Genomic DNA, 60,346 nt, shown 5'->3' with positions numbered 1-60,346 from the left:
CTTGTATTTTTATAATTATGCTATTCTCCTGTAGAAAAAAAATGGAAAAAGGCTAAACGCATTTTCTGTTATAGGTTATAGGCGTGTAGTTATTGTCCCTACCGATACAAAATATATAATCTTTCTCTTCTTTCTCTTCTTGGAAGGAGAGACAGTCATTCATACAGCTTTCATCCATATTAATGCATGCTTTTGAAATCAAAAGTGTATTCCATTGTGGAAAGAAAATACAAATGAGCTTCTGATTGACGAAATGTGTGAGCAATATTAGTTTAAAAAAAAATTAATATATATTTCATATTGCTTTACCACATTTTAACATAAGACCTAAATAAAAAAAATAATCACGAGCTGAAGCCCACAAGGTTCATTCCTTAGGGACATATTGTTTTATTAATCGTTAAGGTTCACGCAACGCAGACTCCTGTCGCCTGCCACTCATAATCTTGATTTCAAGTCATCTTTTGCACATTAGGATGCTTTATTGGACATATTTAAATCAGTATTTTTCTTCTAAATACTGTAGCCTGTTTCAATGTTTCTGTTTTTCCTAGCCAGTTTCTGTTTTTCCTAGCCACCGTAGCCAGTCACTTTGAGATTTTACGTTTTTGCCCAGAAAGACAAACAGCAGTATGGTCTCTTGCTTTCTCTCCCTAAATCAATGAAGTGACTCGGTGTGTGTGTGTGTGTGTGTGTGTGTGTGTGCGTGCGTGCGTGTGCGTGTTCGAGTGTATACTAAATGATTGACTGCTTCATCTCGTTTGCTTCAAAGCCTTGAATGAACCCAACATCCAAAGATGTTGTTGCCAAAGACACCTGTCAACATCATTGAGTTAGGTCAAAATCAGCTATGATGATTTACACACTACCAATGCACACATTTTGGCAGCATACTGTAGGCTACACATTTTGGAACAAAACTACAAATAGTAACATGTTTAAATCTGAACCACACACTTATTTTCAAACATGAACTGTTTTATTTAATATTCGTCGTACTTTTAGCAATCAGATTTGTTATATAATAATCAGTCTATTTTTAAAAATGTTTGGGATAAAGTATTAGTATATATCTTTTCAAAATTCCTTTGATATACATAGTCTCTTATTTACTTACATGATTTGAAATAGTGAAGTGTTATATGCAACATCCCCAAAAACAAACAAACATAATACACATATTTTGAAGGCAGTAAAAAGTGGTCTATGCAACATCAAATAAAGCTAGCTTAATTTCTTTTCATCCAGTTATTGATTTCGCGTTCCGAGTATTCTCGTGCTACTGTAGCCTACTTTGGGGAAGTATGGTTTCATGTACACTATACCCCATGGGTAGCTTCTATTTGTTCGTAAATTGATGGGTAAAGTGCCAACATAATGGCAACCGTCATGTCACTCTCCGGCCACTGTTTTCGTTCTCTACATTGACCAACTTTGTCAACATGTTGCTATACGCTACTTTTCACGTAATAACCAAACTACCATTGAATGCTTGTACTCTTTTTTTCATTCTTATTACTATGCTATTTTACATGTATTTTTTCTAGGGTGATAGTTAGGCTATTAGCATCGTGTGAAAGTAGAAACATCATATCCTCAAACAACCCTTTCCATTTATACTTAGCTCGACATGATACATTTCGCAAAGTAAAGTAAATAACATATCTAAACGGTGAATATTGGAGACCGATCTGGAGATTTCGTTGGGCTAAGCGCGCCTCGCATTAGCCTACAGAGTATGAGCAGTTTGCAATCACCTGAAATAACAGATGTCAAGGCCTAGGCTACTAATATAAATAATTCATCGTCGACTTTAATAGTAACCGGGCGAGGATCCATCTAAATGTCATCATAATTTCAACTCAATACCTGCTAAATATTTAATGTAATTGACCCCAGGTCAGAGAAATATGGTGCACCAGTCCCGGAAGACGACCCGCCAATGTCTCTAGCAAAATCAGGTCGCCTTCCCCGGATGAAGTATAATCCATTTGGGTGTAAATGAATTCAAACGTCTCTTTTGTTTTGTATTTTTGTGTCAATAGCTAGCATTTTTCCCCTTTATCTTCTTCTTTGTTTGTTTTTGCTAAAATGCAAGCCAAGTCACTAAGGCGGAAAGTGCCGTTAGAAGTATGATGAGACCTAAAGCGACTGTGGATTTGGAGGCCCCGTTCCCCCCGCCACACAGTTCAAACAAGCTCCCTCGGAACTCTAAGTTTCTGGACTCCTTTTTGAGCTTCTCCCATAGGTCTGTGGCTCCCTCTTGGCAATCCACCAGCGCAGTGGTCGCACATGAGTGGAAGTCATCCCAATATCTGCAAATCAAATGCAAAATAAACAAGACAGGCGTTAGAGTATAATATATTACTGTTATAATCCTGGTCTCTCTCTTCATCAATTGTCCATGCTATATTCAAATAGAGTAAATAGTTTTCTTTTAACACTGTTTTAATAACAATAGAACGCCAAAAATAATTCCAGTAATAAATGCATAGGCCTAAAGTCTTGTTTTAACAGCTCCCTAGTAGGACAAACAAAATCTACATTGGTTGTAATTCACAAGCTCTGAAAAAGATTCCCTGAAGTCACGTGATTTTATCCAACCCCTCCAATTGCTCTACTCCTCTCTCTCTCTCTCTCTCATACACACACACACACACACACACACACACACACACACCCTATTCCCGTCTTCAGGGCCGTCCTTAGCCCTTGGGGGCTTTAACCTGACATTTACTTGTGACATTTGCTTGTGTCCCCCACCTCATGGGCAAAACATTTTAAAGGCCCACCTCTTGAAGGTAGAGCAAAACATTTAAGTTTTAAAGATAATTGTCGCCAATTTTTACCATTTTACCTTTGGGTGGAGAGACATTTTTGCAGTTTTAAAGCTAATTTCCTGCAGTTCTACACAATTTGCCAAAAGTATGCTATGTTAAAGGGATATTTCGAAATTTTGAAAAGGAAGCCCTTTGTGTACTTCCCCAGACTCAGATGATCTCGTGGATACCATGTTGGTCTCTGCATTCAATATGAAGTAAGTTAGAGATAGTAGTTAGCATTGACATGCAAAACTAACTGCTAACTACTAGCATGCTAGCAGTTACCATTGACTACCCATTGTGCTAATGCTAGTTAGCAATAGCAATTTCCTTCAAAGAGCATGTAGAGACATAAAAATGATATCCATGAGTTCATCTGACTCTGGGAAAGTAGACAAAGGGCTTCAGGTGCCTGGCCACATGGCCGGTAGATATTCGGCTATGATTATTCCAAGTTTAGATAGCTGGCTAGACTAACTTACAAAACAAAAAATTGTTAGCTGAAATGGCTAATTGAGTGACTGTCAGTGACTGACATAACAAGAGAAAAACCACTGATACACAATTTCTTTTTTGCGGAATAGCACTTTGTATATTCTACTATTCTGAGTGTATTCTACAATTTTTTTGGTGGGGGGGGGGTTGACGGCCCGGGGGCCCTAAACGACCACTTATGGCGAACTAGCTAGCCAAAGCCAGATCATCAGCACCCATGCTTATCGATCCTCCATTCTCACATGCCTAACGTCCAATCACATGTACAGTTTTTGGGCTATAATATTCCATTTCCACATAGGTTGTTCATTTCAAAGAAGCCACTACCCCATTTTTTTCCATATTGAGCTGGCACGTGGCTCCCCCCTGAACCCGACTCTGTATCTAATCCAATGGAGCTGTCGAGTTAAACTGGGCCCTCATGCCATTTTGCACCAATCGGTTTGGAATACAGGGTGGGGTTTGTGCCTGCTTGATCCTTTTTGGAGTTGATGAAATGTAGCATGTTTTTTTCTTCTTTCCTTTTTAAAATTCAACTTACGTGCAGATGGTCTGTAGGTTTTCCTTCTCATCCAGCTCATGTGGATAGTTAGCCATATTCTCCCCCAGGCTCAGCAAGCAATTGGAGAACCCTCTGAATACTGTATCACATTTCCCCGTTGCTCTCACCACATGTAGCAGATAAACTGGAATGGGGGGGGGGGGGATAATTTATTCACTTTTGTATAGGGCTGTCAGAGTTATTAATCAGTTAAAGCAAGTTCACTTTTTGTCATTTTAGTGCACTCTTTTTCTAATCATGATTAATTGCATTGTCTGAAAACATCAACATTTCATAATCTATAAGGCTAAAAACAATGCAAGGTCAAAACAAGTTTAACATTGAGGTTAAAGTAAGTATGCTTTATCAATTGACCAGATTTAGCTTACTGTTACATTGGACAAAATCAAAACCTCAATATTCTTGTCATGCTTTTTGACTAACAAAAATCTTAAATTAGGCCTACAGCTAAATTTGAGCAAAGGACATAGAGGAAAGCCAACCAATAAAAGCACAGCCCTCTTCATTATCGACGCATTGTGACACCAAATAGTCAGGAGGACTTAAAGAGTTAGGTGTTAGCCAGACTATGTTTCATATACTAATAGTTCAAAATGAGCAATATAACTTAAGATCAAGAAATATCGGAATGTTTTCCCATAGTATAATGTTCGTTTTAATTATGTCCAACAATTTCCTTGCACTTGATCATACACTAATATCTGGAGAATACATCCGGAGATCTCAGCATTGAACGCCACGAAAACAGCAACAAAGGAGGATGAGGTAACGCACCGCCGAGCTACAGTGAGAAGGGGGGGGGGGGGGTTCTCGCTGCATGGCTTTTGTATGTATGTCAAATCACATTTTTTATTGGTCACATACACATGGTTAGCAGATGTTATTGCGAGTGTAACGAAATGCTCATAGGTGTGCTTGCACGTGTGCGTGTGTTTGTGTGTGTGTGTGTGTGTGTGTGTGTGTGTGTGTGTGTGTGTGTGTGTGTGTGTGTGTGTGTGTGTGTGTGTGGGGGGGGGGGGTACCCTATGCTATAATACGTTTTAATAATATCTGTGTCCGTGTTTATTCAACCAGATTATGGGGCGTTCTACGTCTTTTATAATTCGTTAAATAGAGAAAATGACAATGTTGTTGCCAAACGTGTGCACGTCTTCAATCCAACCCTTTAACCCCCTCGAACTACATTTTTTGTTTGCCAATGGTGGACGCACGGAGCATCTCTGGTTCGTTACGCGGGAGAATCGCTCGATTGACCATTTGTTACAATGGTGTCCCAGGTCGATTGGTTGTAGAATAATGCACAACCTCTGTTATAGGCATTTAGGTTTAGGTCATATGTTGACAATATCGGCATCACGTTTTCGTTAAATAGTGTTGTAAAACATGTGAGGCTACTCTTATTGCCATCATGCCCTTTAGTAAATCGGGCTGTACAAGCAATCCAATGTCACCAAATACATTATGCGGATTTTGTAATAGACTCTGTCGAGGTCAGATTAATGCGTAAATTCGAAAGGCAATAATTCATGTCGCTGCATCACGAGGAGCAACCTGCTTGCATTACACATTTTGCAGGGATTATTTATAAAGTGGCAACGAGCGAGATTATATGATCATTTGCATTGTAAAATTACACATAACCCCCATATAGCCTAGCAGTTCACCGTGTGCCGTTTACACTTGGCACAAACTCTGTCTCTATATTCGACTTCGAAATGCAATCATCATTATGGTCAGAAATTATATGATGCAAGATGGCAAGTTTACAGCAATGTACTACATGCCACCTTCTAATTATAGAATGTTAACATTCGATCCGATACAGTCCATAATGCAGAACTGCATATATCAAGACAACCTAGTTTCAATCGTTTTAGTAGCCTGAGAATAATATTATCTTGTAAATGGGGTAATTATTTTGACAAGTGCAATAAAAGGTTTGAAATAGATATGCCCTCTGATTTAAATTTTAGGGACCCTTTATTTTAATGTGTGAAATGAGGACAGCGTTTTAGAGAATCCATCACACGTGTTTCTCGCACTCAGCATAGACTCAGCATAGACTCGGCTCTTAGCTCTGTAGCTAGCTACAGTAGTCTTCGTGCTACTATTAGTTAAACCTTCACACCCACACTATAAAGCAAAACACGGCACATCAACGTAGAATAACACTCTAAATGCGACCGATGCGGACGACCCTGCAGTCACAGACAAAACACCAGGTAATATCCACGTGATAAAAACGACCATCCATAGTTTACCAGTTGCCGTTTTCTAGGTTAATGCTAGGCTACACGATGAAACAAATGGATATGGCTAGCCTACATTCTTAGATATATTCGAAATTATAGCCTCAACATGAAATAGCCCAAATAGCCCATATATGCATATAATAAACACTTAATATCTATGCGGTTGGCTACATTTGTTTATTTTTTATATTTTTTATTATGTTATCTTCGTATACTAAATTGTGTTTAATAGTCATATTCGTTCATGAAAAATGATCTCACATTTTTCGAAATCCTACTATACATTAGACAGTTCGACATAGCGCACTCAATGCATTTCGTTTGAAAAAAGAGACGACGCACCTGCTAGACACTCATATCTTAAACGAGCGTCAATTGCCTTTTAGATGTATTTTTGTCAAATGTTTCATTCACAAAGCATGTCAAGTCAAATAATTTCTGGTTTTCCAACAATGGCTCGGCTGCTATGGCATGCATTATTTATAATGAATTCCCTTGCCACTACAGGACTCTAAGGAGCAGCGTCTTCCACTGACAGCGTTATGCAATGCAAACGAAACACTGGCCTACTTGTGCGAACCACAGGCGGCTGGTGGCACCTTAATTCAGGAGGCCGGGCACTTAGTAATGGCTGGAATGTTATCAATGGAATGGTATCAAGCACATCAAACGCATGTGTTTGATACCATTCCATTCACTCAATTCCAGCCATTATTATTTGCCATCCTCCCCTCACCAGGCTCCTGTGGTGCGAACGTCCCCATACACGTTTCCAATCGAATTTACATATGCATTCGCATAGATTAATACAAAATAAATAAAAATTGGTTTCACATTTTTTCATTATAACTATTAAAACGTGGAATGTGACAGCATTTGTTTTGTTGTGGCTATGTTTGCATGCATCCCATTGCAACCCGAAAATAAACTGATTTCATGCATTCCTTGCAATACAAAATCTAGATTTTTTTCCTGAAATTATCGAATAGTTTACATTCCAAATAGTTTGGCTATAATTCTTACAATTCGCTATTCATATCTCAAATATAAAAACAAGACAATAACGAATCGACCGTGACAGAGTCACTCACCTAACTGAACAGCAAGAAACAGTGAGATATATTTGCCGGACCAAGTTAATCCCATTCTACGTGTGGTAAAACCATTGGCATATGCAGATCTTAAAAACTCTGATTGAAAAACGATGTTGAGGTCTGAGCATCACACATAGCCATCAACTTCCTGCAGCACTCGGGGAGCTTTTTCTCCCGTTGCCTGTTACACAGCGTGGCGAATAGGAGTGAAATGGTTTACCCCTTGTAAAGCGAGGGCGTCTCTCTCTCTCTCTCTCTCTCTCTCTCTGCTTCACGCCCACATGGCATGCTTGATGTAAAAGTTACAGTTGGACTCCCGCTTTCTACGTTTTTTTCATTTGCTAGGCAAGGGTAGTCTTTCCCCCTTGCCCACACCGTACAGTCATTAAAAGAGCTGTGGTGATATCCGCATCTGTGTCACCGGCACACGTTATCGCCAAGGACCACATTGCTGGTGTCTAGAGAGCGTGGAGCGTCAAGAGAGAAAAACAAATAACAAATAAAGTTTGTGGTGTATTATGTATTACAATACTGTATGTTCATAATAATTTTACCAAAGACGAAAAGACTCTGCTTCTGACAAAAAACAGTGTTGTTTAGCTATTATAAAATTGTCCACAGGCCTATATACTATAAGGGCCAAATCGCGTTTAGCTTTTAGGTGTAATTCCTATAGGAATCTAGCCAAAGTGGGGAGAGCCAACATTTAGAATGACTGCCGGGTTAAGAAGGTTAAGGTATGAGACTACCTAATATCACTCGTTATTAACACCAACACCGAGGTTATTTTTCACCAATGAGTGTTAATTTAACACTTACAGTAAAATATCACACCTGAACCAACACTAGAAATGTTACTGAAAAATCAACGCTAGGTAACACTAGTGAGTGCTGTGTATACATACAAAGTTGCCAATGCAAAGAATTAAACGATACTCCAAATGAAACCCGAGATGACTGCAAGTGGTAAATACATTATAGGCTATGTAGAGCTATATATTTCAATCACTTTGAAATACATTTTTATATTCATTCAACTGAATTATATTTAGCTAATGCTAGGGTCTGTATTTTGTGCCTCAATATATTTCAACATGAATTATTTGTAACATGTTTGCGAAATCAATCTTTAAGTGCATTATTATAGGGTAGCCTAACTTTTAAAAAATGTAACCTTTACTGAAATAGGCAAGTCAGTTAAGAACAAATTCCTATTTAAAATGACTGGCAACCTGGGAACAGTGGGTTAACTGCCTTGTTCAGGGGCAGAACGACAGATTTTTACCTTGTCAGCTCGGGGATTCGATCCAACAGCCTTTCGGTTACCGGCCCAACGCTCTAACCTACGCATTTAGAATACGCCGCCTCAATATTTGCAGCCATGGGTGGTATTGTCAGTGTTGTGCAATCATTATAATGCTATGGTAAGATTTGAATGGAGAAAACTGATCCGAGAGCAACACTCTTTTTTTTCTCTCAATCTTATCATTATTGACACATGGTCTAAAGACGCACTTAGCGAACGTTATCTCTATGTGCTTGTTTGTCAAACACTTAAAACTGGGAAACGAGGACCAGACACATTCTCATATTTGACTAATTTGTTTAATCATACGCTATTCTGAAAATGTCTAATGGAGCTATTGCATGCCTTTGAAGGCACACAAACAATATAGCCTATTCGGTGCCAAGATTAATAAAAACAAATATTCACATTAGTGACAAGGCAAAGGGAACCTCCCCCCATTCCTCCACATTAAAACTGATGTGAATCACCCAGTAAATTCAGATTCAGTGCCCGTCGCAAGGTGTTTTATGTGAAGCTGTGTGTGAATGTGTGTATGCGTGGGCGCATTGTTTGTAGGTGCGTACGTCTGTAGATAGGTAGCTTGTCGTTTCAGATTCACTTGAATGTGTCATGGAAAGCTGTGTGTGTTTCTGTGTGTGTATGCATGCGTGTGTGTGTGTGAGGAAGTCATACAAATTGTTTGCATAATGAAAAAAAATAGGGAGGATAATATAATTCTCTCTCCCTCGCTGACGTCAGCAGAATTTATAGCGAGCCAATGAGTTTCACTTTTGTAGTGCCAGACCCGGGGGCACTCGCCAGAATACTAAAACGTTTCCGTCAGGCAAATTGCTAAAGGAGAATCCTCACACAGTGAGAACGGCGGACTGCAATCCCCCTCTGCCTCGGCGGGTTACTAGCCCCCCCAAAAGTTAATTTAGAACAGAGACCGCGCTGCAATAAACCTTTAGTGAAGGACTAGAAACGGTAATATTGGCTGGAGCCCAGAAGATTATCCTTCCTCTCTCCCTCACTCTTCCTCTTTCTGATAGGTTGACTATGTTAAGAACCTTGACTTTTTTTTAATGAGATATGGTTCTTGAACTTTTCCTAAAAAAGATTTTCCCTCCCCGTTGATAAATTAACCAGCATAGTTGTTAAACAAACAGCCTTGGATAAATGTATAGCCTAACTTCCAATGGATCCTTCATTATGCAAAATATCATAAGCAAATGGACGCATAGGAATATCGGAGTAGTCTGAGCTATAAGGCTCTTTAGAGTCTTTTGTCGCAATTGTCTGATAAGATCCATGTTCTAATATGATCATCTTAAGATCATCAACTACAGTAGTAGCCTAGTAGACGTCATCATCGGGTGTATACCTTTTTTCCATCGATAAACTGATATTTAGTCGCCCTCTGGTGGTGGAAGCTTGTTTCTACAGTTAGAATGGTCGTAATCTCACACACACAAATTAAACTAATAGTGGAAATTTCAGAACCATGGACACCTGAGCTGAGTTTCGAAGTTCCAACATTCAGCAGCATATGGCAGTGGATAGTGATAATAAGGCGCATCCCCTCCCCACTGCGCAGAACAGCTGGCAGGCATATTCACGGTAATTTTCAACCACTGCCTGTCCCAGTCTGTAATCCCCACATGTTTTAAAATGACCACAATCATCCCTTTTCTTAAGAACTTTAAGGCTTCATGCCACAATGATTACCACCCTGTAGCTCTCACTTCTGTAATCATGAAGTGCTTTGAGAGGCTGGTTATGGCACACATTAACTCCACCATCCCAGCCACCCTAGACACACTCCAGTTTGCATACCGCCCCAACAGATCCATAGATGACACAATCTCAATAGCGCTCCACACTGCCCTCACCCACCTAGATAAGTGGAATACCTATGTGAGAATCATGTTCATTGACTACAACTCAGCGTTCAACGCCATTATCCCTTCCAAGCTCATCACCAAGTTCAGGACTCTGGGTCTGAACACCTCCCTCTCCAACTGGATTCTTGACTTTCTGACAGGCTGACCCCAGGTGGTGAGGGTAGGCAACATCACCTCCACCACGCTTACCCTTAACACAGGGGCCCCACAGGGGTGTGTGCTTAGTCCCCTCCTGAATTCCCTGTTCACCCTTTGACTGTGTAGCCACGCACGACTCCATTATCATGTTTACCAACAATGACGAGACTACAGGAATGAGGTGAGGGCCCTGGTGGAGTGGTGCCAGGAAAATAACCTCTCCCTTAACTTCAACAAAATGAAGGAGCTGATCATGGATTTTAGGAAACAGCAGAGAGAGAGCCCTCCTATCCACATTGATGGAACCACAGTAGAGAAGGTGGAAAGCTTCAAGTTCCTCAGCGTACACATCACTGACGATCTCAAATGGTCCACCCATACAGACAGTGCGGTGAAGAAGGTGCAACAGCGCCTCTTGAACCTCAGGAGGCTGAAGAAATTTGCCTTGGCCCCTAAGACCCTCAGAAAATTTTACAGGTGCACAATTGAGAGCATTCTGTCGGGCTGTATCACCGCCTGGTATGGCAACTGCACCGTCCACAAGTGCAGGGCTCTCCAGAGGGTGGTACGGTCTGGTCTGCCCAACGCCCTCCAGGACACCTACAGCACCCGATGTCACAGGAAGGCCAAAAAGATCATCCAGGACATCAACCACCCAAGCCACAGCCTGTTCACCCTGCTGTCATGTAGAATGCAAGGTCAGTACAGGTGCATCACAGCTGGGGCCGAGAGACTGGAAAAACAGCTTCTATCTCAAAACATCAAACTGTTAAATAGCTATCACTGGCCGGCCACCACCAGGCTACTCATCCCTACACCTTAGAGGCTACTACCCTATATAATTAGACATGGAATCAGTGGCCACTTTAATAATGGAACACTAGTCACTTTAATATTGTTTACATACTGCTTAACTCGTCTCATACTGGATTCTATTCTACTGTATTTTAGTCAATGTCACTCTGACATTGTTCGTCCTAATATTTATATATTTCCTTATTCCATTCTTTTACTTTTAGATTTGTGTATTGTTGTGAATTGTTAGATATTACTGCATTGTTGGAGCTAGGAACACAAGCATTTCGCTACACCCGCAATAACATCTGCTAAATATGTGTTTGTGACCAATAACATCTGCTAAATATGTGTATGTGACCAATAACATCTGCTAAATATGTGTATGTGACCAATATATACAGTGCCTTGCGAAAGAATTCGGCCCCCTTGAACTTTGCGACCTTTTGCCACATTTCAGGCTTCAAACATAAAGATATAAAACTGTATTTTTTTGTGAAGAATCAACAACAAGTGGGACATAATCATGAAGTGGAACGACATTTATTGGATATTTCAAAAAAATGTAACAAACAAAAACTGAAAAATTGGGCGTGCAAAATTATTCAGCCCCCTTAAGTTAATACTTTGTAGTGCCACCTTCTCCCCCGATTGCTCAGTTTGGCCAGGCAGCCAGCTCTAGGAAGAGATTTGGTGGGTCCAAACTTCTTCAATTTAAGATGGAGGCCACTGTGTTCTTGGGGCTCTTCAGTGCTCCAGAAATGTTTTGTACCCTTTTCCAGATCTGTGCTTCCACACAATCCTGTCTCGGAGCTCTATGGACAATTTCTTCAATCTCATGGCTTGGTTTTTGCTCTGACATGCACTGTCAACTGTGGGACCATACAGCATATAGACAGGTGTGTGCCTTTCTGATAAAATAATAAAATAAATGTTGAAAGATAATGATGAAATAATTCACTCTGTAACCTTATAATTGTATGAAATTGATAGAATCGTAAAATTAGAATCTGATAATGTGTGTAGTTTTAGTCAGTAAAATTATAATTAATGATGTGTGTAGTTTTAGTCAGAATTAGGGTAAAACAATATATCTGTACAATATATCTTTATAGTATCTTAAACACAGACTGTCTGAGCAAAATTCGGTGCCGACCTGGCTAGGCCTCTGAGAGATTTGGGAGGGGCGGGGAGTACTTCTCACGGTCTCCCTAATCTTGGGGGAGGACAGGGAGTACTTCTCACGGTCTCCCTAATCTTGGGGGGAGGACAGGGAGTGCTTCTCACGGTCTCCCTAATCTTGGGGGAGGACAGGGAGTACTTCTCACGGTCTCCCTAATCTTGGGGGAGGACAGGGAGTGCTTCTCACGGTCTCCCTAATCTTGGGGGAGGACAGGGAGTACTTCTCACGATCTCCCTAATCTTTGTCGGCTGGGTAGTGATACAGTATGTGCGTAGGATACCTGCTGTTTGTGTGTGAAGGTATGTGCGTAAGAAGCCAGTATAAAATGGATGGTTTTGTACAACGGACTGGACGTCCTCGGGAATAAACATTCGACTATTGTTGGCTGGGCCTCGGTCTGTTTTCATTTCAACCAGTATCTGGGGAATGATTTAAGATATCTTTGATTTGATGTTCTAAATACTTAGAATATATCAATAATAGGAGCTTGGTTATTCTGAACAGATTCAATAGGAGGCTTTTACTTTGTGTATTAACCTCTCTGGGATATGTTGGAACTGGTGTTTTTCTGGATCAAACGCGCCAAATAAATTGACATTTTGGATAAAAGCCAGGGAAAATGCAGAGCGCCAAATTCAAATAAATTATTATAAAAATCAAACTTTCATTAAATCACACATGCAAGATAGCAAATTAAAGCTACACTTGTTGTGGATCCAGCTAACATGTCAGATTTCAAAAAGGCTTTTCGGCGAAAGCAAACAATGCTATTATCTGAGGATAGCTCCTCCATAAAGAAAAGGGAAAGCATATTTCAACCCTGCAGGCGCGACACAAAACGCAGAAATAAAATATAAATCATGCCTTAACTTTGACAAGCTTCTTTTGTTTGTACTCCAATATGTCCCATCAACATCACAAATGGTCCTTTTGTTCGATTAATTCTGTCGATATATATCCAAAATGTCCATTTATTTGGCGCGTTTGATCCAGAAAAACACCAGTTCCATCTTGAGCAACGTGACTACAAAATATCTCAAAAGTTACCTGTAAACTTTGCCAAAACATTTCAAACTACTTTTGTAATACAACTTTAGGTATTTTTTAATGTAAATAATCATAAAATTGAAGACGGGATGATCTGTGTTCAATACAGGAAGAAAACAAACTGAAGCATGCTTTCTGGTCATGCGCCTCTATCTAACAGTACACTTCAAGTGACCCTCGTTCAAGATGGCCGTACTTCTTCATTACACAAAGGAATAACCTCAACCAATTTCTAAAGACTGTTGACATCCAGTGGAAGCGATGTGCACTACCATAAATAAAAATAGCTTAATAATTGAGGTCTGTGAGGAATGGCCGAAAGGTTATTTGAGGGATGGCCGAGAGGTTATTAGCAAAGGATATAAATAGGTGCTGTGAGATAGGACGGTGATTTTGTGCAAATAGGATAACTTAAATAGTTAATTAACATGTGGTAAATTAACAATAGATCCAATTCAAAAAACATACCTAAATAAATTCCTAAATTGATGAGGCGAGGATATAAAATAGGTTTGGTGAGATAGGACAGTAATTCTATGCGAACAAGATAACTCAAAAGGTCAATTAACAAAAGTGAATTAACCATAGATCCGATTCAAAGGACAATACTGAAATAAAGTAAAAAAAATGGAGAAAGAAGGGAAACCTAATATAGCGGGGTGAGCTACGAGATATTAACGTTAAAAGAACAAGGAACAACAGAAAAATAGGCTGCTGACTAGGGATTTACGCCCCTTAGAAAATAGCTTATAGGTTGTATATGGGTGAGACCTAATGTCCGATCGAAAGACACCTCTATAGATTAAGTTTCAAGAAAGGAAAAGCACACATAGGTTAAGAGATAGCAAAATACACATAGTGTGATCCCACACATAGGGAGTAGTGACATACACATCAATAGTGAGACACATAGGAGTAATTGAATCAGAATTTTAAAAACACACCCATAGAATAAGTAGATAGATTAAGTAGATAGATAGACATATGTATCAGTCAAAAGACATAAGGAACAACTAAGAATAAGTCAAACTTATAGTCGTATAAAGTGTGAGATCTAAAGAATATATCAGGATTCATACAAATAATTATTGTAAAATTCTAGGAAAGATTAACGGGAGGTATTTATCAACATAGGTTAAGGATAATAACGGTAAAAAAGCACATAAACATAGATTGTGAAAATAAGTATGAAACGTGGGTAGTAAATCCTCTAAGGGAATCCCCGGAATTAACGGGAGATGAGAAATATATGCAGGGAAAAGATAAGAGGAACATCTATTCTGGCCCCAAATGGGGGAAAAAGTATGATTTTGACGGACGTTTAAATATAGAAAACATGGAATCAATGATTAAACAAATAAATAGGGTTTGTGATGACAAGGTAGAGAAGCAATGGACAGAAGGGCTCGAAACCGCTCGTATTTGGCTGGCTGAAGCTACTACGCGCCTGATTTTATGACTACAGACAATTATAAAAATAGTTATTTGCGTGGAGTCTCTGTAATTTCAAAAAGTGTTGGTGGTCCAGCGGTAGAATTCTTGCCTACCATGCGTGAGACTTAGGTTTGTATCCCAGCCTAAGCACCAATTGACTAAGATCTGGGTTTTGGATAGTAGTTGAACTATTGATATGTTTTGCCTGTAAATATATGGTTGCTAGTGTTTGTTTAAGATATAAACTCAACGTTTTAATAGCTTGTTTAGGTTAAATTGAAAGACTAATTCATTCTAAATAATAGCGAGGCGATTTCGATGTAATACGCTGTCTTGCCTTAAATGGTCTGCTGGAATAACCTATTGAGAATGGTGTCGTATTTAAATGACTGAATCATAGAAGAGACAGTTACCTAAATCTAATGAATTCTAAATAATAGCGGAGAGATCATTTTGATAGAGTTGTGCCCATCGACATTTGTTTTTATTCTTACGGATTGACTGATGTCGGATAAATGTTTTGTGATAGTTTCTGGTTATTGATTCTTGGTTTGATTGTTTAGGTAACACCAGTGAATTGGAACAGAAAGTTAATGTATTCTAACATTATAATCTGGTTCCATTACGTGGAACAATGTCAGGTCAGCAAAGTGGATTGCAGGTTGAATTAATCTTATTTTGCAGGGACAGTGCACATTCATCTCAGTCATCTGTGTCTAATGGCAGGGTATTCATATCAAGCATTTTGAGAGACTGTTTGCAGACAGACTGAATGGGTTTTAATGTTGCAAAGCAAGCTTGGGTCAAACTAGTCAAGTAGTATGTTAAGTAGGGGTATTTCATAGATTTCAAGTACAGTATTGTATCCAAGGGTAGCACATGCTCAATTAAGTACATATAACCATTGAGGAAATTTAAAACTAATGATTGGAGGTGTCGTGGAAGGATCAGAATTTGTTGGTAACATTTGTAAGCTGTTTAATATTCATCAAATGTGTGTAAGTTACTTCTCATCAGAATGGTATTTTTGTGTTATTCTGTGGTGAGGTTGCAGTTATCTGTTCTATGTCAAAACTAAGTTGCATGGGCCGCTGAGAGGGGAGAGGTCAAAGTGTCATCATGTGTAAACATATCTTTTACTCCCTACCTTTCCCATGGTGGGGAAAGGAAGGTTGCAGTGTCTGGAATCATTCTATGCTCCCTCTAATGTTGTTTCTATCTTAACCTATAGCCTCATTCTCCTCTCCGTGAGTTTGTCCAGGAGGTTGTATTTTGAGTGGGTTGTATCTAAATGACAATTTGATATATGCCTGTTGATATGGAGGATTGGTTTATGGTTCTGGGGTTTGGGAAAGGAGACAAAGCTGAACGATGAATTATGTCTATGCTGTCTGACTATGTGTGTCTTTGCTATTAAAAGGAACTGAGTTGCATTGTAAGGGGGCTCTCAGAGAATTCAGGGGGAGACACTGAATTTATCTGAGAGTCACAGGATTGTGATGGAGCTCATATAATTAAAGATAAACTTTTATAACTAACTCTGACGTGTGTGTGTGGTTTGCTCCCATGATTTGGTAAATAGAGGAAATTTCCACGACAGAGGGATACAATGGAATTATCATTATTATTGGGTTTTGTTTGTAGTCAACGTTTGGGTTTCTGAATCGGGGTAGTATAATGAATGCTGACCAAGTGTTTTTTTTTCTGGGAAAAGGAGTGCTTCATTTTCTATCTTCGGAAATGTTTTATGGGGGCTGTAATCTTGAAGGGAGCGAGTGAGATAGAGGCATATTTCTACTAAATTGAAAAGGTCTGGAAATGTTTTGTTTGTTTTTAACCTAGGGGTTTGAGGAGATTTCCATTTTTTCCTAGAGAAATTATATCTTAAAGGGGTACACACGCATATGTAATGTTAGAAGTTTTATTTTCTGAGTTTTAATTAAACACGGGAATTCTTTTGATAAAGGAATGTTCTGGGAACCTGGGATACAGCATGTAGAAAATGTTTGATGGTTTTTCTTTAATTTGTCGAATATAGTAAGAAACATTACTGTGAAACTGTGGTATGACTTTTGACCTCTATCATGGCTTTCCTTTGTGGTCTGATCAGCCTCATGGGAGGGCCATTTGGATGACGAATTTAAGGTAATTTGTAAAACTGATTTTAAGGTTTAGAAATCTAGTGAAGTTTTATTTTCCTTTAGGTAGTCAGCTGTTGTTGTATGCAGTGTAAGACATTTGACACTTAGAGATTACTACCATAGACCTGTTGATTTTTCTAAAATCCATGAGTTCAGACAGGGAGACAGTGAGACATATAGTTAATATTTGGAAACAACCCATATTTGATACTGACTGTTATAAGAAAGAGAGACAGACAGATAGAAGGAAAGGCAGACGGAGAAGCCCTCCCCGCACTACTGAGACCTTGATGGTTGGGGGGTAGCATGAGGATAGAAGATAGAAGTGACACAGAATGGGTAGATAACAGTTACTGAGTGGAGACAAAAGGGGAATGAAAGCTTAGTTGGTTTCAGGAACTAAGGTGTTAGACACTGAACCATTGCCCAGAAATTATTCTGCACAACAGGTCGAAATAGTAGCATTGACCAGTGCCTGGGAAATAAGAAAGGAGAGAAAGGTTACTATTTACACAGTCAAGCACATAGGCATTTTAATCCATACAAAGCAGCACACATAAATCTTAAAGAAGATAAGACATTTGACAGAGAATTGTTACAGGATTGCCAAGAACGAAGTTCATAGAAGTGAGGGCTGGCCTCTAGCTGATGATATGTTCTCCGGGAAAGGGTGGGGCTTTACAGGAGTGCTGATCGGTCTGAGCTGTCTGATTGTGGGAGCCATACTCCTAATACACCATGACCCAACCGAGAAGGCAGAAGGTGGTAACTTGACCCATAGTGTAGAAGATGAGGATTTTGTATTAACAAAGTACAAAAGGTCACTTAATCTGGATAAACAGGAAGTGAGAGTAGAGCTAGGGAAGGATGTATCAGTTGAGTTCTATGTAGACCAAATGGGGTCTCTAACCCCTTGGCAGTCTAGGACTATGTGCCATTATTGAAGATATCTGTGCAGGTCCCCATGTAGTTCATGGAAACAGGTCATAGCTCACACCGAGAGAGAGGGCTATATAAATCCACAAACCCAGTATGGAAGAAAATGGAGTATAGTGAAGGTGAGGGTTTTTGACTGTAATCCGGAGCAAGGGAAGTATTGCATAAAGGTACGAATGACCATTAAAAACGTAAAGAAAGAGGATCTCAGGTTAAGGTATGTTGGTTTTGACCAGGTTTCGGTCGAGACTACGGTACCATTCCGGGTAGCAGAGGTTAGATCTGGTGATAGGTCTACAGCCAGCCAGAATACCAGCAGTACCCCGGACAAAACGGACATTACCCATGGAGTCGTCCAGAGCCAAGGACCGGTGCGGATAGTTCAGACGAAAGATCTTAAGGAAGTGATTGAGGTGGAAACTGGTTATGGGGATTCCAACCAATGGTTGGAATGGATTCTGTATACAGCCAGATCAGTAGATAAAGAAGAATGTTATGCCTGTGCCACAGCCAAACCTCAGTTGACAACCATCCCCTTTCCACTTGATGGAATTGATTCACCCAGGGGAATGGTCTGTATGGTAAAGCTGTCCATGAAGGCAGGGAAGCCAGACAATGACAGTTGCATTGATCTGCATTATCTGTATCCCCATGTGCCCATTACATCCAGACTTCCCCCTTTCACAGTTACAGGAGGAAATTATTATTGTATGGCTCGATACACCACATACGGACGGAATGTAGGGGAAGTAAGGACATGCATACCGGACAGAGAATGTTACCACAGACAAGACAATGAGGGACCTGACTGGGTGGTTGAGTTCCGAGGACTTTAGCAAGATAACAAGGCCTAGAGCGGAGGTTCGGTGGTTGTGTGGAGGTATGAAGCTGTGGCCTAACCTGTCCTTTTACAATAGAGTTTACATCGATAGCATTGGGGTTCCAAGCCTGATGAGTTCAAAGCTAGGAATCAGATACGGGCTGGATTAGAATCAAGCATTTTCTGGTGGTTAACTCTCAAGAAACATGTAGATTGGATCAATTATATCTACTATAACCAACAGCGTTTCATCAACTATACTAGAGAGGCGATAAAAGGGTTAGCAGAACAAACAGCTGCTACTAGCTGGATGGTATGGCAGAAGAGAAAAGCATTGGATATGCTACTGGCTGAGAAGGGGTGTGTGTGTGTGATATTTGGAGCGGAATGTTGTACTTTCATCCCCGATAACATAGCTCCAGACGGATCAGTGAGCAAGGCCCTGGCTGGTTTAACCTTTCTAGCGCAGGGGTTCCGCTAGCAACATTCCACTGAAACATTCTGCTGAAAAGGCAGCGCGCAAAATTCAAAAATATATATTTTAAAACTTTCACACATTAACAAGTCCAATACAGCAAATGAAAGATAAACATCTTGTTAATCTACCCATTGTGTCCGATTTCAAAAATGCTTTACCGCTAAAGCACAACATATGATTAGTTAGATCATAGTCAAGTCGAAAAAACACAGCCATTTTTCCAGCCAAAGATAGGAGTCACAAAAAGCAGAAATATAGATCAAATTAATCACTAACCTTTGATGATCTTCATCAGATGACACTCATAGGACATCATGTTACACAATACATGTATGTTTTGTTCGATAATGTGCATATTTATATCCAAAAATCTCAGTTTACATTGGCGCCTTACGTGCAGTAATGTTTTGATTCCAAAACATCTGGTGATTTTGCAGAAATACTCATAATAAACATTGATAAAAGATACTAATGTTATTCACAGAATTAAAGATAGACTTCTCCTTAACCTCTTGAAGCTAGGGGGCACTATTTTTATGTTTGGAAAAATAACGTTCCCAAAATAAACGGCCTATTTCTCATGACCAGATGCTAGAATATGCATATAATTGACAGATTAGGATATAAAACAGTTTCCACAACTGTAAAAATATTTTCTGTGTTCCTATGCAGGCCTGTCCTCCATTTAAAGGGATATCAACCAGATTCCTTTTTCTGTTGGTTCCCTAAGGTGTCAACAGTCTTTAGACATATTTCAGGCTTTTGTTTTGAAAAATGAGCGTGAAGGATCACATTGCGTAAGTGGAGAGGTGGGGGTCTCAGAGTGAGTTGGTGCGCAATTGAGTAAACCGGCCATTGTTCCTCCCGCTGTTATGGAAAAAGCTACACACTCGGTTGATATATTATCAAATATATATTTTAAAAACTACCTGAGGAATGATTATAAAAACCGTTTGACATGTTTCTGTGGACATTATGAAGACTATTTGGAATTTCCATCTGCGTTGTCATGACTGCTCTTTTCTGTGGATTTCTGAACATAACGCGACAAACAAACGTCGGTATTTTGGGTATAAAAATAATCTTTATGGAACAAAAGGAACATTTGCTCTGTAACTGGGAGTCTCGTGAGTGAAAACATCCAAAGATCATCAAAGGTAAACAGTTCATTTGATTGCTTTTCTGATTTTCGTGACCAAGCTTCCTGATGCTAAATGTACATAATGCTTTGCTAGGCTATCGATAAACTTACACAAACGCTTGGATAGCTTTCGCTGTAAAGCATCATTTCTAAATCTGAGACGACAGGGGGATTAACAAAAGGCTAAGCTGTGTTTCAAAATATTGCACTTGTGATTTCATGAATATTAATATTTTCTAGTAATATTATTTGACTGTTGCGCTATGCTATTCAGCGGTTGCAGATGAAAATTATCCCGCTACTGGTAGCGGCAAGAAGTTAATGCAACCGCTGTGTCAGATTTCAAAAAAACTTTACGGAAAAATCATAATCTTACAGAAAAAGCATCATCTGAGAACGGCGCTCAGAGCCCAAATCAGCCAGAGGAATATTCACCATTTTGGAATCAAGTTAGAAATAACACCATAAATATTCATTTACCTTTGATGATCTTCATCAGAAGGCACTCCCAGGAATCCCAGTTCGACAATAAATGACTGATTTGTTCCATAAAGTTCCATCATTTATGTCCAAATAGCCACTTGTTGTTAGCGTGTTCAGCACAGTAATCCATCTTCATGAGATGCGAGCATTTCGTCCAGACAAAAACTCGAAAAGTTCTGTTACAGTCCTTTAGAAACTTGTCAAATGATGTATGGAATCAATCGTTAGGATGTTTTTAACATAAAACATCAATAATGTTCCAACAGGAGAATTCCTTTGTCTTCAGAAAATCAGTGGAACGAGAGATAACTCTGTCGGGAGCGCGCGTCATGAGACCGAGGCTCTCTGCCAGACCACTGACTCAAAGAGGTCTCATGAGCCCCTCCTTTATAGTAGAATCCTCAAACCAGTTTCTAATGACGGTTGACATCTAGTGGAAACCCTAGGAAGTGCAACCTCATCCATATCTCAATGTGTATTCGGTAGGCCAAGCTTTTAAAAACTACAAACCTCAGATGTCCCACTTCCTGGTTGGATTTATCTCAGGTTTTTGCCTGCCATATGAGTTCTGTTATACTCACAGACATCATTCAAACAGTTTTAGAAACTTCAGAGTGTTTTCTATCCAATACTAATAATAATATGCATATATTAGCATCTGGGACAGAGTAGGAGGCAGTTCACTCTGGGCATGCTATTCATTCAAATGCGAAAATGCTCTCCCAAAAAGGTTAACCACATTAACTCATGAGTTAGCAGAGAACTCTGGGGTGGATAATTTCTAACAAATTGTTTGGGAAATGGAAAAACGTCATAATCCCTGTGTTGTGGGCAACTTTCACTCGTATGAGTGTTTTGGTTCTGTGTGGATGTTCTTTGTTCCCATGTGTGAGAGGTTTGATCACCAGGACTCTGGAAAGATCAATGATGAATGAGATGATGAGATACCGACCGATTCCGAGCTCCGGCCAGGGGGATGACGAATACAGGCTTCCAGGCCTAGGAGTTGGCTCCGTTTCTTTTAACTACGAGGAGCCTATGTTGGATAAGACCATTTTTAATGTTTAGACTGTTTTTTTTATGAGGATTGTAATAAAAATCCTAACAGGAAGAGTTATAATTTGATATAGGCCTAGAACAGTCATGGATGAATATCAAATGTACATACAGTGGGGAGAACAAGTATTTGATACACTGCCGATTTTGCAGGTTTTCCCACTTACAAAGCATGTAGAGGACTGTAATTTTTTATCATAGGTACACTTCAACTGTGAGAGATGGAATCTAAAACAAAAATCCAGAAAATCACATTGTATGATTTTTAAGTAATTTGCATTTTATTACATGACATAAGTATTTGATACATCAGAAAAGCAGAACTTAATATTTGGTACAGAAACCATTGTTTGCAATTACAGAGATCATACGTTTCCTGTAATTCTTGACCAGGGTTGCACACACTGCAGCAGGGATTTTGGCCCACTCCTCCATACAGACCTTCTCCAAAAAACTACTTCCTGAATGTTTCTCAGGTTTTCAAATCTACCAGTTATATGCATGTCATATCTTCTGGGCCGAGTAGCAGGTCATTTAATTTGGGCATGCTTTTCATCTAGAGACAGCAGGAGTGGTAGAGATACTTTTAATGATCGGCTATGAAAAGCCAACTGACATTTACTCCTAAGGTGCTGACTTGCTGCACCGTCGACAACTACTGTGATTATTATTATTTGACCATGCTGGTCATTTATGAACATTTGAACATCTTGGCCATGTTCTGTTATAATCTCCACCCGGCACAGCCAGAAGAGGACTGGCCACCCCTCCTCTCTAGGTTTCTTCCTAGGTTTTGGCCTTTCTAGGGAGTTTTCCCTAGCCACCGTGCTTCTACACCTGCATTGCTTGCTGTTTGGGGTTTTAGGCTGGGTTTCTGTACAGCACTTTGAGATATCAGCTGATGTACGAAGGGCTAAATACATTTGATTTGATTTGATCCAGAATTCTGAATGCTGCCCCCTACCCCAGAGAAGTTAATTGAGGTTCAGTTTAGGAACATTGAGAACATAATTCTCATAACACTATCCAAGTCATGTCCAATAAAATGAATTTACCACAGGTGGACACAGAAGCATCTCAAGGATGACCAATGGAAACAGGATGCATCTGAGCTCAATTTCGATTCTCATAGCAAAAGGTCTGAATACTTATGTATTCCTGTATATTTATTTTTATACATTTCCCAAAATGTATAAAAACCTGTTTTCACTTTGTCATTGTGGGGTATTGTGTGTAGATTGATGAGGAGAAAATGTCTTTAATCCTTTTTAGAATAAGGCTGTAACGTAACAAAATGTCTAAAAAGTGAAGGGGTCTGAAAACTTTCAGAATGCACTGTATTTATACTTTGTGTATAATGTGTCAATTTGTGTTGTGGTTTGCAGAACATTTGAAATAGAGATCTAGGTCTCAATATGCACTTATTTGAATGAATTGATACATTTCTTGCGCTTCCTCATTCATTTACAGTGGTTAATATGGAACCTGTGTCGAGTTGATGGTCTGAATGTTTTCTAGCACTTTGTGCAAGCCTGTTTTTTTTGGTCATAAAAAGGTTGGAAGGTTTGTAAGGTGTTTTAGACTTTTTTCATGAAATGGGACCAGTGAACATAACAATGATATTGGCAGTTAAGGGTGGCCTGTTAACTTTATCCCACTCCACCCAGAAATTTAAAAAAATACTAAATGATACAACAACAAAAAAAATGATGTGACAGTATTGATTTTGAAAATGATTTTATTGTTAATCAAAAGCAGTGCACAGCTGAAATGTTAAAAACAGTAAATGACAGTGAATTAAAATGTTTAGTTTGATGCAAAGCCAAAAGTTACAGTTTTCCAATATTACTGGCAATACAAAAAACAATCAAACAAAATAACTGAGGAATGGTGCCCACATCCTGCTTTACATTGTTATTTTACATTGTTATAAATTATTTATATAAGGATGATAGGTGGGTGATGTGCAATGTTTTGGCAACAAAAATCCCAGTCTAAAATAAACATTTTTCACTTTGTTTCCCAAATACGCATAGCTTCTTTAAATGCAGCACCTTTTGTGCTTGATTAAAATCTACTGCAGATAACACTGGACCGTTGTTTGATTGAAGGTCATGATTGTGTGAGAAATTCACAGTCAGCAAAGGTTTGTAAGGTCGACAATAACAGAAACCCGAAACTGAGTTGGCTGATTCGAAATCAAATTAAATCCCTGATATATAAATGTAATCTAATTAGAACACATAAAAAAACTCTATCCATCATATTCATATGGATCATCACTTTTGAACGTTTTTTGTCCGAGAGTCTTTGGAAACACTTGTGAAGGGTTAACTTTTATGAAAAAACTATGTCAACAAATGTAAGTTTACATAGGATGTTTAGAGTCGACATGCAAGTGATGATACTCTGACATATCAAAAAAGTCACAGCGGTCTTAAGACACTGCATCTCAGTGCAAGAGGTGTCACTACAGTCTCTGGTTCATATCCAGACTGTATCACATCTGCCCGTGATTGGGAGTCCCTTAGGACGGCGCACAATTGGTCCAGCATCGTCCGGGTTTGGCCAGGGTAGAACGTCATTGTAAATAAGAATTTGTTCTTAACTAACTTGCCTAGTTAAAGAAAGTCAGCTTGCAGTTCTACTGATTATGCATGTGGAATATATGGCTACTGAATGTGTGATGAAGTCCTTATGTAGGTGCCCTTCAACTTTAAGTGTCACCAATGCCTGAAAATACATTGATTTGATTGATATTTGGCATTGCAGAGAAAATAAAAAGATAAACTGATGCGTTTATTGCAGTTTGGCCCTCCCTCTTCTGCCCAATTCCAAATCAACTCCTAGCTCTTTCTGTAACAAATCTTATCGGTGTAAGCAATCCCTTACAGAAAAATCACATACATTTCACATGTGATAACATCTGTGACAACATGTAAAAGCAACATCTGATAACATGAAACTACACATGCGAAAACATGATCTCGTGAAATAAATGTGACAACATGGTGATGCAAAATGTCTACGTACGATACCATGAAACTACACATTTGAGAGTTAGATGTTCCTATGTGAACGTTTTCACACGTGAAAAACAAATTCCACGTGAGGTGAAAACATGTTATTCTCCTCATATGTGAAAAGGTGGTGTTAACATCTGAACTCTAATTTGAATACATGTGAACATGTGGTTTCATATGTGAAGAACTGACCTCAAGTCTCTTTTTTTATGTGAAAATTTCAGGTACTTCACATGTGAAAATGTGATTTTGCATGTATTTTTGTGTAAGGGAATCAAATGATATGTGGGTTTTAAAGTAAATGGTACACTATTCAGCTAAAATAGTGTACAAAATATTTCATCAGTGACAACATGATTATCACTTAGTAGTGATCACTTAGTAGTGACTTTTCAATATGACCCCACCTGGGATTAGAATTGACAACTTCTGGGTTACGCTGATCTTTCTGCTGCCCATCAAAGTCTATAGCATTCCTATACACATTCATTATCTATAATACATGTCTGCACTTAGCAAAAGAGTGCCATCTGCACTTCTATTTTAGTTAATCTTATTATTCTCTCACCATAGATTTCATAGTTATTTCAGAATAAGTATAGTTTTCTGAATAGCTGTCTACTGTTTGTGGGGGATATTATTCTGTTTTAATGTTACTCCTGAATCACTATGATAACTATAATCGTTTTTTATAATAGTGTATTTTTAACAAAGCTGATTTCTACTTTACTCAAACCCAAAGTGTAGGAATACAGGTTCAATCTGTAATTGACACTGACGTGATGGTGTAGCAGGAAGGTCGGGATGCCCTGAACCAAGAGTTTGTGAATTCAAAACCCAGCTCAGGACATGTTGAATAATATTTACTGTATAAATAAACATACACAATGTAATTATGTATGTCAAAAATGTACATTGAAAACACTATGTTAAAAGAACTGTTTGTGTGTATCCTAACGACTCAATTTGGTTTGCAACATGGTTGCACATGATTTCCCAGGAGGAAATTTCACCTGTGTCTTTTCCGTAAGGGGTATGTTATTTGCTCGCCCTCACCTTCTCATAAGCTAGATGGAATTGCTTATCCAGCAATCAAATCCTTTCATATCTATACAAGAGCCTCTATTCGTCCATGGTTCTCCGGTCGATGGCAGGCGATTAGCAGGTGGGAAGGGCTTCCTGTGCGATGATCAGGCCTTGATGCCGATGGCCCAATTGCCTTGCACATTCCCAAGGACCGAGCAGTCCAGGACAGCATAGACCATTGTATTCCCAGACCTCGTAGGGACAGAGGACTCCATCCAGGTGATGGAGGTGCCGATAGCGATCTCACTACACACACACACACACACACACACACAAACACACAGATTGACATACTAAACAGACTACATCTGTTTTTGTGAATGTGAGACTAAGGTAAGTGTGAACATCCTCATGATGTGAGGACTTGGAGTTGTAAATCCTCTTACCTGTACAACTTTTCCCGGTATGAGATGAAATTAGGCCCTTGCATGGCCATCCTCACGTCATGCAGGCTGAATGGGAACGGGTTGGTGAACTCCACCTTGACAAATATCTCCTGGTTCACCTTCGCTGGTACACTCATCTGTTCAAATAGAGATGGTCCATTCACAACAATCTATGGTGATATAAGACATTTATAATAATCTAGGGATTATCAACTCCCCTGCGTTGGGAGCATGGATGTTTTTCGGAATGGCTGCTTTATCAAAGGCGAGGAGAGATGCAGCACTCCAGCAGCACAAATAGGTTTTTAATTGGGTACACTACTATATTAGCTCTTGGGGAAAAACCTAAATATGTTTCACATATACTTTTACGGAACACTTTAAAGGATAGTTCACTCAAATGACAAAATTATAGTTTTCCTTAACATGTCAGCAGTCTATGGACAACGTAAGCGAGCAATCCATGATTTGATTTTGTGTACCTGGTCACTGTGACCAAATTACTGCTGACACGGTAAAGAAGATGATGACATTTTTTATTTGGGTGAACTATCCCTTTAAGGGAGGAAGGAAATACATCCTAATAAAGAGGACTAATGAAACTTCCAGACCCACCGCAAAGGCCAACTCGGGGCCTTTCAGGTTCACTATCTGTATGGCCATCAAGTCCTGGTTGTTCTCCATGCTCTTGGCCGTCACCACAAAGCGGAGGCTGGATTGGCAACCCAGCTTGGGCATGTAGTTCTGGGCCAGCACGACCACCTGTATCCTCGACGCTGTTGGTATTAGGGAGACAGAGTTTTGACAATGAAACAAATTCAATAAACAACAGGAGTGTATGTTTGGCAGAACATAACTTTATAATTATTACCTGATAATTCATATTTTGATTATTTGGGATTCACCATTGTTTACCATTTGGTACCAGGTTGTTACCTGTAAAGTCTTTTGAGGTAAGTACTAGAGAGTATCCCATCGTTACCTCACGTTCTCTTACAATACAATACATACACACACCTGCTGAAACAGGGCGTTGCCATAAAGCTGTAAAAGGACTGCAAAGCATTTTTTATAAGCAGCTGAGGATTTTATTTCAGAGGAGGGGTCTGAAAGCTTTGCAGGACTATCATACAGAGTTGTGATACATGGAGACAAGCCCAAAATGACCTACAGTACAGGTATATGAAGGGTCACCCTGGTTTCTACTCACTCTCCATGGGTTTCAGAGTGACGTCAAAGGTCTCCTGCTTGAACTGAGCCCTTTGGATGTTGGTGTAGTAGATCGTGGAGCCAACCAGGAGGCCATGGATGGTGCGTGTGTCTTCACTCAGGTTCCTGAAGACCACAGCCATCTGGAAGTTCTGGCCAATCTTCACACGCTCCTGCGGGATCTCCAGCGTCATCTCCACGCCCTGCTCATCGTCATATTGCAAATGCGCCTTGTAGGTTCTCCCGGCATTCTTCATGGTCTCCTCATCTTTACTACTGCCTGTGTATGTGTGGGAAGTTGGAGGGGAATAGAGTTAACATGGGACTGGTGGCCCAGGCTGGTCTAGTGATCTAAACCGCTCTCTTCGGAATACATATATCGCTGCAGCAAAGGTTAGAATCCGGCCCGCTGCTATTTTAGCAATTCTCTTCTATCTTTTCTCTCTCTCTATCAAATAGAATAGACAGACAAATATGAGAGGACTGGGACTACCACACTCCTTAAAAGAACAACCATGGGACTGATATGAAACTCTTGGCAATTTTATTTCACCTATAGGAATATACTGTATATACTGTACAGCCCAGGACCTCCACATCTGGCTTCTTCTGAGGCCAGCCACCCTGACAGCAGATGAAACTGAGGAGTATTTCTGTCTGTAATAAAGCCCTTTTGTGAGGAAAAACTCATTCTGATTGGCTGGGCCTGGCTCCCCATGGCTGCACTCCTACCCAGTCATTTGAAATCCATAGATTAGGGCCAAATACAGTTATTTAAATTGACTGATTTCCTTATATGAACTGTAACTCAGTAAAATCGTTGAAATTGTTGCATGTTGCGTTTATATTTTTGCAAAGTAATTTGAAAAGCAGTAATAGCAAAGTCATTTCTATACTTCATTCATGTTGCATTAGTTTCATGAGACATTTTGCAAACTGCCAATAACAACCTTTAAAATGTGCAGTTGCACCCTTGCCAGCCTACTCCGTTGTCCAGGTGCCACATACCTTCTGGGTATTTGTACGTCCCTGTAATGTCCATTGGCTCATAATTGTTTCCACCAATGGACTTTGTCAGGATTTTCATGCCGACATAAGTTGTGTCTACGCTTAGTAACTCAGTTTTCCCAGTTTGTGAGTTTAGCTTGTATTTGTAAACGTCGCTATTCACCTGAGGTTAAAAGAAAGAGATCAATGTGAATATGATGATTGATTTTAATTAAATAAAATGTATTGCAAGTTATAAAGCATAACTGTGTTACGCTTCATCATGGCATAGAGTGACGATGAAGTCATTATGGCTGAACATTCAACAGAGTGTTACTGGTCAAGCATAAAGAAGATGTATTGTTTTACCTCAGCAAACACAAACGGGGCATCAAATTGATAGCCAAGCATTCCTTCCTTGATGGCTTTGACAGAGCAAGGTCCACAGCGGTAATATCCTGCAAAAACAATATCAACAACCCATGACCCTGTCTGACTTTTAAAAGAATAGTTCACGTTTCCAAAAATGTTTGGTTATTTTCGTCTTCCCTATGGTGCTGTTATTTCATCCAAACGGTTTTGATATTTTGTTAGCTGGTTATTTAGCATCTTCTAGAATATATTGGCTAGCATTTCTGGAGAATACAGCAAAGCAATTGGAAACGGATTGTATTAATTATCAGGGTTTTGGTACATTTTCAAGATGCAGTCAATGCTTTTCAGAGCCATTTAATTCATTTTAATTATTGCCTGTACAATTGTGGCCTAATATATTGGCACCCTTGCACTTTTTATAAATAATTCCCAATTTATTCTAAAATGAGTTTAGATTTAAAAAACTATTTGGTGAAATGACATGGACAAAATTATTATCACCCAAGAGCTAATACCTGGATGCAGAGGTTTTGGCCAGATAACTGCCAACAAATGCTTCCTGTGGACATCAATGAGCTTGCTGCACCTTTTACTGGATCCCTAAAACTGCTGCAAACTGCTCCAATTCTGCAATATTTTAGGGATGCCTTCTACCAACTGCTGTTTTCAGTTCTCGCCATAGATTTTTGATGGGATTCAGATCTGGACTCAACACTGGCCACTCCAAAATAGTCCAGCTTTTCTTCTTGAACCATTCCTGGGTGCTTTCTGATGTGTGTTTTGGGTCATTGTCCTGCTGGTTGACCCACAACCTTTGACAGAGACTCCTTTTTTGGACACCGATGACTCACAAATGTCTCTAGCAGAGGCGATGCTGTCATTCCATATTATCATATTTATCTACAATCTGTAGGGCTGATCATTTTAGTTATAATTGTGCATAGTAATGCATCTTAATCCTTTTTTCACCATCCGTCACAATCCCTGCAGCCCACAGACAAGTTTTTCCTTTTCATGACTTTCATCTTTCACTAGGTCTGAAGCAGAGGGATCTGGCCCACAGATTCAACATCCAACATTCAGGGAGACGCAATACATCTCGGCTGATGGTCCCTGTGTAGCAGCTGACTTGCAGAGAGAAGGAGCACAAGTTGTTTGACACCGTCATCCCTCTCACCATCACTGGAAGCATCAACCAGCTCTACACCTTTGCCTGCCTCGTCGTCAACTACCAGAATGGGCCTCTGGTCAAAGCATGGGCAAAGGACTAGCGATGCTGTCAATTTCAATACTATTAGACTGGTAACTGATTTCCCGGTTTTTGTATCTGCTGCAGTTTTTTTCCAAGTCTACAGCCTGTGTTAACAGCTACATTCAGACACTTTCTTGAACATAATTGCCATTATGTAGGCCTGCACTCTACTATTTTGTCCAGTGTTCTCAATAACAAACCAACATGTTTCCCCAAAACATTTGACGTCACTATCATTTCAACTATATTGTTGGATTCAGGGGGATAAAACAGTTATCCACTGTTTTTGTGCAATCTTTCAAAATCTAAAGCCTTATACTTCATAACTTTAGGAAATAATAACATCTGCTGAAATAATCACAGATGTGGTGAAGACGTACAAAATGTGTTTAATCTTTTAAGATTAAAAATCATTAGAGACAAACAACAAGAACTGGGACTATTACATGATGCTCATTCGGGAGCTAACATGGCTGCCATAGAATATTGTAGTGTTATGTGAAGGCATCGCAATGCAGAAACCTCAATGTCTGTCACGAACCTTGCCGAAGACGGTGCCTCTTCCTGTTCGGGCGGTGCTCGGCGGTCGTCGTCGCCGGCCTATTAGCTGCCATCGATTTCCTTTCCGTTTGTTTTTGGTTATTGGGTAATTGGGTACACCTGTTTTGTATTTAGGTTTTTGTTTGTATGGTATTTAAGGGCACTAGGCCTGCTGGGTATTTGTGCGGGCTTGTTTTGTGTTACTCTGTGTTTGATGGTGTGAGTAATTGTACATTTCTTCTCCGGACTATTTTGTCCTGTTGTTTGGACCGGCAACCTATTATACGCCCTGTGTGTTGGCGTGACTGTTTTTGTTGCACTGGAGATTAAATTTGAAGGAAAGACTGAACCCTGCTCTCTGCGCCTGATTCCACCCACCACCACTCCTATTAATCGTAACAGAAGCCCGCACCCGCCAAAATGGAATCAGCAGGAGCAGCGACCACCCCTCTCACCACTATGGAAGAGCGCGTTCACCACCACACAGCGGTCCTCCATCGGATTGGTACCGCGATGGACCAGATGATGGAGAGGATGGAACGATGGGAGAGGAGTGGCCTACTGACGTCTACCCCAGCTCCCCCACTGCCGACATCACCTACTCCACCTATGTCATACTCTGGGTCCGGCGCACTGCGTCTCTCCCCCCCGAGGGAGTACGATGGAGCGGCGGCTGGGTGCCAGGGATTTTTGCTCCAGCTAGAGCTCTACCTGGCTACCGTGCGTCCGGCTCCCTCGGGTGAGGAGAGTGTGAGCCTCCTCGTCTCCTGTTTAACGGGCAGGGCCCTGGACTGGGCTAACGCGGTCTGGAACAGTCCAGACTCGGCTCGGGACAACTACCTGGAGTTCACCCGCCGTTTCCGAGCTGTGTTCGATCATCCACCAGAGGGTAAAGCGGCGGGTGAGCAACTGTTCCACCTCAGACAGGAGACGAGGAGCGCACAGGAATTCGCGTTGGAGTTTAGGACCCTAGCTGCTGGTGCTGGGTGGAATGACAGGGCCCTGATGGACCATTACCGGTGTAGTCTCCGGGAGGACGTCCGCCGGGAACTAGCTTGCAGGGACACAACTCTCTCCCTGGATGAACTAATAGACATGTCTATTCGATTGGACAACCTGCTAGCTGCCCGCGGGCGTTCAGAAGGGGTCCTGTTCATTCCACCTTCCAGCTCTCCCACTCCTACTCCGATGGAGTTGGGAGGAGCTGCATCTAGGGGGATCAGAGGGGGCTCCTCCTGCTCCTATTGTGGACGGAGAGGACACACTTCGGACCGGTGTTGGAGGAGTCCCTCTGGGAGTCGAGAGGGTCGGCGGAACACTCCTCGGCCACCCCAGGTGAGTAAGCACCAAACTCACCCAGAGCTCCCTGTTGGTCATATGTTTTTGTTAATTTTTTTTCCTGCGTTTTTCCCCTCTCTTCAGCATAAGGCGCTAGTCGATTCAGGCGCAGCTGGGAGTTTTATGGATCGTGGACTCGCCCGTAAATTGGGTATTCCGTTAGTACAGATAGACCCACCTGTCCCCGTGCACTCCTTAGATAGCCGACCGTTAGGGTCAGGGTTGGTCAGGGAGGCCACGATTATGCTGGACATGGTAACGCAGGGGAATCATAGGGAGAGGATCAGTTTCTACCTTATTGATTCACCTGGGTTTCCGGTGGTGTTGGGGGTTCCCTGGCTGGCTATTCACAATCCCCTTATTTCCTGGAAACAGGGGGCTCTTAAGGGGTGGTCAGACGAGTGTTCAGAGAGGTGTATAGGAGTTTCCATCGGTGCCACGACGGTGGAGAGTCCAGACCAGGTTTCCACCGTGCGCATTCCCCCAGAATATGCCGATTTGGCTATCGCTTTTAGTAAGGAGAGGGCGACCAAATTACCACCTCATCGACGGTGGGATTGCGTGATAAACCTCCAGGAGAACGCTGCACTTCCCCGGAGTCATGTGTACCCGCTGTCACAGGAGGAGACGGTGGCTATGGAAACATATATCACGGAAGCTCTGAGACAGGGGTACATTCGGCCCCCCATGTCACCCGTCTCCTCGAGTTTCTTTTTTGTGAGGAAAAAGGAGGGAGGTCTGCGTCCGTGCATTGATTATCGAGGTCTCAATTCGATCACAGTGGGTTTTAGTTATCCGCTACCTCTCATCGCTACGGCGGTGGAATCATTCCACGGAGCGCGTTTCTTCACAAAACTGGACCTCAGGAGCGCGTATAATCTGGTGCGTATTCGGGGAGGAGACGAGTGGAAAACAGCGTTTAGTACCACATCAGGCCACTATGAGTACCTCGTCATGCCGTATGGGTTGATGAATGCTCCAGCCGTCTTCCAATCCTTTGTAGATGAGATTCTCAGGGACTTGCACGGGCAGGGTGTGGTAGTGTATATTGATGACATCTTGATTTATTCTGCCACACGCGCCGCGCATGTTTCCTTGGTGCGCAGGGTTCTTGGGCGACTGCTGGAGCATGACCTATACGTCAAGGCTGAGAAATGTGTGTTCTCCAAACCAGCCGTTTCCTTCCTGGGTTATCGCATTTCCAGCTCGGGGATGATGATGGAGTGTGACCGCGTTAACGGCGTGCGTAATTGGCCGACTCCGACCACGGTAAAGGAGGTGCAGCGATTTTTAGGGTTTGCCAATTACTACCGGAGGTTTATCCGGGGTTTTGGCCAAGTAGCGGCGCCCATTACCTCACTGCTAAAGGGGGGGCCGGTGCGTCTGCAGTGGTCAGCAGAGGCTGATGGAGCCTTCAACCAGTTGAAGGCACTGTTCACTGGGGCTCCCGTGTTGGCGCATCCGGACCCTTCGTTAGCATTCATAGTGGAGGTGGATGCGTCCGAGGCTGGGGTTGGAGCCGTGCTGTCTCAGCGCTCGGGTACGCCACCGAAGCTCCGTCCCTGCGCTTTCTTTTCTAAGAAGCTGGGTCCGGCGGAGCGGAACTATGATGTGGGGGACCGGGAGTTACTAGCTATGGTAAAAGCCCTGAAGGTGTGGAGACACTGGCTAGAGGGGGCTAAACACCCTTTTCTCATCTGGACTGACCACCGTAATCTGGAGTATATTCGGGCAGCGAGGAGACTGAATCCGCGTCAGGCTAGGTGGGCCATGTTCTTTACACGTTTTAGATTTACGATCTCTTACAGACCAGGTTCCCTCAACACTAAGGCCGACGCGCTGTCCCGTCTCTATGACACCGAGGACCGGGCCATCGAACCCACTCCCATCCTTCCAGCCTCTCGGCTGGTGGCCCCAGTGGTATGGGAGGTGGACGCGGACATCGAGCGAGCGTTGAGGGTTGAACCTGCGCCTACACAGTGTCCGACTGGTAGAAGTTACGTACCGCTTGGTGTCCGTGATAAGTTGATTCGGTGGGCCCACACACTACCGTCTGCGGGTCATCCGGGGATTGATAGGACGGTGCGGGGTCTTAGGGGGAAATACTGGTGGCCCACCTTAGCTAGGGATGTGAGGCTCTATGGCTCTTCCTGTTCGGTATGCGCCCAGAGTAAGGCTCCTAGGCACCTTCCTCGAGGGAAGTTACAGCCCCTCCTGGTTCCACAACGGCCATGGTCCCATCTCTCGGTAGATTTCCTTACTGATCTTCCCCCATCTCAGGGGAACACTACCGTTCTGGTCGTTGTGGATCGGTTTTCTAAGTCCTGCCGTCTCCTCCCATTGCCTGGTCTCCCTACGGCCCTACAGACTGCAGAGGCTCTATTTACCCACGTCTTCCGGCACTATGGGGTTCCAGAGGATATCGTCTCCGATCGGGGTCCCCAGTTCACGTCTCGGGTTTGGAAGGCGTTTATGGAGCGTCTGGGGATCTCGGTCAGCCTTACCTCTGGTTATCACCCCGAAAGTAATGGGCAGGTGGAGAGAGTAAACCAGGAAGTGGGCAGGTTTCTGAGGTCGTATTGCCAGGACCGGCCAGGAGAATGGGCGAGGTACGTCCCGTGGGCAGAGTTGGCCCAAAACTCTCTTCGACATTCGTCCACGAATATGTCGCCATTCGAATGCGTACTGGGCTACCAGCCGGTCCTGGCTCCGTGGCATCAGAGTCAGACCGAGGCTCCTGCGGTGGAGGAGTGGGTACAGCGCTCTAGAGAGACCTGGCGGGCAGTCCAGGATTCTCTCAGGCAGGCCAGTGAACGGCAGAAGAGAGACGCTGACCGCCACCGCAGCGAGGCCCCGGTGTTCGCACCAGGGGACAGGGTCTGGCTCTCGACCCGAAACCTGCCCCTCCGCCTGCCCTGCCGGAAGCTGGGGCCGCAGTGTGTGGGGCCATTTAAAGTCCTGAGGAGGATAAACGAGGTGTGTTATAGATTGCAACTTCCCTCTTATTATCGTATTAACCCCTCGTTTCATGTGTCTCTCCTCAGGCCGGTGGTAGCTGGTCCCCTACAAGACAGTGAGGTACCGGAGGTCCCTCCACCCCCTCTGGACATCGAGGGGTCCCCGGCGTACACAGTACGAGCTATTCTGGACTCGAGACGCCGGGTGAGGGGCCTGCAGTACCTCGTGGACTGGGAGGGGTACGGTCCGGAGGAGAGGTGCTGGGTACCGGGGAGGGACATTTTAGATCCTTCCCTCTTGAGGGATTTCCATCGCCTCCACCCGGATCGCCCTGCGCCTCGTCCTCCGGGTCGTCCTCGAGGCCGGGGTCGGCGCGCTGCGGGAGCCGTGTGTCAGGGGGGGGGGTACTGTCACGAACCTTGCCGAAGACGGTGCCTCTTCCTGTTCGGGCGGTGCTCAGCGGTCGTCGTCGCCGGCCTATTAGCTGCCATCGATTTCCTTTCCGTTTGTTTTTGGTTATTGGGTAATTGGGTACACCTGTTTTGTATTTAGGTTTTTGTTTGTATGGTATTTAAGGGCACTAGGCCTGCTGGGTATTTGTGCGGGCTTGTTTTGTGTTACTCTGTGTTTGATGGTGTGAGTAATTGTACATTTCTTCTCCGGACTATTTTGTCCTGTTGTTTGGACCGGCAACCTATTATACGCCCTGTGTGTTGGCGTGACTGTTTTTGTTGCACTGGAGATTACATTTGAAGGAAAGACTGAACCCTGCTCTCTGCGCCTGATTCCACCCACCACCACTCCTATTAATCGTAACAATGTCCCAACTCTCTAAACACATGGCTCTGGATATATGAAACAAGTGTGTTGGGTATCTTGTTTTGCAACACAACACATTCTAAAGTAAATGTTTAAAAGTATGAGAACAGCCATAAACATAGAAAGGGCCCAAGAACATTCATTTCAGATGAAAAAATGCAAATGTGGAAAAATATACAGCGAGGTCAATAATTATTGGCACCCTTGATAAAGATGAGCAAAAAAGACTGTATAGAATAAATGATTCTAATACAAATACTGAGCTACTGTATATTGTATAAAAATATATATGTTCTATTATACTAATACAATTGCTTAGAGAAAGAGAAAAAACTAGCTCTATTTTCATGTTATCTGACCATACAGTAGCATCACCTAGAGTTTAATAAATGGCATTGGCACATGGATTGGAAACAGCGCTATGGTCAGATGACATGAAAATGAAGCTCTTTGGCCACGCGCACCAGTGGTGGGCTTGGTGTTGAAAAACAGAAGCGTATGCATAAAAGTACCTCATACTTATGGTAAAATAAGGTGGTGGATTTTTGATGTTTTGGGACTATTTTTGCTTCCATTGGTCCTGGGGCCTTTAAGGTTAATGGCATCATGGACTTTACCAAGTACCAGGATATTTTATCCAAAAACCTGGTTGCTTCTGCCAGGAGGCTGACACTTGGCTGCAAGTGGATCGTCCAGCAAGACAATAACCCCAAGCACTAATCAAAATCCACAAACAAATGGTTAATTGAGTACAAAATCAACCTGTTGTTTGAATTGAAGAGGGCAGTCCATAAGTGCAGACTAAAGACAACAAGGATCTGGAGAGATTCTTTATCGAGGAACTGTGGTCTAAGATCACTCCTAATGTGTTTGTTCTCCAATCTCATAAAACATTGAAGAACAAGGCTCAGTGTCGTTATCCTCGCAATGGGAGGGTGCTGGAGTATTGAAAACAGGGATGCCAATAATTTTGACCCTCTTTTTTAGATGGTTTTGTATTGCTTGTTAAATAAACTAAATATATTTTGCTGAGCAATTGTATTAGTATAAAATAATGTTATGTTTTTGCATAAAATATAGCTCAGTAATTGTATTTATTTAGCCTAGCAGTTATCAAGGGTGCAAATTATCATGGAACACACTATCTTAAATGGCTGTGTTTTCATTAATTTCATTATGCAATTTTGAATCCCATTCTAAGCATACAAAATGTGTATACAGAAGTGAAAATTAGGTCTCTCCCATTATCCTAATTTCTCTCTTACCATCACTGGTTTCCTGGGGGGTTGAATCCACCACCTGCCAGCCACCTAAGTTCTGGTATGCAGGGAGGTCAAATCTGGACAAGTAAGCCTCATTCCAGCAGTGGTAGTTCCTGTGGAGACAATGCACACCTCTCAATAACACTATCTGGCATTGTGCACCCATCTGGAACACTATCTGGCATCCTGCACCCATCAGGAACACTATCTGGCATCCTGCACCCATCAGGAACACTATCTGGCATCCTGCACCCACCAGGAACACTATCTGGCATCCTGCACCCATCATGAACACTATCTGGAATCCTTCACCCATCAGGAGCACTATCTGGCATCCTGCACCCACCAGGAACACTATCTGGCATCCTGCACCACTCAGGTACACAATATGTCATCCTTCACCACTTAGATACACTATCTGGGATTCTGCACAATCATTTTCTTCTTGGAGCACAATGATTTAAAGATAACAGGGACATCTAGTCCATTTCACCCCCCACCATGCTATGACTAAACTGTTTTTACAGTACATACAGTGAAAGATAGGATTATAGAAACCTACGTTCTGGGATTTCATTTTCATTCAATACAAATGGATAAGCAGAAATATAACTACCAGATTGAGTCTCTGGTAAGGCGCTCGTTCAGTTCAAGTACATTTCCCACTGAGTTGAAGATGAGATCTGTGACTATGTTCCCTGTGTTGTCGTGGGCAGAGTTGAAGTTGGTGATCACCCTGGCAGGGATGCCCAGACACCGCAGAACTGGGGCAGGGGAGGGGACACCATTAAAAGACTAGGCAATACTTCAAAATAAGCATATATTAATTAACATGCAATTGTGAACATTAATAAATGTTTAACTAATACATTAAATGTATTCAATCAATTGATTAGAGTAGATTTATGAATATAACTTTCAGAAGTGTGTTTTACTTGCACAGCAGCGGGCCTTGTCTGAGGAAACTGCTACCTATTTTTTTCTGTCAATGGTACTAGGTCACCTTAATTACACATTTTCTACATCTCATGCATACCTAGAAAGTGGCCTATGCTCCAGACTAGTCAGAAAAATGGGATTTGTGTATTGAGCTATGGCTTAGCATAATGAGCATGGCCTTATTTTTATTACAGCATACTGGATGACTGTCACTCATATTCTGTTCACCAAGCTCAATAAAACAGCGACTACACGATACAAAAATGTTCCCTGTACCCATCATAAGGTTCCTACAACCCAGCCTATGAATGAAAGTTTGCAACGTAGGTGCACAGCCGTCATACCGCTCAGGAAAGAGACGTGTTCTGTCTCCTAGAGATGAACGTACTTCGGGGCGAAAAGTGCAAATCAATCCCAGAACAACAGTGAAGGACCTTGTGAAGATGCTGGAGGAAACAGGTACAAAAGTATCTATATCCTCAGTAAAGCGAGTCCTATATCGACATAACCTGAAAGGCCGCTCAGCAAGGAAGAAGCCACTGCTCCAAAACCGCCATAAAAGCCAGACTACAGTTTGCAACGGCACATGGGGACAAAGATCGTACTTTTTGGAGAAATGTCCTCTGGTCTGATGAAACAGAAATAGAACTGTTTGGCCATAATGACCATTATTATGTTTGGAGGAAAAAGGAGGAGGCTTGCAAGCCAAAGAACACCATCCCAACCTTGAAGCACAGGGGTGGCAGCATCATGTTGTGGGGGTGCTTTGCTGCAGAAGGGACTGGTGCACTTCACAAAATAGATGGCATCATGAGGGAGGAAAATGATGTGGATATATTGAAGCAACATATCAAGACATCAGTCAGGAAGTTAAAGCTTGGTCACAAATGGGTCTTCCAAATGGACAATGACCCCAAGCATACTTCCAAAGTTGTAGCAAAATGGCTTAAGGACAATCAAGGTATTGGAGTGGCCATCACAAAGCCCTGACCTCAATCCTAGAAAATCTGTGGGCAGAACTGAAAAAGCGTGTGCGAGCAAGGAGGCCTTCAAACCTGACTCAGTTAACACCAGCTCTGTCAAGAGGAATGGGCCAAAATTCACCCAACTTATTGTGGGAAGCTTGTGGAAGGCTACCCAAAACGTTTGACCCAAGTTAAACAATTTAAAGGCAATGCTACCAAATACTAATCATGTATGTAAACTTCTGACCGACCTGAAATGTGATGGAAAGACATAAAAGCTGAAATTAAATCATTCTCTCTACTATTATTCTGACATTTCACATTCTTAAAATCAAGTGGTGATCCTAACTGACCTAAAACAAGGAATTCTTACTAGGATTAAATATCAGGAATTGTGAAAAACTGAGTTTAAATGTATTTGGCTAAGGTGTATGTAAACTTCAGACTTCAACTGTATATCATTTCTTCTCGTAACTATCTTACAAGCTCTCCTCCTCTCACCTTTTCCCTTCCCTTGTGGACTCCAGTGCACAACACAACAGCTGTGGGTGACCAGGTGAAAAAACCTTTCCAAGCCAAACCATATCACGACCGCTAACCTCTATAGACAGCCTGCATACTGTAGTTGTCATATCATTGTCAACTAGAAAAAATAGAACTAACACATTAGTTGCTGCTACAATCATGCAGTACAGTGTACAGTCAGAAAGCAGTTTAGCAGTTACACCAGCGGGCTCCAATGGCAATAAATTAATTAAACCAAAACAGTTCCATTGATGAAGTGTGTACAACCCTCTCAAAAATCTAAGCAGAGCTCATGCCTTTGGTGCAACTTTTTTCAAATCATCATTAGAGGCGCATCATGCAGACTTACAATGCATTAAAAATCTAAACATATTCCCAAACATTTGTATCACAACTAACGTTGCATGAATAACTAAATGAAGCAACTCGAAGTGTCTGTTTCTTTGTTAAGCGCTCAGCAAAGAACAGCAGCATGTGCGCACTCCCTCAAATCTTGGAGAAAATACCCTTTCTGTTTTATTCATCTATGTGCCTTTAGAGGCCATGCAATTCATTACTCATCTTTAAAACAAAAACAATTTAGGTAAACAATAATGAAATAGAGGGACAGATTAATAGCAATAAAAACTTTCCCGTAGAGGCACAGAATATGTTTGAGGATAAACAAAAAGAAATTAAGGAACTTATTCAAGAAGTAATATATTATTAAAAAAATATCAAACTGGATGGAATGTGAGGGAAAAATGCACCAAATCATTTCTTATCTTCAACATAGAAATGCTACCAAAAATAATTTACTGAAACTTGTTACAAATAACAGTCACCCATGATTTACCAAATAATATTTTGAAAGAGGGAAAGTACTTTTAAGCATAAGTTTTCATTTCAGTCTCCTCCATCTCCAATATCCAATTTTTTTTTAAATTAATAATGCAAAATGAACAGCTGTACAGAAAGACTCATGTGAAGGCCAAATTACAGAGGAGGAACATCTTGGTGCAAGTCCAGGAAAACTCTATGCCTTGATGGCATACCAAACCTTTTTTTAATGTACTGTACTCAGAGGACCGTTTATTAGGATGTTTTGATAGTGGTGATGTGGGGGCTGTGCTTTGGCAAAGTGGGTGGGGTTATATCCTTCCTGTTTGGCCCTGTCCGGGGGTGTCCTCGGATGGGTCCACAGTGTCTCCTGACCCCTCCTGTCTCAGCCTCCAGTATTTATGCTGCAGTAGTTTATGTGTCGGGGGGCTAGGGTCAGTTTGTTATATCTGGAGTACTTCTCCTGTCCTATTCGGTGTCCTGTGTGAATCTAAGTGTGCGTTCTCTAATTCTCTCCTTCTCTCTTTCTTTCTCTCTCTCGGAGGACCTGAGCCCTAGGACCATGCCCCAGGATTACCTGACATGATGACTCCTTGCTGTCCCCAGTCCACCTGGCCGTGCTGCTGCTCCAGTTTTAACTGTTCTGCCTTCTTATTATTCGAACATGCTGGTCATTTATGAACATTTGAACATCTTGGCCATGTTCTGATATAATCTCCACCCAGCACAGCCAGAAGAGGACTGGCCACCCCACATATGCTCTCTCTAATTCTCTCTTTCTTTCTCTCTCTCGGAGGACCTGAGCCCTAGGACCATGCCCCAGGACTACCTGACATGATGACTCCTTGCTGTCGCCAGTCCATCTGACCGTGCTGCTGATCCAGTTTAAACTGTTCTGCCTTATTATTATACGACCATGCTGGTCACTTATGAACATCTTGGCCATGTTCTGTTATAATCTCCACCCGGCACAGCCAGAAGAGGACTGGCCACCCCACATAGCCTGGTTCCTCTCTAGGTTTCTTCCTAGGTTTTGGCCTTTCTATGGAGTTTTTCCTAGCCACCGTGCTTCTACACCTGCATTGCTTGCTGTTTGGGGTTTTAGGCTGGGTTTCTGTACAGCACTTTGAGATATCAGCTGATATACGAAGGGCTATATAAATACATTTGATTTGATTTGATCACTCCTATAAAACTGGTAGATTATCAGATACTCAACCAGGTCTGACTTCATTATTACTGAGGCATAACCCAAGTGGTAAACATATGAAGATCCAGTCCATAAAAAAAATTGGAGGCCCCTTACACTAATGAAAAATACTAACAAAAATGCATAGCGCACAGAATACTTTTTTAATTGTTGGATATTATTCCATATAGATCGCAAAATACTTGAAAATAGATTTTTGATGTACAGATTCCATGGCACATGGTTTATGAACGGATACACAAAATGATGCTGGATTCTAAACGTATTGTTTTTCAATTTAAATTACTATACAAAATTCTTGCAACCAATAGAATGTTATACTGTATAAATGAGGGATACAACCATCCCAGATCTGCAGATTTTGCAGAGAGACAGAATATTCTGCAAAGAGACAGAATATTGTCACGGACGTCTTCATCTGAAGAGGAGAGGCGAGAAGGATCGGAGCACCAAAATGCGGCGTGGTATGTGTTCATCGTGAATTTTAATAAAGAAAACACTGAACACTGAAACACACTATACAAAAACAATAAACGAAATAACCACCATGAAGCTAATGAGAACTGTGCTGACACAAGCAATCAACATAGACAATCACCCACAAACAAACAGTGCAACCCAGGCTACCTAAGTATGATTCTCAATCAGAGACAACTATTGACACCTGCCTCTGATTGAGAACCATACTAGGCCGAAACATACAAATCCCCAAATCATAGAAAAACAAACAGACTGCCCACCCCAACTCACGCCTTGACCATACTAAATAAATACAAAACAAAGGAAATAAAGGTCAGAACGTGACAAATATTTAGGTCATTTGTTTTGGTACTGTTCATGTTTACCTTGTTTTAGGTCGCAGGTTCAGGAATGGCTGAATAATTATTGTTAACTCTGTAAATATAACTGCTGGGTGATTTAAAAAGCCATAGTCAATCCACCAATAATATAATAATAGTCAAAATGTTTCTCTTTAATTTACAATCTGTAGAAACTATGAGAATGGAAAGGTTCAGAACTTTTGTGAAACATCATATTACAGTTGAAAAATATTTGGCAAATAGAAATTAAAACTGGACGGTCTTCAGAAATAGATGGGAGGGTAGGAGGTTTTCTGAAGGATGGGATTAAAAACCAACAAAAGAGAACTATTTTAAAATATACTGTGTCTGTAAAATGTATATAGTATGTATAAGCTGGAAGTAGAAGCCTAAGTGTTGTTGTCCATTAGTTTACTCCAATTAGGGGAGGGTGGTAGGGTTAAGGCAAAATAATAAAGGAAAATATATTTTAAAAGATATATATTGGAGATTGAAAATGATGCAGACAATTATATTGATGGAAGCCACAATCCATCTGCAATATTAAAGCTGATCTACCCTCTAATTTTAAGGCAACCTTTTCTCAGTTGAAAATTGCAGTTTATAACTGGATGGGCCAGTTTTCTATTGCCCATCAATCCCTCAGTGGAAGTCACAGGTAATTTGGAAGACACATGACCTATGTTGTGGGGTGGGCATAATTATGATGACTGATTTTGAAAACGAAAAGGGCATTTAATCAGGCACTCACAGGTGTTGAACGTCCCGGCGTAGACCCAGCACTGAGCGAATCTGACGGGCCCTTTGTTGACGTACTGAAGCAGGATCTGGTCACTGCCAATCCAGAAGGTTGGTGCAGTGCCAAGGGAGTAGTTATCACTCCAGTTACCCACCAAGACCCCGCGGTCATCCTGGGAGTTCATCTGGTTCCACAAGGAATGGAAAAATATATAGAAAACCCCCCAAAGAGATTAGTGCACCAGGTATAAGGATAGGTTAGTTTGAAATGAAATGTTCAGAGTAATTTGATAAAAGCATGCAAAAGGAAATTGAGTGTTTAATTAAGGCCAGGTACCGGGGTAATTGTTTCCTTTATTCATATCACAGTTACCTTTTACCAGTTGAATGTAGACACAAATATACACTTTTTTTTTTTTACACTTTTTCCTGAAATATTATATCAAAATAATCTAGTGAGGCAATATCTCATTCAATATGTACTGTATATGTGTAAGGACCGACGCTGGAGATTAGAGTTGAACATTTAATATGTAACGGACAACAAACAGGACAGAGACAGAGTCAGAACCGGGTATGCAACGTCAAACGAACATTAATCCTGAAGCGGGGAACAGACAGATATAGGGGTGATAATGACACAGGTGTTGAGTCTAGGTGAGTCCAATAATCAATGATGCGCGTGACAGGGGGGGAGGCAGGTGTGCGTAATGATGGTTGCAGGAGTGTGTAATGCTGGGGAGCCTGACGCCCTTGAGCGAATCTACTGCGAATCACATTCTGTGGATGTAGACTGAAGTTCAGGTTAAATGTTTGGTACGTCTTGTGGTTGTGAAAAGCACTTGGCTCTTAGTGCTTAAACTCATTTTGGAATTTGTGTAGTGTGCTTATGTCATCGGCAAATAACACTCACCATTGCAGAGCCGATCCTGCAGACTTTGACAGCATCGCCTCTGTTTACTAGAGGCATGTGTGAGTCATCCAAGATTTTGATACAGGCATCAAGAATCCCTTCCACAAACTACAAGAGAGAAATATAACCTCCAGCCTCAAAAAAGGAACAATAATGACACAACTGTAAATGTGTGTGTAAAGTATACACGACATTAAGGTATTTGATCTGTTTGTGTGTGTGTGCATGGGGCATGTGTGTGTAGTCTTTTAATGTACCTGACCATAATACCATTGTCTTCCATCACCTGATTCCTCCTGGTATATGTAGCCATTTTCATTCATCACATACTCCTGCCTTTCTTCCTCATTGGGCATGTACACTTCATCATCTAAAGAAATCAGAAATAAATTGCAGCCTCATTACCAGAATCTGGTCATCTGTTACTTTAGATGTGACTTGTAAGGATGAGAATTGGATGTTCATCATTGATTTCTAATGCCTGACCTGTGTCTATAAATTAATTTGTGTCACTTGAACTAATTGAGACCGTGGTCGCATGTCCTAGAAGGAAGCCACGTCCTGTTGAGCTCCGTACGCTGTCTGGCGTCCAAGTCTTTGCGTTCACACAGCTGATGTTCCACTATCTGAACCCTCCTAACGGCGCATTACATTGGCGGCAGTGGTGTTTTGAGCGTTTTTAACGTCTGTGGAACCTATGTCTTCTGAAGTTATCGCTGGACTAAAGTGACATGACCTTGCTAGGCTGCATGCATGCTAGCCAGGCCTACTCTAGCCCTATGGAGCAAGCATACGACGAGAAGCATGGGCAGCTTTCTCTGCACTATCATCTCCCTCACTGCTAGCTTATTGGATGGGCGAACAGTGAGTACTAGACTGCCCACATGTCTGAAATGTCATTACCAACTAAGTACATTTTACCCAGACTTTGACACATATTGGACCTTCCTTTTGCTTTGTGGACGTGATGGGAATGGAGCTTCTCCCGCCATTCTGGACGGGTGTGAGCCGTGGATTATACAACTTGGATGCGACAACAATTCTAACTACTTGGCTGCATGGAGGCACCCTCGAGTGGGAGAACTCTGCTCTCCGACCGGCTGGTTACCCATATGGGATGGATGGAGCTGTGTGGGAGAACTCTGCTCTCCGACCGGCTGGTTACCCATATGGGATGGATGGAGCTGTGTGGGAGAACTCTGCTCTCCGACCGGCTGGTTACCCATATGGGATGGATGGAGCTGTGTGGGAGAACTCTGCTCTCTGACCGGCTGGTTACCCATATGGGATGGATGGAGCTGTATGGGAGAACTATGTTACCGGCTACTGTTTGTGTGAGGGACTTTTGTATGAATGTGAAACCGAAGGAGGCCTTGGTGATGCGTTTCCCATATGACTGTGGGCCTGCTATGTGCATGTGGACCGCGCCTGATCCTCTTTGATGGTTTGGTGAAAAAGTTTGTTTAAAAGAGATAATATGGACTGAATGTTATTTTACAGTGTTGTTGTATCGGCTTTTGACATTTTGTATTTTGTCAGTAGAATTTTGCATTTAACCGTGGACCTTTAACAAAAAGAAAATAAAAGAAGTGACTCCATGTTTTTCTTTTGTGAATCAAAACATGCTTTTCATGCAGGCTACAGTATCTCATCACTGCCAGATTTTTTTGGGTGTCATGAATCAACAAATTAAACATTAAAATATTTCCCAAATGTTCTGTTCCTAAACAAGTATAGTGTATTTTTTCTATTTACGAAACAACAACAATTTCTTAGTGGGAGGGGGACGAATGTTAGGATGAGAATTGATTTTCATCATTTAATACTCATGTCCAAGTCTTAGCTTTCATATAGCTGATGTTCCACTCTCCGAATCCTCCAACCGGCGTGTTACAGCATGCCACCATGATTTACACTTGATAACATGTGTTTCTCATGTGATTGCATGTGATCACAAGCTAATGTGATAACTTGTGTTCACATGTAAAAGCAACATGTGATAACATTGAACTACACATGTGAAAACATGATACCATGTGAAATAAATGTGACAACATGGTGATGCAAATTTCAACATGCGAAAAATGCTAATTGTATTTTCAAGTGAAAGTTGTTTACATGTGAAAAATGCAACTCCACATGTGAGAGTTAGAATACTCAATTCAGGTGATGTGAAATGTTCTTTTTTTTAATGTGAGAAATCACATTTTTAAGCGTTTTCATTTTCAGTTTCACATATGGTGTCTCTTTTTTTATTTACATGTGATAATTTCAGCTCAAATGTGACATTTTTTAAATTTTCCTCATGTGGATAATGTGAATTCACACGTTAAAAAAATTAAGGGGAATGAAATTATATGGGGGTTTCAAAGTAAGTGGTACGATGTTCAGATAAAATAAATAAGTTTTACACTAATCAAGGATTAGTGTAATCAAGGATTTGACATGATCACTTAGTACTGACTTTTCAATATGACCCCACCTGGGATTTCAACTCACAACCAATGGATTTGGGGTACACTGATCAATCTGCGGCGCTGCAAAGTCTGTACTGTAACGTTCCTCTACACTTTCATTACCTATAATACATCTCTGCACATGAGTTCCATCTGAATATTCTCTGATCATTGAGGATGTGAGTGGTTTTCTGTATAGTTGTCATATGTTGGTGGGGCATATTATTATTGTAAATATGTTTTTTCTTGAGTGTATTTTTAACAAAACTGGGATTAAATTGACTTCAATCCAAATTGTTGGAATACAGGTTAAATCAGTCATTGAATAAGACGTAGTGGAGTAGCAGGAATGTTGGAATACATTCAACTAAGAGGTTGCGAGTTCATATCCCAGGTGAGGACATGTTGAATAATAATTACTGTATAAACATACACAATGTAATCATGTGAAAGTGTCAACTATTTACATAGTATGTTAAAAGCACTGTGTATTCATCCTAACGTCACATTTTTTGTTTGCCGAGTGTTACGGATACAGGTATCCTGTGTCTGTGTGTATATGTATCCTGTGTTGTTTTCTCTCCTTCTCCCCTCACAGGTGAAAATCATCACTCCCCAATCAGTCACCAATCCTATCATCAATCAGAAGACACACCTCCTCCTGTTTCCTACCCTATCACAGTTCCTTTCCCTTGGTTTAAAAACCCCATCAGTTGTTTGCTCTAGAGCGCAATCTCTCTGTAAATGCCATGTCTGTAGGTCTCTGTGTTTCACGCTCTCTTTGTGTATTAACCTCTCTTTTGTTTGAGCACCTCCATAGCACTTTTTCATCACCTGCGAGTATTGTTTTGGTTATGGTGTTTGTTTGTTTGCTGGTGGGAAAAGGGGAAACCAAGACAACTCGCCCATGGGCATACACTACCCGTAGGTAGACTTTGTTAAATAGACTAGTTAGAACTGGGCGGACCACCCACTGTATTTTTGGTTGGTTAGTTAGCTATTGTTAAAGTAGGCTAGTCTAGCTTAGGGGTGTTTTTGAATACTTATTGTTTCTTTCCTTGGGTCCAGCTCAGCCCCTTTTCCTACTTCCCCCCCCCCCCCCATTACCGTGTGTTTACAAATAAACCTTGAGTTTGACGGTAGATTTCAGTTGTCGTGGTTATTTCGTTCTCACTTTTACTTTGTCACAATTCTAATTTGCATGAGTTATGTTACGGGTCTCATTACCATCCCCCCTAGACTGTCGGGCCAAAAGGGATTCGTAACACCGAGGCATCACCTGTGAAATCCTGTGAATAATATTAACGTGAACATTTGAATCCACGTGTGAAAGGTTAAGTTTCAGTTTAAGTTTTCCAAAAAAACAATTTCACATGATTTAACATTGAATGTCACATGTGAATTCATGTGATTTTCCATGTGTGAAATCATTTGTTTTTTCCCGTAAGGGGTGTATAATGCATATGTTTTATCTTATCTTAAGCGGTCCGAAGAGGACAAACAAAGATTCCACTCACTGGACGCCCAGGCGTTGAACAGGAGGTAGAAGTCTGTTCCAGAGTCCTTTTGTGTCCTTGAGATTCCATTGGACCCGATGACCGCCACACTCGTGTAGTACTTCCCGATGATGGCGTCCGCAGAAGGGGTGATGCCCACCACGCATGCATCCCCTTGTTGCTGTATTATGCGGCCGGTCCAATTCCCAGTTTGTGAGCCGCCAAAGGAGATGATGATCTTTGTGCCATTCAACATGTAGGTATTGATACCTGAGGGAGAAGGTGACATGACAGGGGAAACGTCAACACATGTAGACACTCATGTTTCCACTGCACTCTTAGTATTTACTATGACGTTATGTGGTAACAATCAATACTTTCTGGTACATTCTTCAAATAATTAACCTCAGTTGGTAACAAATGGTAGCTACTGTTTTAATGAGTATTGAAGAAACCAAGCAAGTAAATCATAAGTTATTACTGTGTAATTATTGTGTTACCATGATATTTATTTGATAAATACCTGATAATTTTCTGTACTGTAAAATAAAATGGCACCCAAAAAATAGTTAACACATCAACCAACACAAGTCAAGGTCTGCTCAATATAACAACAACATTACAGAAGATACTGTTGTTGGTAGTCTGTGAAGCGCGACTGCAATAAAGGTGACCTGGAATGCAACAAACCATCAGTAGTGGAAAAAGTACTAAATTGTCATACTTGGGTAAAAGTACAATCTTTACATCAAATTCCTTACTTTTCTTGATTTTCTTGTTTTTTTATTTATGGACATCCAGGGGCACACTTCCAGCTCTCACACATCATTTACAAATGCAGTATTTGTTTTTAGTGAGTCCATCAGATCAGAGGCAGTAGGGATGACAAGTTTCATTGATAGGTGTGTGAAATTGACCATATTTCTGTCCTGGCTGAGCATTTGAAATGTAATGAGTAATCTTGACTGTCAGGGAAAATATATGGAGTAAAAAGTACTTATTTTCTTTAGGAATGTAGTGGAGTAAAAGTAAAAAGTTGTCAAAAGTATAAATAGCAATGAACAGCTACTCAAAAAAAGTACTTAAGTAGTACTTCAAAGTATTTTTTTACATAGTTACTTTACACGACTGCAAACCATTAACTGCAGATGGACTGCTAGGGTATGCTGCTCTAGCTGCACATATTTAAATTCACATACTCTATCTTCATTCATAACACTCGCATAATTTCAACAAGGATGATGCATTTCCATTTGCACCATTATTTTAGAAGTGCCTCACAATTACCACGCAACCACTCTCAAATCCATCTCTGCTTAGTTTTTTTATGTCCTATTCTCAAAACCTTTTGAACACAAACTACAAATTTCACAGCAGATGTAAGAGGACAACACCACATTCAGGGAGATAAAAAATATATTGAGCATGAAAGCCTTTTCAAGGCATAAGTGAAAGGTAAGTCGCTTGAAGGTAAAAAAAACAATGGTGTCATACTTCTTAAGCAGCCATTTTGCTGTCGTTCCTATTTTGTTTGTACTTAGTTGACATATTGCAGTTTTGTAGCTGACACTAAAGGGCTCGATACAATCCGTGTCGCGGATGTTGCCGTGGTATAATACGATTTAAATTTAAAAGCAATGTTCCTGCGTTTGTGGAGACTGCATTCACAGCAAACGCTGCCATCTCAATCGGAAATTACCATTCAATTTCAATCGCGTTATTCCCCGGAACTTCCGCAATATGGATTAAATCCAGAACATTGAGCGGCAACTCTTATCAATTCCCCTGTGAGAATGATGTAAGCATTCAGTATAATGTGTGAAAGAGACCCTGGCGTCACGCCCTGACCTTAGAGAGCCTTTTTTATTCTCTATTTGGTTATGTCAGGGTGTGATTTGCGTGGGCAAATCTATGTGTTCTACTTCTTTGTTGGCCGGGTATGGTTCCCAATCAGAGGCAGCTGTCTATCGTTGTCTCTGATTGGGGATCATACTTAGGCAGCCTGTTTTCCACCTGAGTTTGTAGGATCTTGTCTTTGTATAGTTGCTGTTTAGCGCTACAGAGTGGTACGTTCGTTTCGTGTTTTTTTTGTTTTGGTGTTCATCTAAAATAAAGAAAGATGTACGCTTACCACGCTGCACCTTGGTCTCATTCCAACAATGGACGTAACACCTGGACACATCCCTATTCTACACCCTTCTTCCGAAGTGTGCACTTGCACACTCTCTTTCATGGATTCAACAATAGCGGAAACTCCCTAAATCCATGATGGGAAGTGTGCAAGAGCACACTTGGGGAGAAGTTTGGAGAATCGGGAGGCACCCCAAGGTTACTATCAACAGACGTTACAGATGTTTAGATGGGAATGTGTCAATCTGTTTTTCTTTCAACTTGGCACTTTTATATATTAGTGTTTCTGATTGGCTACAGAGGCTAAACACAGATGACAGAGAGAAGACTAGGAGAGGAACAATTTTAGTATTGAGATGCAACTTCACCTCTAACACACCGACCACTCCCATGAAAACTATTATCAAATGGTGAACACTATAATTCATACATCACCGTCAGTGAAGTCAAGCAATGCATGTAATTTCATGTTTATCCAGCAGAAAGGAATTTACAGGGCATTGGTGAAAATATGTAAAATCTTCTTACCAATGTAAAACTCAATCTGGAAATTGTCACTGGGATTTACGGGCTGGTTGAACTGGAGGGTCATCTGAAACTCTTGGGCTCTGCGGATGATGAGAATGTTGTTTTTACCTTCGTACAAGTGACAGTGGTGGTTGCTTTTGTTCTCATTTTGCATCATGTCCACTCTCACACATTCCAGGGTGGCTGCAAATAAGGAGATCACAAGCAAAATAATGATGTTTAGATAACCAGGTAACAAACGTAAAATCTTTTGGATTAAACTTTTTGGGTAAAAAGGGTACTTTTCAGGATGTCAGGTCTGAGTGTGCAGTCAAAATGGGAACAAGGATTTCTGCTGACCACTTCGACCGTGCAGAGTTGGCACACATATACAGCAAATTCTCCATTGATAAAACAAGAAATTAACACTGAGTGTTCAATCAAAACTGAAACAGTTGAGTCTGTGGACTCATGTAGACACCAGAACAGTGGTAAATTAATACACTGCTTAGTGTAAAGCCTTATTAAAAACATTTCCCGGAGTGCCTTGCTTTTCAAGTAAATTGTCGATTTAACACCCATGACTGTATTTGTTAGTGACAGAGACATGATTGTTGCATTCATCCAATTTATGCCCTATACGTAGAGGAAAGGGTACCAAAAGTTTTTTTTGCGGAGGGATTGTTTGGGATGTTTGACTATAATGTGTACACGTTGATTGGTTGGTACAATTTATGCTACACAAAACTAAATTACATACAGTTTTCTAAACTAATTCAATCTGTTAGTAATTGGATGTATTTTACCAGTTACTGAGATGGTTGTTCCAGTTTAGGTGATTGAGGAAGATGGTTTTTAGGAAGAACCTTTACATGATCAAATGGTTATTGGTAGAACCCTTCATAGGGGGTTCAAGGTAGAACCATCTACGTAGGTTTCTTTGAAGAACCCTACATAGAACCCTAGATAGAACCCTCTACAACATGTTCAATCCAGCACCAAAAAGGGTCACCCTATGGGGACAAACCGAAGAACCCTGTATGGTTCTACTTAGCACCTTTTTCTAAAAGTGAGATCCTAAGTGAATATGTATTTCTTTTATATATTATATAACGCAATACCATGTGTTCTTCCTAAGGCTTTATTTTGAAGGCTTAGTTTTACCCTAATACAGCTATTGATGTTACGTTTGATACCGAAGCTAAGAGGCATGTGTCAAAATTGCTAAGCAGTTTACTTTGAAGCAGTGTGCCAGTGCCTCCGACACTTTATCAGAAGCATTTGATTAACAATGTCCAAAACTTTGTTTTGTCGATCAACCATCTGATTGGTTTGGTATTAGTTTCGGTAGAAGAGAAAAAGACTACCCTGCGCACACGCTATGGCAGCGTTTCCCAAACTCGGTCCTCGGGACCTCAAGGGGTGCACGTTTTGGTTTTTGCCTCAGCACCACACATAATTCAAAGCATGATGATGATGATGATGAATTCATTGGTTGAATCAGCTGGGTAGTGCTAAGGAAAATAACAAAATGGGCACCACTTGAGCTCCCTAAGACTGAGTTTGGGAAGTTATCAATAATTTTTCAGCATGCTCTATTGCAGGTAGTTTTTTTCAATTGTTTGTTTTAATATCTATTTTTGTGCAGGTTCATTGATTGATTGATTAATCTTATGCTACACAAAGATACATAGTTTTCTAAACTAATCATAACGATTAATTTAGATTTTTTCCCCACTCCTTACAGAAATGTTTGTTGCAGTTGAAAGGTTTTAGGTAGTCTCTGCACAATGTTCCTAACTCTGGCACTCATTCCTAATGCAGGTTGTAGGTGAATAAAAAAATCTAACTATTGCTTATTCTAACTATACATCACTTTGCTAGTCAGCATAATGTGACTTGCAGGAAGGTTTGCAAAATTCTGGTAACTTTCCCAAAACTCCCAGGTTTCCAGAAACCCTGGTTGGAAGTTTGCTGGAAACAGAAAAAACAAAATCTTTCAAAAACTAATTTTGAAACTCTACTTGCAGGCCTGGTGTGGCCTGAGGTATGAACTGGGATACAATAATGCACTTATAACTAAAGGTGCAAAGGATGACCTTACAGTGTACCACTACAGTGACAAGTGTTTGTACCCCTTTAGGAACAAATCTAAATCTGAAACTCATGGTTTACAGTAGTGATGGGGAAACAAAGCTTCTTGAAGCATTGAGGCTTCCCAGCCAATTGTGTTGAAAATAGGTTCATTACTAGATGCTTTCATCAACACAGTGTAGGCTTGTGGCGCCGTAGCACGTGCTCACTGTGCTCACTCTCCAGCTTCAGAGATTTTTGCAATTCGTTCCAGTCATGGGCAGCAGAGAACTGGAAGGAAAGACAACCAAAAGAGGAATTGGCTTTGGGGGTGACCAGTGAGATATACCTGCTGGAGCGCATGCTACGAGTGGGTGCTGCTATGGTGACCAGTGAGCTGAGATAAGGCGGGGCTTTACCTAGCAGAGACTTGTAGATAACCTGTAGCCAGTGGGTTTGGCGACGAGTATGAAGCGAGGGCCAACCAACGAGAGCGTACAGGTCGCAATGGTGGGTAGTGTATGGGGCTTTGGTGACAAAACGGATGGCACTGTGATAGACTGCATCCAGTTTGTTGAGTAGAGTGTTGGAGGCTATTTTATAGATGACATCACCGAAGTCGAGGGTCGGTAGGATGGTCAGTTTTACGAGGGTATGTTTGGCAGCCTGAGTGAAGGATGCTTTGTTGCGATATAGGAAGACTATTCTAGATTTAATTTTGGATTGGACATGCTTAATGTGAGTCTGGAAGGAGAGTTAACAGTCTAACCAGACACCCAGGTATTTGTAGTTGTCCACGTATTCTAAGTCAGAGCCGTCCAGAGTAGTGTAACATCACTAGTTACAGGCCATATCAGACATGCAAGTCACATTATGCTAATTTATAAGGCTATGTGTAATTCCTATTAGAATTCAGACAGTGTGTGGATATATCCAACTCTTCAAATGTGTTTCATCTGCAACCAGTATTCAGAATGACTTGAAGAATTGACAAGACACATTTATAAAACTACCCAAACCATCTACCTAAACCATCAGTAATGGGTGCAATAAATCCAAGTAACATATTGGATTACTTTAGAAAATGTTTGTAATTTAGATTTCAGTAGCATAAGATTAATGATACTGAAACAAACAATTCAAAAAGTCTACCTGCAATAGAGCATGCTGGGAAATATGATAATGATGTGCATGGTTATGAGCTTCAGGCCCCTGTGTTAGGATAAAACTAGGGCCTCAAAATAAAGCCTTTTGAAATACATAATTGTATTGTATTGCTTTATATATCTCTCTCTCTCTATATATATATACATATATATACATTAATCTGAAAATATTTGCTTAGGATCTCACTTGGTGGATGAATGCAACAACCATCTATCTGTCACTAACCATTTATCTGCCTCCCAATTGGTGCTGCATCTCAGTGCTAGAGGCATCACTACAGACCCTGGTTTGATTCCAGGCTGTATCACAACTGGCCATGATTGGGAGTCCCATAGGGCGGCGCAATTGGCCCAGCGTCGTCCAGGTTAGGGTTGGATGGGGTAGGCTGTCATTGTGAATAAGAATTTGTTCTTAACTGACTTGCCTAGTTAAATAAAGGTTCAATAAAAAAAATTCAAATGCAGTCATGGGTGGTAACTCTACAGTTTACTTGGAAGGCAAGGCACTCTGGGAAATATTTGAATAAGACTTTACAATAAGCAGTTTCTTCATTTAACACTTTTCGGTGTCTATATGGGTCCACAGACTCTGGTATCAGTGTTGTTTTAACACTCTTAGTGTTAATTTATATATTTTTTTAACACTGAAGAATTTGCTCTGTAATGTGTGTTGATCTCATTTATCATAATCGGCCAAGGACTGGGGTAAGAAATGGTGATGCATATTTTTTTTGTGTATGATGAATTACTTACTGATGACAGAGAATTGACTAGTTCTCTCTCTTTTTTTCTCTCTCGCACATTCGCACGCACGCACGCACGCACACACAAACACATACTCCCAACACTTATTCTATTTATCTTGTACCATCACTGGAGGGGCCATGGGGAATTGCCACAGCCTCCCCAAAGTCCTCAAACTTGGGAAGACGGTGGTCATCTTGCTCAGCATTGGAGCTACAGATGGGGCTTTCCAAGCGCCCAGGGAAGTTGGACCCGGTACAGTGTGCAGAGGAAGACATGTTGAAAGCAGGGATCAACAGTTTTCGCTGTTCTGTAGATCAAAAAAAAGATTTTAAAAAAGTGGTCAAGGAGATATGTATTGTATTTACAAGCAGAAAATGCTTGTATCTATGATAATTGCATAACATATTGCAACCAGGGCCGCACCCAGGACCTCGGAATTTTTTTCAAAAATAAGAAATCGAAACTTAGTCGGGTTCTCAACTACAAATCAAATCTAATTTTATTTGTCCCATGCTTCGTAAACAACAGGTGTAGACTAACAGTGAAGTGCTTACTCAAAGGAACTTTACTGTTGAGAGTTAGGATATCAGAATTCACAAGGTGCAATTTCAAAACTTGGTAGTGCATCAATTAACCCATGTCAGTTAAAATGTTTTAGATTGGTATATTAATCTACTGCTAGGTATAGTTGTAGTAATCCTGGCCAAATTACCGACTTGACTGTGCCCAGAGTACCTGACCTTTAGGGGGCCCCAATTGATTTTGTTCGTCACTCTCATATTTAGATATCATATTAACATGGCATAAGTCATGGATAAAACAATATATCTATACACAAGAATTCGTCAAAATGCATTGAAATATTTCAGGATGGACAATCATCTGGAACCACTGGTACAGGCACATCAATATTCATGAGCTAACATGATACATCACTGATTTGATTGTTATCAACAGCTCGGTTTCCATCCAATTGGCGACAGATTTTCATAGGAATATTCTAAAATCTGCATAAAAACCATATGCGCAATTTCCCACAGAATTTCCAGCTTTCCCTCAAATTGACTTGTTGCAGATAAAAGACTTAGCATGCTGATGTAGTGTACATGAAAGTAACTTGAGGGGTTAAATTCCTAAGTATCACATTTTCAACTCTACTGTTGGTTTTGTCATGAAAAATAACCACTCTGGTCTTGGCACGTGTGTTCTAGTCAACAGCTTGTAGATACAGTGCGGGTAAAGCCGACATGATGAGATTATTATGGACACAACAGCAAGATCATAATTTATTTCATCTGTAGCCTAATAAACTGCAAACGTTCACAAGTTGTTGTGGGAGGACAGTTACCTCCCCTTTAATTCATATTAAGACCACCAAATTATTTTAGTGTCAGATGTCACCATATTATTTACTCAACACCTTCTCTGGCTGCAACTGCTCTTGCTCAATAACAACAAAAATGTTTTGAGATATTTCAACAAAATTATTTCGTGGTAAATTGATCAAATTGTTTAACTTTTTTAAATTTTAAGTTCTATATATATTCCAATGAAGTTAGATCTATAATTTAGAGAGAGAAATGTAGATAACTTTTGAGTAACGTAGTGATATGTTGGATGAGCGTGTTGTGGGCAACTCACAAAAATGGCAACATTTTTCAAGACGATTTAGTTCTCTGGTGAGTACTATCATCAGAACAAATGAATCCTACTTTTTTAACAGGCTAAGGCCGATTTATCTATTTGGCTATCGTTCCATACAACTCAAATGTTTTTCCTCATTTACCATGGTACATTTACTGTGGTAATTTATCCTACATGCCATTTCCAAGTTATGTAATCCATTCATTAAAGTGTATCTTTAAAAGTATAGTATAGTAATTTCTTATTAAGATCAGGGGGAAATATCCCTGCACTTTAAACATTTGAAATTTGTAACTAAATCAAGTAATAGTGATGAGTTATATAATCTATCATTTTTCTCAAATGAAAATGTAGGCTCATAAAGTTATTTCAAATGGAACACATGTATTATTTTTCCATTTAAGAGAGAAACGTTTGAAAAAAGTATAGTCCTACTACTCCTATATTCTTCTAATTATTTGACGTTCAGCAGCCTTACGGTTTTCGATGCTCCTGATAGGTTGATATTTCATTGGAGGCGGGAATAGAGAGCATAGACAAGAATGTTGCAGCTGTCTGGTATCAACGTAAGATCAGCTAAATCGCTGGTTTGTTCGTGTGGGTTTTTCGTTGCAATCAAGTTTATTTTAGCATGCAGGTGCACGTAATCTCCTGTTACTGTAGTATTGGTTTAAGAAAACCAGCATTTAACACAGTGCTCCATGTGAAGTTCTGTGTCTTCGTTCCAATCCAGCCTATACGACTGCCGTGTTACTGATTATAATGTTATTATTGCCAGCCAGAGCAGTTATAGGCTCAGTATTCAGGAAATAAATGCATGTGCCTTAACTGTTTGCTATATTTATTAAACATTGTTAGATCGTTAAAAAAGGCTTAACAGTTTATAAGCTCATTATAAATCCTTTGTAACATAAAACTTTATGTAAAGTATTACCCTTCTGAAAGAAGATGGACTGTTATGGAAACCATGATGGAGAGCTTGAACACAGCATGTCAATACCGTGAATGGCAAATATTGATATATCCAGCCATATATCTTCGGTTGCAAATTAGATTTACAAGCAAATTTCAGTCACAAAATAGAGCCAGTTTCCCAGACAGCGATTAAGCATAGTCCTTGACTGAAAAGCATGCTTAATGGGGAATTTCCGTTGACATATATTTTTTGTCCAGAACTAGGCTTAATCTGTGTCCAGGAAACTGACCCACAAACTACTGAGAAGAGAATTCCCACTCACCTTTAAAAGCTCAGGTAGAGATGCAGTTGGAGGAAGAGTCACGCCAACAGATGTCAAGTGAATGTCGCCCATGTGTTTATATAGACCATAGAGTTCCCCTTCCCAAACCTTCCCCTGTCAGTGACAGCTCTCATCCTGTGTCATTTAGGGGAAGTCCAAGAAAAACGTTGCTGACAGGAGATTTTTGAGATGAGGTTGTTCTGACCTTCATGAAAACTGTTTTGAATTCATAATTCTGTCTTTCATAAGATTTTTTTTCAATTAAAATATAAATAATTTATCAATAGTATGGAGGTCACAAAGGACATGAATTTAACTGAATAAACCTTATTAGGTTACACTTTATTTGGATAGTTCCATCAAGATGAGGATCTACAGATCCTCAAACTACCAAATGCAACTGATATACAACAGCTTGCTCCAGTTATGGCTAGGTTTAGGGTTAGGAGATAGCAGGGTTAAGGTTAGGCTTAGTGGATAGTTAGTTGAAATATTGACAATTAGTTGAATACTTACTAAACATCTACGAACCATCTATTTGGGACTATTGAAATAAAGTGTTTCCAATTATTAAGCTCTAAGGGGGAAATTTGGATTCATCACTATCATACAGGACCAAAACAACAACAACAACATAGGCCCTCTTAAGTGATAATGCCCGAGAAACCAATGTTAGGAGGATATATAGGCATGGGTGTTGTTAGAGACAAAGTCAAGTTATGAGGATACTATTTAAAATGGAACTAACATTTCAGTAACTGGTGCAAAAAATTCAACTAACAGATTGGATTAGTTTATAAAAATGTATTGTATCTATCTTTGTGTAGCGTAAGATTAATCATTGAATCAACATAAATGCACAAACATAGATATTGAAACAAAGCAATAGAGCATGCTGGGAAATGTCATAAAGAAGGATGTGATATTGGTTCAAAGTGATCTGTATTTTTTTTTAAATGATAACATATTTGCTTAGGATCTCACTTGGTGATGTTTATAGGACCAGAAATTGATAAATGCAACAACCATGTCTCTGTACTAACAAAAACAGGCATACAGTGCCTTGCGAAAGTATTCGGCCCCCTTGAACTTTGCGAACTTTTGCCACATTTCAGGCTTCAAACATAAAGATATAAAACTGTATTTTTTTGTGAAGAATCAACAACAAGTGGGACACAATCATGAAGTGGAACGACATTTATTGGATATTTCAAACTTTTTTAACAAATCAAAAACTGAAAAATTGGGCGTGCAAAATTATTCAGCCCCCTTAAGTTAATACTTTGTAGCGCCACCTTTTGCTGCGATTACAGCTGTAAGTCGCTTGGGGTATGTCTATCAGTTTTGCACATAGAGAGACTGAATTTTTTTCCCATTCCTCCTTGCAAAACAGCTCGAGCTCAGTGAGGTTGGATGGAGAGCATTTGTGAACAGCAGTTTTCAGTTCTTTCCACTGATTCTCGATTGGATTCAGGCCTGGACTTTGACTTGGCCATTCTAACACCTGGATAGATTTATTTTTTAACCATTCCATTGTAGATTTTGCTTTATGTTTTGGATCATTGTCTTGTTGGAAGACAAATCTCCGTCCCAGTCTCAGGTCTTTTGCAGACTCCATCAGGTTTTCTTCCAGAATGGTCCTGTATTTGTCTCCATCCATCTTCCCATCAATTTTAACCATCTTCCCTGTCCCTGCTGAAGAAAAGCAGGCCCAAACCATGATGCTGCCACCACCATGTTTGACAGTGGGGATGGTGTGTTCAGGGTGATGAGCTGTGTTGCTTTTACGCCAAACATAACGTTTTGCATTGTTGCCAAAAAGTTAAATTTTGGTTTCATCTGACCAGAGCACCTTCCACATGTTTGGTGTGTCTCGCAGGTGGCTTGTGGCAAACCTTAAACAACACTTTTTATGGATATCTTTAAGAAATTGCTTTTTTCTTGCCACTCTTCCATAAAGGCCAGATTTGTGCAATATACGACTGATTGTTGTCCTATGGACAGAGTCTCCCACGTCAGCTGGAGATCTCTGCAGTTCATCCAGAGTGATCATGGGCCTCTTGGCTGCATCTCTGATCAGTCTTCTCCTTGTATGAGCTGAAAGTTTAGAGGGACGGCCAGGTCTTGGTAGATTTGCAGTGGTCTGATACTCCTTCCATTTCAATATTATCGCTTGCACAGTGCTCCTTGGGATGTTTAAAGCTTGGGAAATCTTTTTGTATCCAAATCCGGCTTTAAACTTCTTCACAACTGTATCTTGGACCTGCCTGGTGTGTTCCTTGTTCTTCATGATGCTCTCTGCGCTTTAAACGGACCTCTGAGACTATCACAGTGCAGGTGCATTTATACAGAGACTTGATTACACACAGGTGGATTGTATTTATCATCATTAGTCATTTAGGTCAACATTGGATCATTCAGAGATCCTCACTGAACTTCTGGAGAGAGTTTGCTGCACTGAAAGTAAAGGGGCTGAATAATTTTGCACGCCCAATTTTTCAGTTTTTGATTTGTTAAAAAAGTTTGAAATATCCAATAAATGTCGTTCCACTTCATGATTGTGTCCCACTTGTTGTTGATTCTTCACAAAAAATACAGTTTTATATCTTTATGTTTGAAGCCTGAAATGTGGAAAAAGGTCGCAAAGTTCAAGGG

The 60,346-nt window shown here is 40.8% G+C and overlaps 2 protein-coding genes across 2 annotated transcripts; both read right to left on the bottom strand.

Annotated features, from left to right (window-relative positions):
* Positions 1-1,250: 1,250 nt before the first annotated feature.
* LOC109908756 (neuritin-like) lies at positions 1,251-7,650 on the bottom strand. Its single transcript, XM_031796888.1, has 3 exons — positions 7,223-7,650; positions 3,859-4,003; positions 1,251-2,315 (listed from the first exon to the last, which is right to left on the bottom strand). Exons 1-3 carry the CDS (start codon positions 7,275-7,277, stop codon positions 2,087-2,089), a joined length of 429 nt encoding a protein of 142 aa, XP_031652748.1. The 5' UTR covers positions 7,278-7,650; the 3' UTR covers positions 1,251-2,086.
* Positions 7,651-26,282: 18,632 nt separating this feature from the next.
* On the bottom strand, positions 26,283-55,084 carry LOC109886395 (coagulation factor XIII A chain-like). The gene is made up of 14 exons (XM_031795292.1): positions 54,931-55,084; positions 50,845-51,027; positions 48,208-48,504; positions 44,492-44,604; positions 44,235-44,342; positions 43,335-43,506; positions 37,921-38,068; positions 37,308-37,417; positions 29,130-29,218; positions 28,782-28,944; positions 27,775-28,053; positions 27,180-27,340; positions 26,565-26,701; positions 26,283-26,424 (listed from the first exon to the last, which is right to left on the bottom strand). The coding sequence occupies exons 1-14, from the start codon at positions 55,082-55,084 to the stop codon at positions 26,283-26,285; spliced, it is 2,256 nt and encodes a 751-aa protein (XP_031651152.1).
* Between the last annotated feature and the right edge of the window lie 5,262 nt (positions 55,085-60,346).

The sequence above is a fragment of the Oncorhynchus kisutch genome, linkage group LG18, assembly GCF_002021735.2.
Source record: "Oncorhynchus kisutch isolate 150728-3 linkage group LG18, Okis_V2, whole genome shotgun sequence".
In the NCBI taxonomy this organism is placed as follows: domain Eukaryota; kingdom Metazoa; phylum Chordata; class Actinopteri; order Salmoniformes; family Salmonidae; genus Oncorhynchus; species Oncorhynchus kisutch.
This window is presented reverse-complemented; position numbering and strand designations above follow the sequence as displayed.

Excerpts from the sequence above, each read along its gene's own strand:
- LOC109886395 (XM_031795292.1), bottom strand. The coding sequence starts at position 55,084 with ATGTCTTCCTCTGCACACTGTACCGGGTCCAACTTCCCTGGGCGCTTG. Across the intron at positions 27,341-27,774 it reads CACTCTGAAACCCATGGAGA|CGTCGAGGATACAGGTGGTC; the intron begins GTGAGTAGAAAC and ends TAATACCAACAG. Across the intron at positions 26,702-27,179 it reads GCCCCGAGTTGGCCTTTGCG|ATGAGTGTACCAGCGAAGGT; the intron begins GTGGGTCTGGAA and ends CTATTTGAACAG.
- LOC109908756 (XM_031796888.1), bottom strand. The coding sequence starts at position 7,277 with ATGGGATTAACTTGGTCCGGCAAATATATCTCACTGTTTCTTGCTGTT. Across the intron at positions 4,004-7,222 it reads GTTTCTTGCTGTTCAGTTAG|TTTATCTGCTACATGTGGTG; the intron begins GTGAGTGACTCT and ends CCCCCATTCCAG. Across the intron at positions 2,316-3,858 it reads AACCTACAGACCATCTGCAC|ATATTGGGATGACTTCCACT; the intron begins GTAAGTTGAATT and ends TTTGATTTGCAG.